A 71,255-nucleotide genomic window follows, 5' to 3' on the forward strand; every position below is an offset into this window, starting at 1 on the left:
TGAATATCTAAAATAGGAAATGAAATCACAAAACATAAATTTGAATAAGTTGTCAAATACCTCAAATATCCCCCAAATCCAGAAAGATGGCTTATATATTATTTCTACTAAATAACTGCCTATCAGGTCTCTATAAAGATTTTCATTTTCCTAGAATTTTCTTTTTGGCTTCATATGTTCTGATCATCTCTCTAGATAACGACCATTTTATTTTTTCCTACAAAGAATTAAAAAGGTAAGCTAGATTTTCCTCTAATAGAGTTGATAAAAATGTATGTTTTATTATTCTGAGTTGGAGTGTCTAAATCACACACCTTCAGATACAGATGTACTTATTTTTTTTGTAGTACAAGATTGTATTTTTCAAACACAAAATCTGAAAAATCATATTTCACTTAATTCCCATCAATAAAGAAGAAAACTATGGTGCATTTATAACTTTAAAAAGAGAGACACAAAAGAATAAACAGAGATCAATAGAGATGTGTTTGGGATATGGACTCTCATTAGATCATTAGATCTATTAGGTAATTAGATCATTACCCTGCTGGATGTGATGGCCATGCCTGTAATTCCAGCAACCTGGGAGGCTGAGTAGGAGGATTGCAAGTTCAAGGCCAACCTGGTCAACTTAGTGAGGCCCTATTTCAAAATAAAGAACAGAACAGGCTGGATGAAGCTCAGTGGTAGAGCTCGCCTGTGTTCCATCCTCAGCACCACAAAAAGAAAAAGGAAGACAAAACCTAAAGGCCTTGCTATGGCTTGCGTGCAAGGTTGCAGGAACAGGAAGAGTGATGGGTAACTCCCGGTATTCTCACAGAAGGGATGATGGTGCAAACCATGGAGGCGAGGAGGTGTGGGGGAGAAATGGGCAGAAAAGGCACGTCGAGAGGACGGTTAGAGAGAAAGAGAACGACTCTCAGGGATGTCCACACTTGCTGTGGCTGACTCAGTCATCACCAATCTCAACAAAATGAAACTTCTGCAGTCAAGCCCTAGGAAATCTTAACCGCTCGAACCCATGATTATGACATGTACCATTTCCTCTTTCCCCTTTCAAAATATTTGCAGTACAGTCTGTTCATTGGCCAGTCTCCAAAATGACACCAACATCATCGCTAGGTCAGAGGTCAGGGATTCCGCTGGCCATGTTCCATGCTCCCAGGAGGAGGCAGCCATGGGAAGTGTTCCTCTGCCACTGAAGATGGTGACCTCTTTGGAGAGCAAGGGGACAGGGCGATCAGACACCTGACCAACCAGCGATCCTAGGAAGTGGAAATCTATACAGAGACTGCAAAAGTTGAGCTCAAACCATTGGAGATGGAACTGCGATACCCACAAGACCTTTCAGAATCTATCCTTAACCATTTTACCCACATGGAGAGAGAGGAGATGTGCGACACCAACGAATCGATGCTCAGGTCCTGTTTGCCCTGTGGGATTCAGCACTTGGAAGGTCTTCCAGCTGTGTGGCTTCTTCAAGGCCAAGGAGTTGATTGAGCATGCAGCCAATCTCCCCCTCCCCCACCTCAGCCAGTCCTTGGCTGGGATGTGCCTGGCCCAAGGCATCCTACCATCAGCCCCATTGAAGGCACATTGGGGCTTTTCTTCTAGAACAAATTGGTGTGGGATGACATGGGGCCCCTCTGACACCCAGCAAGTCAACGAGAGATTCCTCTTTAGCTTGGTAGCATCTGGACTGGTTTTACGATAGACTATTACTAGAGTCACCTATGGCAAAAAATGGCAGTTACCTAGATGAAGCCAAAGCCAGCCCTGGGCTTCCTCCTGGGACCTATTTGAACCGCGTTGGCTTTCCTTTTTCCACTTGCTCTGGAGCTTGGGTTTTTACTCTAGTTCTTTTACCAAGATTTGTATGGTGATGCTGAAATCGTTTCATACTGATGATTCTTTTTGGGTTTCCCTAAACTTTCTCTCGGACCTTAGCTGAAATGTTTACATAGAGTCTGGTGACATCCTCTTGCAAATTTATGTCTCTTAAAAGGCTCATGGATGTGACATCTTATAAAAGTAAGCTTGGAACTGTAGACTTCTTAAAGAAAATCTGGGAAGTCAGATTCCTGAGTCTAACACTGATGAGAGCTCTGATCTGAAGATCTAAAGACCATGAGTTATGGGAGAGGAAAAGAAGAGAGTGGGGTTCTAAGGCCCATCCCAAAGCCCAACATCTGGAAGGGAGATACAGGAGGAAGAAGAGGTGGAGGAGGGGGAAGAGGAGAAAAAGGAAGAGGAGGAGGAAGAGGAGGAGGTGCAGGAAGAAGAGCAGGAGGAAGAAATCTTATCCTTTGATAGTCCTTGGTTTCCAAGGCCAACCAATCCATCTTGGCTAGAATTCTTTGGCCCCAGACCATGTGTACACCTAGAGTAGATTTTACATATATGGAAACCAAATATGAAAGCACTGTGAGTTTTTCTCAAGAAAGCCATAAAAAGCAAAATTACAAACAAATGGTTGAGGACAAGGTGAAAACTCCAACTCTTTTATTCTGACAGAAAAAAAGGCAGCCCCCTAGTTTGATTTTACTTTGTTTTTGTGGTGCTGGAGAAGAGAACCCAGGGCTTTGACCATGCTAAGCACATACTCTACCACTGAGCTATACCCCCAGCCCCAAGTACTTGCTAAGAACTCCTCAGCCTATTTTCTTTCCTCCTGTTTTTTTTTTTTGTTGTTGTTTTTTGTTTTTTATGAGACAGGTCTTACTACATTGCCCAGGCTGGTCTCCAACTCCGAGACTCAACTGATCCTCCTGCTTCAGCCTCCCCAGTAGCTGGGACTTCAGGAGAGCACTGTGGTGACTAGATTGGTAGCCCTTAGTCTAAGGACTGGTGAAGGACAAAATGGATTCAGAATCTCCCCCCACCACTCCATCTTCACGCTGGCTGCCCAGCCAGGCATTCCCATTCTAGATGACTAATGACTCCCACATTTCTCAACCAGTAACACCTGCTATGGATGATGCTTGGAGGATGGACACATCATCAAATGCCTGGTACAGTGCCTGGCAGGTAGATGGAGGTCAACAGGTGTGTGAGCTTCCTCTCTCCCAGTGCAAGATAAACACGGTTCTGCAGGGTTGAGAGTATTAGTGAGAAGAGAAGATTATGTTTATTATTGGTCTTTGATTATTCTCCTGATACTCCCAAATCCCTGCCATGGCTAATGATTATCTGAATAGTTCCATCCTCTTCCTGAAGATTATCTTCCCAAGATCCAAGCCTTCATCTCTTCTTGTCTTCAGTGAATTATCTTCCAGCTGCCTTTCTACCAGCAGAATCCATATCTACCATTCCTTACCCCCAGTGCTTTGCTATTAATGGTTTCTGTTTCCCACCTCATTATTTTTCTCTTTTGGAGAGACAATATTTCAAATGACACCCATTTATCTCTGGACATAAGGGCAAAATTAAGGAAGTGGCTGAGCCCCAATACATACCTGAGAGCTTCAAGAAAAGGAGTTGGGTCTTTGAGGAGGCTGCCTTTTAGGAAGGCAGCATATTTAATGTTGTATTAGTTAGCTTTCTGTTGCTATCACAAATACCTGAGATAATCAACTTGTAAAGGAAAAGGTTTGTTTTGTCTCACAGTTTTGGAGGTTCCAGGAATATGAGACAGGGCCATAACTTATGTTAAAACCTTTGATCAATTGACCCCCATTGCTTTGGGGCTAATGGCAAGGCAATGCAACATGAGGGAGGGAGTAGTGGAACAAAGCTCTTCACCTTATTGACAGGAAGCAAGAGAGGAGTGGCCTGGGGTCCACACTCCCCTTCCAGGGCACACCCCCAGTGACCTAAAGACCTCCCACTAGGCCTCACCTCTTGAAGACTCCACCACGTCCCAATAGGCTATCCTGGAGGTCAAACCTTTAACACATAGGATTTAGGTGGACATTCAAGATCCAAATGAAAGCAAGGAATCAGAGGAGTACTTTAAGTTAAAAACCTGGCCTCTTGTGGTTAATAAAGACTTCGTTCGTCCACCAGTTCCCTGAGCCCTGTCTTTTGAGCGATGAGCATGTTGTGCTTTGAGATGAGACCAACCACTTAAATAGATGCTGGCGGACTACGGAGGGCCGGCACCTGGCACCACATTGAAGAGGCTTTCACGGCACCAGCAACACTTTTGTTCTTAAGTGAGTTTCCTTCCCTCGTGCCAAGATTATGAACATTGCTACCAGTTTCATAAAGAATCAAGGAGTTTCTCCAAAACCGAAGAACAGCGACTCTCCCTCCAGGATGGCAGGCACTTCTCTCACACTCTAAGTGAAGGGTGTACAGACACATCCTGGAGATGAAAGAGGAAGCCAATTAGTCCCCACCTCCTCCAAGTCTCTGGTTGACAAAAACCCTGAAGGCAGAAGCAGGATTGTCACAGCAGTTCAAGCTAAGCAATTCTCTAGCTTCTCCACGTGTGTCCTGGGCCAGCAGCGTCAACGTTGCCTGGGAGCTTGTTAGCAATGTAGATTCTTGGTGGATGTGGAGTCACTGTGGGGCGGTTGTGGCAGCCTGGGATGGGTAGAGTGGTGGTTGCCTGGGCGGGTGTGGGAAGAGCTGTCTGGAGCCCAAGTGTTGCTGTCCAGCGCTGGAGTCCCAGTGAGTATCACAGGTCCTGACACATTCCTAGTTAAATTATACATTCTGTGCAGAAGGAGGACAGAGCTTTCTTGAATGTAAAGGAGTTGGGTGGCAATTAATGTAACAGACACCAAAGTAGTCTCCAGAGATTTATTTTTATACATCAATTACAGACATTAGTGTAACTCCTAGCTCCCCCCCTCCATCTACAGGGGCTGAAAAATGATCAGGGTTCTTCAAGAATACACAGCAAAGAGCCTGCTGCTGAGAAATTCTCACAACCTGCCCAAATAACAGCGAATTCCCTCCAACACAAGATCTAAATCTCACCTGAGCCTAACAGAGCTTCAATTCATAGAAGTGGAGAGAGGAAATCCCCATAACAAAAACCAGGCTCCAAGCATGAATAATCAGAGGGGAACCTTGGGTCCCCCCTTTTGATATCTACATATATATCAGAAAGAGAGAAAATTTCTAGATTAAAAAAAATCTATAAAATAAGGACATGTTTATAAAAGAGGAAGGGGACTCCACCTCAATTGATGCACAAGTTCAAGACCTCTGAAAACATGAGAAAACAGGCAAACAGGCCTCCTCCCCCGCAAAATAACCTCAGAGCCCTCCAACAAAGGATCTCACAGGTACAGAAGTGAATCAAATTCCAGAGAAGGATCATAAAAAAACTGATTATTAAAGTGTTCATTGAACTTAAATAAGCTCTAAGGAATGAATTAAGAGAACAAATGCAGGAGATAAAATACCATTTCAATAAAGAAATAGCAACATTGAAAAGAAACCAATCAGAACTCTTGGGAAAGAAAGATACAAGGAATAAAATTAAAAATTCACTTGAAAGCACCACCAAAAGATTAGATTGTGTAGAAAATAGAACGTTAGCCCTTGAAGACAGAACTTCAGGCCTTGAAGAGAATATACAGATTACAATGAAGGGAAAATAATAGAACATAGCCAGAATAGACAGGAACTCTAGGACATCAAGAAACCAGGCCTAAGAAGCAATGGGATAGAAAAGAACATGGAGATACAAGCTAAAGGCATTAAGAATATTTTCAAGGGGCTGGGGCTATGGCTCAGTGGTAGCACACTTGCCTGGCATGTGTGAGGCACTGGGTTCGATTCTCAGCACCACATATAAATAAAATAAAGATCTATCAACAATTAAAAATTTTTTTAAAAAATCTTAAAAAAAGAGAATGAGATAGATAGAAATGAAAAATTTCCCCATATTAGAAATGAGATGGACATCCACATACAGGAGGTATATACAGGATCCCAAACAGACCCATCAAATCAAATGAGAAATTCTCCAAGATAGATCATAATCAAAGTGCCTAACAGAAAATAAGGAAAGAATATTAAAAGTTGCAAGAGAATAACATCAGGTCACATTTAGAGGCAAACCAAAAAGGGCTCATTTCTTTTTTTTTTCTTTAAGCTTCTTTTCTTCTTCTTCTTTTTTTAAATTGATTTTTAAAAAAATAAATGACAGTGGAATGCATTACAATTCTCTTTACACATATATAGCACAATTTTTCATATCTCTGATTGTATATAAAGTATGTTGACACCAATTTGTGTATTCATACATGTACTTTGCATGATGATGTCTATCAAATTCTACCATCCTTGCTAATCCCCTGCTCCCTCCCTTTCCCTCCCACCCTCTGCCCTATCTAGAGTTTGTCTATTCTCCCATGCTCCCCCTCCCTACCCCACTATGAATCAGCCTCCTTATATCAGAGAAAACATTCGGCATTTGTTTTTTTAGGATTGGCTAACATCACTTAGCATTATCTTCTCCAACTGCATCCATTTACCTTCAAATGCCATGATTTTATTCTTTTTTTATTGCTGAGTAAAATTCCATTGTGTATATATGCCATAAATTGGTAGAGTACTTGCCTTGCATGCACAAGTTCCTGAGTTCAATCCCAAGCACTACCACCACAAAAAAAAGGCTCATTTCTGATTTCTTAACTCCAATCCTAAATCAAAAAGGACCTGGAATTAGATATTCTAAGCTCTAAAAGAAAACAACTGCCAGCCAAGTTTACTATACCCACCAAAGCTCAGTTTCAGATTCTTGTAGAAAACAAAAAAAAAATTTTTCACGAAAAAAAAAAATAGACTACAAGAATGCATGATCACCAAGCCAGTACTACAGAGAATACTCAAAGATAACCTGCCCATAAAGGAAATAAAAAACAAATTCTAAAGCTCCTAAACAGAGGAAGATAAATAGAAGAGTAATCTACCAATTGAGATTCAAGATAATAAATACATATAAAAAAGTCAGGAAACCACAAACACACATACATACTAACACTGAATGTCAATAGTCTCAACTGACCAATCAAAAAAATGTAAGTTAGCAGAATGGGTCAAAAAACAAGGTCCAACTATATGCTATTTATAAGAAATTCAACTTATAGGCAAAGACACACAGGCTAAAGGTAAAAGGATGGAGAAAAATATTCTACACAGGATTTAGCTTTTCTCATATCTGACAAGGCAGATTTCAAGCAAAAACTAATCAAAGGAGGCAAAGAAGTCTATTACATCCTGATAAAGGGAACACCTCCCCCCCCGAAAAGATATAATGATAGTATACATTTATGCCCCAAATGTCAGTGCAATCAATTACATAAAAAATGCCCCATGACATTGAATCTCAGGTTGCAACACAATATTGTGTGATTTCAACACTTCCTTGTCACCAATGAATGGTTAATCAAAACAAAATCAATAAAGATATTTCCAACCAAAGTAATACTATAAATCAAATGAACCTAATAGGCAACTACAGAATATTTCACCCTCAGACAGCTGAATTTACCTTGTTCTCAGCAGCTCATGGAACTTTTCCAAAATAGACCATATTCTAGGCTACAAAGCAAATCTTAGGAAATACCAAAAAAATTACTATAATTTCATGCCTCCTGTCAGATCATAATGAAATGAAACCAGAAGTTAACAGCAAGAGGAATAATATAAAATACATAAACACATGGAGATTGAACCATACTTACTTAAATGGAAAATGGTTCAAAGAAGAAATGAGGGTAGAAATCAAGAAATTCTTAGAAACAAATGATAATAGAGACACAACATATCAAAATCTCTGGGGCAGTATGAAAGCGGTTCTAAGAGGAAAATTTATAGCACTGAGAGCCTACATTTTTAAAAGTAGAGAGATAAATAAGCTTATGGTCCACTCCAAGACCTTAGAAAAAGAACAAACAAACTCCAAAATCAGTAGAAGACAAGAAATAATTAAGATCAGAGTAAAGATTGGGGAAATTGAGAATGAAAAAAAAAATCACACAGGATCAATGCAACTAAAAGTTGATTCTACAAAAAAGAAGGAGATAGAAGACCCAAATCAATGACATTACAGATGAAAAATGAGACATCGCCACAGACCCTTCTGAAATCCAAAGGGTCATCAGAACCCATTTCAAAAATTCATATTCCAGGGCTGGGGTTGTGGCTCAGAGGTAGTGTGCTTGCCTAGCATGTGTGCGGCACTGGGTTCGGTTCTCAGCACCACATTTAAATAAATTAATAAAATAAAGGTCCATCAATAACTAAAAAATATATTTTTAAAAAAGTTTATATTCCAATAAACTGGAAAATCTAGGAATCATTGACAAATTTCCAGACACATATGACTGTTTAAATTGAACTAGAAAGACACAGAAAACCTAAATAGACCAATATCATGTAATGAAACAGCAATTAAAAGCCTTCCAAAAAAGAAAAGCCCAGGACAAGATGCATTCTATCCGAACTTTATAGAGTAACTAAAAATGGTCTTTCTCAAATTACTTTATGAAATTGAAAGAGAAGGAACACTCCCAAATACTTTTTGTGAATCTAGTATAACCCTGATGCCAAAACTAGACAAAGATGTGTCAAGGAAAGAAAACCACAGACCAACATCCTGAATGAACACAAATGCAAAAATCCTTAATAAAATATCAGCAAACTGCATTCTAAAACACAAGAAGAAGATAACACATAAAGATCAAGGGTTTTCATTCCAGATATGATTGGTTGGTTCTACATTCAAAAATCAATAAATGTAACTCACCACTTAAGTAGAATTAAGAATAAGAATTTTATAATCATATCAATAGATGCAGAAAAGGCCTTTGATGAAATCCATCACCCATTTATGTTAAAAACACTGGAGAAGACAGGGATCTAAGGAAATTAGTTCAACATTGTAAAAGCTATTTATGACAAACCAAAGCCAACATCATACCGAATGTAGAAAAACTAAAAGCATTTCTTCTAAAATTCTGAATAAGAGAAGGATGTATACTCTCACCAATTTTATTCAGTGTAGTCCTTGAAACGTTAGCCAGAGTGACAAGGCAAGAAAAGGAAATCAAATGGATACAAATTAGAAAAGAAGAAGTCAGTCCATCTCTGTCCAACATGATCCCCCCCCCCAAAAAAAATGCTACCAGAAGATTGAATGCAATCCCCATCAAAGTACCAATGAAATTCCTCACAGAATTAGAAAAAAAATTCTTAAATTCATTTGGAAGAATGAAAGACCCAGAATAGCCAAAGCAACACTAAGAAAGAAAAGTGAAGCAGGAGACACCATGATATCTGATCTGAAATTATACCACAGTGTTGTAGTAACAAAAACAGCATAGTATTGGCATCAAAACAGACAGAAAGACCAGTGGAATAGAACAGAAGACACAGAGACAAACCCACGTGCTTACAGCCATCTGATACCTGGCAAAGACTCCAGAAATATATTTTGGAGAAAAGACAGCCTTTTTAACTTGTGCTGGGAAAACTGGATAGCTATATGTAGAAAAATGAGACTAGATACCTATCTCTCACCCTGCCTAAAACAAAAATCAAAATAAATCAAAGACTTAGGAATTAGACCAGAAACCTTACAAGTGCAAGAATAAAACATAGAGTAAACACTCCATCATGTTCTCAACAAGAAACAACATCAAGAATCAACAAATGGGGTGCTATCAAATTGAAAATCTTCTGCATAGCAAAGGAAATAAGTAAGAGCATGAAGAGAGAGCCTACAGAATGGGAGGAAAATCTTTGCCAGCTACTCCTCCAATATGGGGGATTAATATCCAGAATGTTTAATGAACTTAAAACACTGAACACTGAAAAAACAAATAACCCAATAAATAAATAGACAAAAAAAGCCAAACAGAAATTTCTCCAAAGTGGAAACACAATTGGCCAACAAATATATGAAAAAAAAAACGTTCAAAAGCTCTAGCAATCAGAGAAATGCAAATCAAAACTACACTAAGATTTCATCTCGCTCCAGTCAGAATGGCAATGATCAAGAATATAACAATAACAAATGCTGGTGAGGACGTGGGGGCAGAGGTACACTTGGTGGGACTGGAGGCTAGTACAACCACTCCGGGAAGCAGTATGGAGGGAGATTCCTCAAAAAACTGAGGATAGAACCACCATATGACCCAGCTATCCCACTCCTGGGTGTTTTCCCTAAGATCTAAATTTGAATACTACAGTGGTACCACCAACTCAATGTTTATAGCAGCACAATTCATAATACTTGAGCTATGGAATCAACCCAGATGCCCCTCAATAGATGAATGGATTAAGACATTGTTATATACCTACTCAGTGGAGTTCTACTCATTTTTCATAAGAAAAATAAGATTTTTGACCTTTGCTGATAAGTGAAATGGAACAGGAGAACACTACGCTAAGTGAAATAAGTCGCACTCAGAAACTCAAAGGTCAGATGTCTTCTCTCCTATGTGGAAGCAAGAGTGAAATAAAGGAAACGGGGAGGGAAGGATGGAATATCACAAAGATACAGGGAAGAGCTGTAGGGTAGAAGGAGAGCAAGAGGCAATGGGAAAGGGGAGGCAATGCAGAAAGAAGTCTTTTTTGTTTGTTTGTTTTGGTAGTGGCACTGGGGATTCAACCTGGGGCCTTGGTGTCACGTTGTGCTTCAGCATGCTTTCCCACGATGCTTAATAACACCGAGTACCCTGCCACGTGGGTACTGGCCATGGGCGTTCATCCCCTTCTCGAGAAGGCGCTCCTTAAGTCTTTGCTCATTTTTTTCCATTCCATTTTATAGCCTTCTTGCCACGTAGAAGCTCTCCGAATGTTCTGAATATGATCCAGTGGTTGGAAATACGTATTGCAACTCCCTTCTTTCTGTGGGAGGACTTTTTCTGAACAGTCCTTTGGTGAGCCAAGATCTTCCACCTTCCTCTGGTTCAGTTCATTGTTTCTCCAAGTCCAGGCTCAGTGCTGTGAATGTCCTCTAGGAAACCTTTGCCTACCTCAAGGTGGCCAACGTGCTGTCTGTGTTTTCCTCATCTGTCACATTTTGATCCATACTCCATCTGAAATCCATTTTTGTGTGTGTGTGTTTATTGTAGTGTTGAAAAGTTCATGCTTCTGTATAGCCCCGCAGACCCATTTTGTCAAATATCATATATGTGTGGGTCAGTTGTGGGTCAGTTTCTGGACTCTCTATTTTGGTACTTTGGTCCTTTGGTCTATCCTTGCACTGAAACCACATTTTTAATAACAGTTGCTATTTAATAATTTTAATATCTGATAGAATGAGCCTTCTTGGTTCTTTCTTAGTCTTCCCCTGTAAATTTTTTTTTCTGGCTACCAGGGATTGAACTCAGGAGCACTGAATCACTGAGCCACATTCCAGCCTTATTTTGTATTTTATTTAGAGACAGGGTCTCACTGAGTTGCTTAGCGCCTCCTTTTTTGCTGAGGCTGGCTTTGAACTTGTGATCCTCTTGCCTCAGCCTTCCAAGCCGCTGGAATAACAGGTGTGAGCCACTTCACCTGGTTTTCCCTGTAAATGTTTAAAAGTCAGCTTGTCAATTTCTGTTAAAAAAAAAAAGAAAAGATAAGTTTTGATGGGAAATGAATAAAATCAAAACATCAGCTTAGGGAGAATTATCATTTTTCACCATTGGGTTTTCCTACTCACAAAAATGTTATTCTTCCATATATTTGGTGGTTCTGAAAGTTCTCTCAATAGTGTTTTATAGTCAGTATAGAGATCTCATGTAATTTTCAAGATTTATTCCTAGGTATTTGAGTTTTCTACATGTGCTGTGATTTGGTTAAGTGTCCCCCTAAGGACCATGTGTTAAAAGTCTTAGTCACCAGGCTGTGGCACTGTTGGGAGCTGGTAGAATTGTTGAGATGGCACCTAGTGGGAGGAAATGAGGTCATTGGTGGTGTGTCCTTGAATTGGATATTGGCACCCCAGGCCCTTCCTGACTCTTTCACTTCCTGGCCACCATGAGGTGAGCAGCTTTGTCCCCCAACATACTCCCCACCATGATCTACTGTCCTGTCGTAGGCCCAAAGGGAAAGGGACCAACTGACCATGGACTGAAACCTCTGAATCTATGAGACAAAAGAAACCTTTCCCACTTTTAAGTTAATGATTTTGTCACAGTTATGGAGAGCTGGGGATTGAGAGTTTTGCATATGTTAAGCACGTGCTCTGCCAATGAGCTACCCCCCCTCAGCCCTTGTTATGCTTATTTCTTGAAGTACTAACAATTATTCTGAGGTCTGCAGCACACACATACAAACAATAATGAAGAATCTTTGGTCTATCTATCTATCTGTCTATCTATCTATCTATCTATCTATCTATCTATTTATTTTTAAGGCAAAGGTCTCATTAAGCTGCGTAGGCTGGCTTCCTACTTGTGATCCTCCTGCCTCAGCCTCCCAAGTTGCTGGGCTTTCAGATGTGTGCTACCGTGCCTGGCCAGAATCCATGCTTAAAATGAGCGACCAGTCCCTGGCTGGTTTGGGAAGGATGGAAGTGTTTGGGAAGGATGGAAGGTTTTATAGTATTCCTGTTTATCTGAAGGGTTGTTCCAGGCTCTCTATCCCGAAACTATTGGAACATCAGCAAGGATCAGTAAACTATTCTGAGGATTTAGCCAGGATGACTCCAGATTCCCAGAAGCCTCCTCGGCTGTTGCCTACTCAGCTTATCTGCCCGTCCTCGAGGCAGGTGGGGCTCTGAGAGGATGCTCAGTTCCCCTTTTCCCAGGTGCCTCGTCAGGAAGGGTCTAGCAGCTCTACCAGAGAGACCCTTCCCAGAAAGCTGCTGGGGAGTTAGCATCCTAAATGCTTGTGGGTGAATGGATGCTGGCTAGTTCTGATGCCGCAAACAGAGACACATTTCCCCCAATCCTGCTCCATACTGGAGTCGGGTAGAAGAGGCACCAATGTGTGAACCAGTGGGCCCTCTGCACCCCGGGGTGAGCGTCCTTCCACATGGCCCCTGCACTGCCATGCCTGGGAGAGCTCCTCAGGTTTGCCTGTTGGAGAAAGAGACCCCCAAACTGCTGGCCCCCCGACAGCTCCCATAGGCTCCCTCTGAGGCCCAGCTCTGTGCCCATGCAGACCCCAACGCAGGCCAGCCTGCAACTCCGTCCTTCAGAGCCCTTTGCCTGGGACTCAGTTCTCTGCCTGTGACTTTCATCTGGGTGTTTTCTGCCTCCATTAAAAAAAATTTTTTTTCAGGAAAGTGCTTGCAGGAAAAGAACTTTTAGCTCATTTTCTTTAACATGCGCACCTCACCCTCCTCATGCTCTGCACCCGACTCTGCAGCTCATTGAAATTTTCCTAAAGACTTAAGAGCCCTTCCAGAGGTAGAAAGGGGAAGGGACAATGACCCTTGGTGTCCATTTATGCCACCACCTTTGAAGGCAGAGACAAGACAGAGGAAGGTTACCTGATAGTTTTATGCTCTCCACCTTTTGTAACTTAGAAGGTGCGGAAACTCAGATTCCCCAGGGTTCTTCCTGCAGAGGGTTTTCAATCACTGCCTGCAAAGTATGAGATAAAAATGAAGTAAGGACGAGTCGTACATGAGCATGTGACCAGAACTTGGAAAACAGGTGGAAGAGAAGAGAGCAGGCACCTCAGACGCCAGCAGGGGGCGCCTGAAACGTGAATTCTTCCCAGGAGAGGAGAAAACCCTACTGAGTCTTCATAAGGTGCCTGAAAACTCAGGAGGTTTTAGAACTGATGTCGTTGAGCGTTCTTACAGACTTTTTAATTTTGCAATTGGAAAAGCAAATTTCCCGTGCCTGTTTCTCGAAGCCAAAGTGGTTTGAAAAGGCGGGCCACCACTGCGCCACAGATGGGCAGAACAACACTCCGACCCCAAGGTGGTCACGTCCTAATCCCACAGAGCTCGTGAAGGCTACCTCGTGTGTCAAAGGCACTTCGCAAAAATGGTTAAATTAAGGATTTGAGGATAAGATTATTTTGGATTCTTCGGGTGGGACTGATGTCATCATGAAGGTCCTTATAAAGGGGGAGAAAAGATGACAGAAGCAGGATAGGGGTGGGGGTAGGGCCACGGTGCTTTGGAGAAGGGATCATGGTCCAAGAAATTGGCCTCTAGGAGCTAGAAAAAGGGAAGACGCAGACATGAGCATCCAGAGGAACCAACGCTGTCCACACACCGCGATTTTATACTTTAACTTCCAGAATAGGAAGAGAATAAATTTGTGTCGCACCAAAGCACTGAATTTGTGGTAACTTTGTTACAGTAGCATCAGGAAACTAATAGGCCTTACCCCTTCTTCCACGTGAACTTATTGAGAAACAATGTAGGACATGAGGACCTGGAGATCAAACTATCCCAGTGCTGGACCTTGCCCAAGTGCACTCTCTGCCTGCTCCGTGCCCTGGGAAGCTGACGTCAAGGACCCATCCACAGATGCCTTTGACTTTTGCCTTTCCAAAGAGTTTTGGCAGTGGGGAGCAGCAGTGGGGGAGGTTAGGGAGGGAGAAGAGGGGTGGTGGGGTGTTGGTATTAAGCTCTATGGCCCTGGGCATGCAGCATGCCTGAGCAGAAAGAGAGAGAAGTCCTCTCTGCCCAGTACCAGAGGGCAGTGTCCCCTCCCTCCTCTCCCCAGGAGTGGGGTGGAGCCCTGCTGAGCTACCTGTGGTGTCTCTTTGCCACTTTTTATTACGCCTCACCCCAAATCATCCAACAGATGATGTTTCCTGCTGAAGCTGGGATTGCTAAATCACTTTGGATTCTGGTAAAGATGATTGTCAGAGCATGTGGCTCAGGTGTGTGGTTAGCTGATGTTAGGAGCGGGTCCCAGGTAGCTTTGCACACACACATACCTCTTTCTGTGGCCACAGAGAGCGAGACAGCCCTTCTCTGCTGGCAGACACTTCCCACAGACATCAGGACATGCTCAACTCCTCTCAGGATCACACTGGGGGTAAATTACTTCCTCTCAGGGTCACACTGGGGTAAATCACTTCCTCTCAGGGTCGCACTGGGGTAAGTCACTTCTCCTCCCCTGTAGAGCAGGGAGGGTGGGGGGAGGGAGTCTGGAGCTCTCCTCTTCTAGCTGTCCCCTCACCCAGGGAAAGTGCACACCAGCTGCTTCCTCACTCTTGCTCAAGGAGCAGGAATCCAGGCAGGAAATGGGCATCACAAACACCATTTGGTATGGATAAGGGTGGTGGTGTGGGTTGAATTGTTTTCCCCCAAAACTCATAGTTGAATAATGTTGCAATCTGAGATCCTAACCCCCAGGACCTCAGACTGACATTATGTGGAGGCAGGGTATTTTCAGAGGTGTCCAAGTTAAGATGAGGTCATTAGAATGGGCCCCCATCCTCTTACAAACAGGGGGAATTTGGACACAGAGACAGAAAAACAGAGAAAAGATAATATCAAGAGACATGGGGAGAAGATGGCCAAGAAAAAAAGAAAAAAAAAAGAAAAAAAGAAAAAAAGAGGCCTGGCCAGAGGCTTCCCTCATAGCCCCAGAGTGAACCACCTCTGGAGACACCTTGGTTTTGGACTTTCATCTTCCTGAACTATAAAGATAACAAAATTCTGCTATTTCAGCTGCCCAGCGGTGGTACTTCTAAGGCAGCCTCTTATGGTGGTATTCCTCAAATGCTTCGTGTGGATGCAGGATGTTCAGAGGCAAAATAGTTGGCTCTCGAGAGCTGTAAGCTCATCAGTCTCTCCGATGCAATGCCAGATTCATGGGACCCCACTAGACCTCCAGGAGCTGAATCCAATGCAATCACACAAGAGTCTTTATTGCAAGCTCGAGCCTGGACTCACAACCGTTCCCGATGCAGCTGTCCTGAGGAGTGAGTCCCGGTCTTTTGTTCAGTGAGATTTTATAGGTTTTGGGGGGATACTCTATGCGTCACAACATCACACAGCAAATCATTCCATACTGCGGAAAATCAAACAACAACTCTTAACATTGATTAGCACATTCCCTGGTGGGAACAAGTTGGGTAGGGGTGATTGGTTAGTTCAAGAGGGGAATTCCTTTGAACTGATTAGTTTAGGCCACGAGGGGAGTACTGCTGAACTACATGGTTTCCCAACATGTTATCAACCACCATAAACTACTAGGGGGGGGGTCACCTGGCATCCCAGGTATTTTCCCTGTCTCATGCTGATTGGTGGTTGCTAGGGGGTTGCTATGGGTCCTCACCTAGCCTAACTGAGTCAGGAACACCTGGTGCTGCAGGTCTCTCCTGTTATTTGCAGACAAACAACTCAGCAGGGTGGGTATGTGCCTAGGAGTGCTCTGTGGGTCTTTCCAAGGACAAGGGTCACGCCCCCTTCCTTGGACAGGCCTTGAGGTAGAAGCTGCTATTATTTATTTATTTTTTAAAATGGAGTCAGTCTCTCACCTAGTCGGAATGGACTGGGTGGTGACTGTAGGCAGGTGGGCCGTGGCTAGCGGAGGTGGGTCACTGGGGACAGGCCTGGAAGGGTGCATCTTCCCCATGGCCACTTCTCCTTTCTCTCTCTGCTTCCTGGCCACCACAAGTGGAGCCGCTTCCTTCTGCCATGCCCTTCCACCAGGCTGTCTGCCTCACCTTGGGCCCAGAGCAACGGAGTTGGCTCATGGAGACTGAATCTCTAAAACCATGAGCCAAAGTAAACTTTCCTCCCTCTAGGTTGTTCTTGTCTGGTGCTTTGGTCACGACAACGAAAAGCTGAGAAAATCAGAGCCCTGGCAAAAATGACTACAGACAGCTTTCATAATGACTTTACGACCGTGATAAATAACTTTGCAAACAGAATACACGAAAGAGAAAAACGGCTAGGAAATCAAGGAGACGTATTGAAAACCGAGGCATCCCGAGTACCACTGCAAGGATCTATAGATACCGGGAGTACTTGACCTCCGGGCACAGACTCCTAGACAGTCCATGGCCAGGCTTACGGGGCTCAGAATGTCCCAGTCAAACTGGTGACTATTCCAAGTGCCGATGGCTGGTGCTCAGCGCCCTGCCTCCCTCCTAGCTTCCTTCCTGTGTGCAGGGACACAAGAACGGCATGTCCCAGACTCTCTCATCAGTGTCAAAACACAAACAATAACAGAGATTCTGAGAAGAACAGTGATATATATTTAGGAAAAACATTGCAATAGGAATATGTGCACCATAGAAAACTATTTGAAGAAGTTGAATCACGGAGTTGTTTTGAAAGGAAGAGGATTATGTAAGACACTCTTTGAATCACCTTAACCACAATGATTAGTGTCAAAGGTGATGCCAGTCTGAGGCTAAGTTGCTGGGCAGATGGCTTTGCAGAAGCATTTTTTTTTTAAAATGCAAGTTTGCGGTGGCCTTTGCGCAATGGTGTGGTTTTGGCAAAGTCTTTCACGATAGCAATAGTTATTTTTAGGCAATCATGCCTTCATCATCTCTGGGCTTTATTTATTTATTTGGTGAATGTTGACACAGTGACTCCATTTTGATTCTGCGAACTGTAAGACCAGCAACGTGCCAGGTTCGATTTTGCCATGGACGAGACTTTCTGCAGGATTTGGAAAGCAGGCTAGAAGCAGAAGTCATCCCTCACCAGTGGCGGCTGAGGACAGGCACGTGAATGCCCGCAGACACAAGGTGTGTCATTGTGCTGCAGCTTCCAGGTGTCTGGAGAAGCACCTGCTACGACGTGGCACAGCTCGTCGTCGTTGTCATTTAGTGACACCTGCAGTTCCTGACTGATGGAAAGCCTGTCACTTCCCTGGTCTTCTCTCCCTAAATCCTATCAACCGGGTTGCAAGTTTCCAGTTCCCTATACCAAATCTCCCTGTGCTTGGGAGAAGGAAGGCAGTGTGACAGAAAAGTACTAGGCATTCACCAAACTCCATTTCTTTTCCCTCCTGGGCACATAGAAGCTTGCATTTCCCACACTCCCTTGCACTTTGGTGAAGCTCTCATCAGAGCTCCGTGTGGCCCATGGGATGTGTATCTAGGCTGGCAGGGAGACCCCTTTCCACACCCTGCTGTGTCATCTCAGTCTTCCTCAGTTTCCAGCCGGAGGACAGAGCATGCAGTGAAGGTGGAGACCCCCGAGGTCCTGGGCGTGGCGAAGCACTAGATAGAAGGGACACGCATCCCAGAATCACCACGTGGGCTGGTCGATCACCAAACTCCTAACGGCCTCTGTGTAAACCTGACACGAAAGTAAACACCATGAGAGAAGAGACGTGGGATTGGTGGTGATTCGTAAAGATAAGCACGAATTTCCTGGATAATTTAAAAAAGAAATGTTTTCAAAATCGACATGTCGGAATAGCTGATCGATTATTCTTTTCTGTCATTACAAAACACTTCTCAGGCCCCACACAGACCTGTGACCCAGATGCCTGTTGCGCCAGGAGTGAGTTCCGGCTTAGATTGGCTCCTGCCCGGTCCAGCTTCCCGTTGGGGCTGGATGGTGGACGGGTGAGCAGGGCATGTTTCCAGAATTTTCTTTGTTAACTGGAATTTTGAAATTGCATAAAATAAGGGACCTGTGGAGAGCCATCCCCAGATAGGAGGTCCCCCCTAATCTCCACTTAGGAATTCTCTAAGGTTAGGAAAGCTGTTCCACTTCACTGAGGCTCAGATTCCTTAGCCATGAAATTACCCTAAGAAAAGGAGCTTCCTAATGGGTTGATGAGGGGGAGGTACTGAACAAGTGTTGTGGCTCTTCCTGTTACCTGGCCTGAGGTCTTTCTCGGGAGTGTGAGAATAGACTCTAGCCCTTCCCTGATAGGTGTGGACATACAGCATCATTTCATAACCTTGGTGCACAGCCTAATGGCTGTCTCACCTGTGGCCAGGTGCGTCTTGTAGGAAGCTTGTTGATACTGGCAGATGCCCCTGTGGTCCTTTTCTGGCCTCCGTCCAGGCTATTCTTACCATGATGGCCACTTTCGAGGAGAGCCCGGGTCAGGGGGAGAGCTAGGCTCAGGTGTGACAGCCAGGTGAGACATAAAGGAGGTGACTCCACAAAACACAAAGCAATAGAAGTGGAGTATTACCGGTCCCAGGGAACAGAGAGCAGCATGCCTGGCAGGGCCAATAGGAAGAGGGAGCCACCAGCCAGCTGGTGGGACTTGGGGGGGGACCTGGGTCCTGGAGCCTAGGGTGTTACTCATGCACTTTCCATGGAGAGTTCTGATTGGTGGGTTCACAGTGAGCAGGCTGAATTCTGTGGCGTCACCCTGTGACCGAGAGGAGGCTGCCACAATATATCGACAAAGGCCCTGGGCCATGGAGGTTGGAAGAGTGAGGTTGTCCCCAGCTGTCCCCCAGGGAGGTGGACCTCAGGAGGGAGTTTATATAAGGCAGGTGTAGGGACAGACTACAGTGAGGAGCTGGAAGGAGGCAGAGAACCGGAAACTGTGTCCAGAGTGACACTGCTTTTGGCATCAGCAAATCAACCCTTTATTCCAAACGGAGGTTGAGGCGACCCCAGAGCTACAGAATGCACTCTCACACCTGCATACACTCAAGGGACTCAGCACAGCCTGGGCAGAGAGCAGGGGCCTTCGCTTCATCTTGGAGATGAGACAGAGGGCGAGGACATCGCCACCATCACCGTCTAGTTGGCGGGCAGAGGCTGCCAAGGCTCCAGGTGCCTGACTTCTGGTCCGGGTTCTTGGTGGGTCCTTGTTCCTCCTCTCAGACAGTGGTCAGGAGGGACAGCCCAAGCGTCTGAATCAGCAGCTTTCCTGGGAGAAAATCCCGTACTGGGTGCTCAGAGGAGAAAAGCAAAAAAGACAAAGGAAGAGCAAGGCCGAGTTAGACTAAAGTTAGACTTGGGGTGGCAGAAGACCTTGAGCAGGGTCACTTGGGCAGTAATACCCCGTGAGGCTGGCTGCTGTGACCAACAGCCACATCTCTGTAGCTTAATACACCATGTTGGCAGGGTCTCCCCTGGAGGGTCCTCTTGAAGTATGACAGAAGAAGCTGGACTCCTGAGGAATTTTCAGGAGGCAGGTCTATTGGCGGCAGCAGGCAGATCCAGAGTGTGGCTTGTGCCTGAAACGTTCTCTGGACAGAGATTTGGGGAAATTTTTGAACTTCATACCCAGTGGGGTGGGGGCTGGGAAGTTCACATGACGAGGGCTTTTCCTTCCATCCTGTAGACCAGACACAGGTCTCACAAGTTTTTAACCAAGAAAACAGAGGTAATATCTTTTCGCACAAGCAGCTTGCAGACTCTAATTTTATCACGTTTTTGTGCAAACCTGGCATTTAGAAGAGAGAGGATGCTTCACACCACAGCGCCTCCTGCAGACAACCTGCGGATCTGCCGAGAGGAGAAGCTTAATTATGGCAAGGGTCTTTGGGGTGAGGGTGCCAAGTCTGCTTCACTCTCCCTGACAGCCCCCTCCAAACCCGGCAGGGGGATGAGCCGTCATGAGGCTCAGTCCTCGGAAGCCCTTCCCTCCCAGAGATAGAGGCAGCAAGGACTGCCTGGGCCACTGCAGTTTTACACACACCTCACTGGCCAGAACGCACCCGGTGATCCCACCCGGATGCAGCCAGGGCCAGCCCCTGGCCTTCCTGTGTGCCCACAGGGGAACAGGGCATTGGGAATATGCAGACAGGTCTTGGTGGTGCCCGTTGCCACCTGTGGAGACACACTCGTGTCTTTGGTGCACCCACCAACCCCCTGGGGAGGGACTGCTCCTATCCATTCTATGGATTTGGAAACAGGCTTAGAGAGTGTCCGTAGCTTGCTCACAGTCAGATGGCCAGCATTTGGCAGAGTCAGGATTTGAACCCGAGTGTTCCTGGCTGAGGGTTTCTTAGCCTTGGCTGCCCTGACATGTTGGACCAGACGCCTCTTGGTTGTGGGGCTGTCCTGCGCCCTATAGGCTGTTTAGCAACGTCCCCAGCGTCTCTCCACCAGATGCCAGCACCACTAGCCACCTCTCACCCAAATGCTTTCAGACGGTGCCAGGTTACTCCTGGGAGGGAAAGTGTCCCCATGAGGAGCCACGGCTCTACCACCATGGGGTGGGGGCATGGCAGATGCCATGGTGGCTAAGGCTGACATGGTACCTGGCTAGAGAAGACCATGAGTGGTGACATTTACCACTGACCCGGCCTGGAGAGTCAGGTAAGCTCATCTTTTTCCTGTTTTACGATGAAGGGGACAAAGCCTGTCTACTCCTCCCCTTTTTCAACAGCACCGGCTCAGCTTCTGTGAGGAACCAAACCCAGATCCAGCCTCTTGAAAAAAAAAAAAAAAAAAAAGAACCAGTTCAAAAAACTCAAAATCCAGTCTTCTCAGAGGTTACATTTTAGAGACATTAACAGACACATGAAGCATGGGGTATCTCAGATCATAACAAATGCCCATAGAGAAGAAAGAAGTGGGGGTGGGGGTGGCGATGGCCTCATTGAAAAGGTGACATTTGAGCAGCGACCTGGAGGGTGGGAGGCATGGAGCCTGGCTGCTATCTGGGGGAAATGTTTCCTTAGCACAGCAAGTGCAAATGCCCGGAGGCCTCTTTAGCAGGCAAAGGAGAGAGCATGTGTGGCCAGAGTGGAACGGGGGATGTGGGGGTGGGAGATGAGGTCTGGAGAAGAGGGGGGATGTCCGTGTGACTTGGAGGCATATTCAAGCCACTTCTACGAGCAGTGCCAAGCCATAAAGCTGGAACTCAGCCGCAATCTTTCCCAGCCAGATCAGGTGGTGCGAGCCACTTTCTCCTCTGTGTGGGCCCTGACCTAGAACCACATCCTCACCTGAGTCTGTGACTCACCTGGGCTGTGCCAATGTTTGCAGGAGACAGAGAGGCGGGGAGAGAAGCCGGTGGTGTATAAGTGAGGATGTCTCCCAGCCCCAAACCATGTCCTAATGGTCTAAGCTGAGCAGGGTTTCGTGTGGCCTTCTCCTCGGTGGACACAACATGGTCTTCCTGGCACTGATCCTCCTTGCAGCTGCCTGCGTGTTCTCTCTGGGGGTTGTGCTGTGGGCAGTCTGCAGCCATTTTTACACGGCAGACATCCCTGCAGGTACCGGCCACCCTGTGAAACTGAGGCTCCTCAGTTGTCTTTTCCAGCTGTTGGTGACATGGGTGAGTCTTGCTCTTCATTTGTTCCCTTTTCTAAGGGTTGAGGGAGTTGGGGAAAATCACATATCAGAAGCTTCAAAGTGAATTAACACTGGCATCGTGTGGCCTGCCGTTGAAGCTGATGGCTCATTCTCAAACCTGAATTATTCCTGTTCGCTGGTTCTCAGCCCGGGAAGCTGAGTCGGACTGGGCTAAGAGCCACACAATCCAAACAATGAGTTGCTTTCTCAGGGTGTGAGTCCGTTCTTCCTTACTCTAATGAAATACCTGAGATAATCAAGCTATATTAAAAAAAAAAGTTTATTTGGTCTCACAGTTTTGGGAATTCAGGTCATGGTTGGTTGGCCTCACTGCCTTGGGCCTGTGACCCGGCAGCACATCCTGGCAGGGGGCCCATGGTGCAAAGCAACTGCTCACCTCATGGCCAAGAAGCCAGAGGGAAGAGGACGGGGCTGGGGTCTCACCATCCCCTTCAGAGGCTCACCCCACTGGCCCATAGACCTCTCCCAGGCCCCAGCCCCAAGGGTCCCACCACCTCCCAACAATGCACGCAGGGGCTCCTCATCTCCAGTATAAGTGATTTGTTAAACACATTCAAATAGACCCCCGTGAGAATCATGCAGAAGTTGCTGGTGGAAATTTGCAGTTCTTTGCCAGAGAGTTGACAGAATTGAATATAGAAATCTGTTGTTCAATTTCTTACACGATAAGAAGTCACTGTGAATGGCTCTTCTCATAAGAAACCCGAGATGGAATCTTCTTACCTCCCGGGCCTGCTTTTTTGAGATGCCACACCTGGGTGCCTTGGTGTCCCCAGCCTTGACTCTCAGTCTGTCATCCAGCTTCCCAATTATGCTGACTGAATTTCCTCATCCTCAAAACGGGGTGAAATAGCAGCCCCACCCCATGGCATGGGTCCCATGAGGCGAGCCATCTGCTGGCCTTATTGCAACACCAGACATAAAGTGAGCCCTCCATAAATGTGAGCCATTGTCACTATTTATTGTACAAAGACATGCTGTACAACTGTTGTGTGTCCTGGCTCCAGACTTGGGTTCAATGATGGATGAAAGATGGATTCCTAGGCAGGGTCTCTGTGAACCCAGGGAGCTTGGAGTCTCACAGTAGTCGGGGCAACCAAACAAGGAGACACAGCACAAAAAAACAGCATCCCCAGAACCCGGTGCTAGGAGGAAGTCACACAGGGACTTACCCACTGGGGCTCCCTGAGCCCCCAGGGGGACAGAATGCAAAGAGATAGGGTCCAAATCACCTCCTAATTGCTGCAGTCTGGCTGGGCACAATTCAGGAGCCACTTGTCAAAAGAAACGAACTTTATTTTTAGAACCACACAAGCCAAACAAAACAGCTCCTCAGGAAAAAACCCTCAGAGCCCAACTGCCTCCACTGGCTTCCCACAAGCCTCTCACCCCCACCCCAGCCTCCCCACCTCCCACAATCCTCCTGCTCTTGAGGCCGATTGGCTGGGTTACGTGGGCGGAGCCAAAGAAGTCCTCCAATGAGCAGCTCTGTGGTCTGAAAGGGCAGGGAAATAGCCCAATGAGCATCACCGCAGAGGAGCCAATCAGCTAGATGTTGCTGGGGCCGCTGTGAGCCAATCATCAGCCGGCAGCTGGAAGTTTGCTGGGGCCCCTTTGGCTGTGGCTCTCAACACCTAATCTTGAATTGCAATGTAGCCTCCCAATAAGAAGGAAGGCCACAAACCCCAGCTGGTGAGCAGGGCTGGAACTTTGTCACCCAAAGGAGTTTGTCCTGCAGTCTCTGTGTTCCTTGACACCAGGGCAGTGTCTGACAGCTTGCTGGCCTTGCTACTCAGTGTGTCCATAAGGAAACATGTATTAGTGACCTGCCTGCCTCGATAATTCCATGTATTTTATATATTCAAACATGGTCCACAGGCCTCACCAAGGACCACATGGTTGTGGCACTGAATAGGGCTAGGGGCTATGGGGAAGGAGTCCCCAGGGGGAGCCGGTTTATGTGTTCATGCTTTATTTTGTGCATTTCTAGACACATCCCAAAGGAGGTGGGATAGTAAAGACGCTCCGTGGACCCGTCCCAGCATTGACATCCTTGTCAATCTTATTTCATCTTTTCACGTTTCTCCCTTCATTCCTGATTTCTTAAGAAAATCTAGGACATCATATTAATTTATTCAAAAATATCCCAGTAGATGTGATCAAAAGATAAGAATTCCTTCTTCCCCCTTTTAACTGAACATCATCACAACAGTTAGAAATGGCTGCATGGGAGGCCTGGGAAGTTCTTCCTGAAGGAGACGGCATGTCCAGCTGAGGCAGAGCAGGAGTGATGAGGGAAGGCGGCGTTCCAGGCAGAGAACTAGTGAGGGGGTCCAGAAGCCTTTTCTGTTGGGAGATAGGTGGAGGGATGGGGCCTGGAGAAGTGATCTGGCAGGAAGATCCTGGAGTGGTTTGATTAGCGCCTCCCTGTTTGCTGGGAGCCGCTTCATTAACAGTTCTTTAGGATGGGATCTGGGCCTTGGGGACATTAACATTTCCCCAGGTGTTGTTCTGGTTTCCTGGACTCCATTCTCCACAATCTTTCTCGATGTTAGACCTGATTTACCTAACTACATGAACTACCTACCTTTAAATCTGGCTTCATTCCCCCCCTCTAATTTTAAGAACGCCTTACTGCTGTAAAGAAAGGGGACGGACGACCGATCTGACTTCTTCATTCTGGCTTCTTCAAGCTGGAAGGGGACGGTGTGAAGTGCACAGTTTTGGAGTTCCCTTTTTAGAAATCAGGTCTATGGAGTGGTCCATGGTAGAAGTCCGATTGAGAAGTAACAGGCTGGAGGGCCTTTTGAGTGATGGTGGTCTATAAGAGAAGCAAGAAGTTGTTAGTACTGGGACTAGATTAATGCCACAATAAATGCCACAGCCTAGGAATATGCCAACGAGTGTGATGCCAATGCCAGAGACTAACAATGTTTTCCACCAGCAGGAAGTGCCAGAGAACCAGGAGCTTGTTGGCAGTCATGTTCAGGATTTCCTTCTAAGTTTTCTGGGAGGAAGGTGGCTGGGTTTAAATTAGAGCAAATCTTTATTTGAGTAACAGGTTCATCTAAAAGTAAGGTCTGATATTTTAGAAGGCGATTGTCTGAGAGCCATAGTTCTCCTTTTGTATTTAAAATCCCTGAGCAATCATGGGAGGTATAGAAAGGTCTCTTCCCAGGTGATTTTAATTGCCTCGGGGAATAGTAAGGCTGCTGCTGCTACTACTCTCAAACAGTGAGGCCATCCTCAAGACACTAGATCAAGCTCCTTGCTGAGATAAGCTACTGGCTGTTGAGTAGGTCCCTTCTTTTGTGTGACCACTCCCAGGGCTATTCCTCTTCTCTCGGTGGCAAGTTGGTTGAATTTTTGTTCAGTGGGTAAGCTGAGGGCAGGGGCTTGGAGTAGGGCTTTTAATGCCTTAAAGGCATTAATCTGTTCTGGTTCCCATATCAGGAAAGTTGTTCCTTGGCGTAGTGTCTCTCTGAGGAGGCTGTAAAAGAGGCTTAACTAATTCCCCATATCCAGGGATCCAAGGCCTACAGTATCCAGTTATCCCTAGGAAGCCTCTAAGTTGCCTTATAGTTTGTAGTAGATGATATTGTCCTATAGGGGTTATTCTTTCTGGTTCTAGTTTGCAGGGTCCTGGAGACAGCCGTAATCCTAAATATTGAACTTGTTTTTGGCACAATTGCACTTTTTTCTTTGAGACTTTATAACCCTTATCAGCTATGAAGGTTAAAAGTCCTTTAGTGGCTTCCTGACATTTCTTTTGAGTGGAGGCACACAAAAGTGTGTTGTCTACATATCGCAGGACAGTCAGAGATGTTTTATCTCTGAATTCTGTCAAGTCCTTAGCTAGGGCTTGGCCGAACAGATGAGGGCTATCTCTGAATCCTTGGGGCAATACTATCCAGGTTAATTGAGATCTGCTATCTGGTTCCTCAAAGACAAACAGATATTGTGACTGGGAGTCTAAGGGTATATCAGAAAAAGGCATCCTTTAAATCTAACACAGTAAACCCAGCAGCAGCTACTGGAATCTCAGATAACAGAGTATATGGATTAGGAACCATAGGGTGGAGAGGAACAACTGCTTCATTCATTATTCTCAGGTCCTGAACTAGTCGCCATTCCCCATTGGGTTTTTGTATTCCTAAAATGGGTGTGTTACATGTGTTGCAGGGCACTAAAAGTTTCTGTCTTTTGAGGTTCTGAATGATCTTCAATAAGCCCCCCTTTTTTTTTTTGCCTCTGGGCATAGGAGATATTGTCTCTGAGGTGGAAAGACAGAAGGATATTTTAAGACTATTTTGATTGGAACTGCACTTTTTGCCAGTCCAATTTTTGCCTTCAGTAGCCCACACTTCAGGGTTTATGTCACATTCTAATAAAGGCAAACATAATGGTCCTCGCAGTCCCCAATTCACTGTAATGGATGTCTGAAGTTTTGAAAGTAAGTCTCTTCCCAATAAAGGGGTAGGACATTACGGGACAATCAGAAATGCATGAGAAAACATCACCCCGTCCCACTCACAACTCAGTGGGGAAGTAAACTCTCTGGTGATCGGCCGTCCAGACACTCCTTGCACTGTTGTAACATTAGAGGAAAGAGGTCTGGGGTAAGAGGTGAGCACAGAATAACTGGCACCAGTGTCTAAGGGGAAGTTGGCCTCTTGGCTCCCTAGGGAGAAGCATACCCGGGGCTCACGTGTGGTGACAGGAGTTACAGGAGCCAGAGTTGAGCCTGGTCCCGTCAGGCCTGTGTGGAGGAGTCTGGCTTCAAGGACCCACGCCCCTGAGGACAGTCACTCTTCCAGTGATTGCCTTGACATTTAGGGCAGGGCTTTTGGGGTGGTCTCTTGGCTATTGGGCAATCCCGTTTGAAATGTCCTTCCTCTCCGCCATGGAAACAAGTCCCCTTTGTGGATTGAGGAGCACTTCGTCTTCCTCCTTTTTCACCCTGGGAGCTTGCTCCTCTAAGAGCCCATACCAGCGCTTCAGTCCTTTTTCTGTCTCTGAGCTCTTTTTCCTTCCTTTCCTCTTGATCTATTATAAAAAACGGAAGTAGCAAGTCGGAGGATGTTATCTAAAGATTGATCAGGGCCATAAGCCAATTTTTGTAACTTCCCCTGAATGTCTGATTGAGTAATACATTTGTCCTTTAAAAGTAGGTGGCCCTCTGTGGATTCAGGATCCGCGGTGGTGTGTTTTCTCATTGCCTCCCTGAGTTTCTCTGTGAAAATAGCAGGGCTTTCCTGGGGGCCCTGAATAATTTCTGAAACCTTAGAATAGTTAAAGGGCTTTTGCTTTTTGTCTAATTTTCCAAGCATCCTGTTCATCATTTGGGTACCAGTCAGGATCCTTTCTGGGAACTGCCGTGCTCCAGATGGATAATTGGGTTTGCTCCCAGTCTGTGCTGCTGGGGCCTGAGCAAGGTGTAGGTCATCCCCAAACTGTTCAGTGCTCTTAGGGCTGCTTCCTCCTCATTGGAGAAGTCTGGTTGAGTAACAGCACAATATCTTTCCAGGTGAGGTCAAATACCTGGCCTAAGTTTTGAAATTGCTTAATGTATTTATCTGAATCTTCTGAAAATTTCCCTCAGTCTGTTTATATCTGTCTTAGGTCTTGAAGGGAGAAGGGGGTATGTACTTTGATTGGTCCAAATTCTCCTCCTGGCATCTCCTGGAGGGGTAATATATTTGATCTGACTATTGGGGCAGATGCAGAGAGGCCAGGACATGGGGGACAGGAGGGCCGCTGCTGCACATCAACCGGGGATGGAGACTTTGTGCGTCCTCCTGATTCTTTCTCCACTGTAGGTGATTCTTTAAGATTTTCTCTCTTCATGGCAGATATCATAGCTAAGTCTACTTTACATTGCTGGGATAATTTGGGATTTTCCCTTAGGGCAAAGAAAACCTAGACGTATGGCATCTCACAGCATTTCCCTTCCCTTTTGTAAAATTTATCAAGCTGTAAAATTGTATTAAAATTGATACTTCCCTCTGGTGGCCAGGATTCTCCACCAGGGAGTTTGTATTGAGGCCAGGCCTGGCGGCAGAAGAAAATGAGGCACTTTTTCTTGAGCGTCTGTGGGTCAAACTTATCCCAGTTTTTCCATATGCAGGTAAGTGGTGTACCTACATATGGGAGAGAGAAGCTCCCATCTGAGTGAGAAGAGAAAAAACAGGACTCAGGAGCCTGCGCCGGAGAAAAGTGTTCTCATTAGGGACGTCTCCCTAAGCTTGAGCTTCCTTACAGACCAGAAAACCCGTCTGTCACCTTGCTTTGCCAAGGGTGTTTCTGGTCCCCTTTGGCAAAGTGCTAGGGTCCCAGTTTGCCCTGTGCCACAGACCCCGGGAGGATTCAGACTTAAGGGCCTTACTGCTTTCCTCCCTGCCACTAAAAACCCACAGCAAAAGAGAATCGCCCGCTCTTGTTTGCCTTTTTGCCCTGTGGACTAAAGGAATCTCCTGAGGGGGAGGGCTACCTACCGGTTGTAAGGCGTAGAGCACTTTCTATCAGAGGGACTCTTGGGAGGGTTGATTTTAAAATGCCTCCCTCTGGCAGCTCAAAGAGAACACAGCACATTTTTAGGCATTGAAATGGGAAATTTTAAAACAGCTAGTGAAAGTTACCTATGTGCACGAGGGGAACCTGGGCACCATTCTACTAATTATCCCGTGTCTTTCTCAGTCCTACAATCTGAATTGCTAGTGCTTCTGACCGGCAAAGTAAGAGGAGCATCCAGCAGGGAATGGATGCAGGGTTGGGAGTGTTGTGTAAGCCCACGTGGAGGCAAATGTAATTGGGGATTTCCCTCAGTGCCATTCCTCTACCGATCACCCTAGATACCCCTTAGGGCTGTCAGGAGGGGGTTCAAGAGAAAGGAACTTTACGTATATATACGTCTGAGTGTAGCCCAGACTGGAATTCCGCAGTTGTTCCCAAACTCTTTCCTCTACCTCCATGCATCTAAGGATTAGGGACATTGTTTACTCACGCCAATTGCTTTCCTGGCCCAGACAGAAAAGTAGGAAGTGGCTTTGGCAGAGCCCAGCATGCCTGCTCCGTATTGAATCGGTGATTGTGAGCTGCCTAGGCTGAGAAACCTCTCACCCGAGTCTTGAAGAGTGGCGGCTGCACTAATTGTGTCCACATCATCCTCTAGAAAGAAATACAGAAAGATGCACCTCAGACAGATGTGGGGCGCATGGAGAGGAGCTTACCTCAGTGTAGATCTCGGTGGGACCTTCAGTCTGTTACTGCTGTTTATCGGTGACAGTCCTTGCTTCCCCGAATGCTGAAGTATAACACCAGAGAAGCATGCCGAGGCAAGGGTACAGTGGAAAGTGGAAGGATTTATTAAAGGACAGCAGAAAAGGCTTCCCCCCAGAGGAAGAAGGGGACCTGAAAGGTAGAATCCGTGGAAGGGGGAGGTCTTCCCTTTTTTCTAGCTAAGGTCTTCTTTTAGTCCTCCCACACTCCTGTCCTTTATTTCCCTCTGTCCTGAAGTGATAGAATGCAGGTGGGAAGGCCAAAAAGGTGGGAGATAGGTGGACTGATGGGCCAGGGAAGAGTGAGCTGGGCAGGAAGGGCCTGGGGTGGTTTGATTAGCACCTCCCTGTTTGCTGGGGAGCTACTTCATTAACAGTTCCTTAGGATGGGTTCTGAGCCCTTGGGGACATTAACATTTCAATTTCCCCAGGTGCTATTCTGGTTTCCTGAACTCCATTCTTGATAATGGTCTCCATTTTTCTTTATCTTACTCGATACCTAGCTACACAAACTACCCATCTTTAAATCTGGCTTCCAAGGGCAAGGTGTCTGGGGACAGTGGGTTGAGAGAGGCTGGCTGGCGTGGGGCCATAGGGGACTGGGTGGGCATACATTTTACTGCAGATGTGATGGGGATATTGAAGGGGCCCAGCAGGGCCCAGACTCCTCTTTCCGGAGCCTTTTCTCACCACCTGCAGAGAGCAGGTGTGGCAGCCAGACTGCAGGGGGCATGCGAGATGGCCCATGCAGAACACCTTTTCTACCCACCTTTTCCTCTTCTCTCCAACAGGGTGCAGTTTTTGAGAAATTGAGGATCTGTTCTTTACCCCAATTTGTCAGTTTTGTGCACGATCTGCAGCCACTGAAGAAGGATCCGGAGGTCACGGTCAAAGACCTCCGCTTTGGAACAATCCCTGTGAAACTGTACCAGCCCAAGGCGCCCTCCTGCACCCCAAGGCCTGGTGTTGTCTTCTATCATGGCGGTGGAGTTGTCCTGGGGAGCTTGAGTAAGAGATCTTCCCCAGAGCTCCCAAAGGATTGGCAACCTGCTAAGGGAGCGCCAAAGGAGGGTCATCTTCTGAGATTACAGTCCACTGTTGTGACCCGGGACACTAGGACAGTTTAGGAACATTAGACCATTTAGGAAGTAAAGGAGTGGAATGCATTGACCTCTTCTGGAAATAAGTGTGCACACATGCACAGGCACACATGCATTCAAGATTTAACCACATGTTGAAAATATTTTAAAAATCGTGTGTATCTATGTGCGTATGCATATATATATATATATATATATATATATATATACACACACATATATATACACACAGCCAATGTATGTGCACATCATCTTCCTTAGGTATCCATGGGGGTTGTCTCTAAGAATCTTCATTGATCCCAAGATCTACAGATACTCATGTAAACTACTCATATCCTACTTTAAATGATCTCTATGTTACTTTTAAAACCTAATACAATGTCAGTGCTAGGTGAATAGATGTCATACTATTATTTAGGAAATAACAAGAAAAAAGCTTGTATATGTTCAGTATGGGTACATTTAAAAAAATAAATGTTTTAAGTATATTTATTTATATATATGTATATTTATATTTATATATTGGTCTATCTATAGGTGGTACTAGGCATTGAATCCGGGGATGTTTTATCCCTACCACTGAGTTCCATCTTCAGCCCTTTGTATTTTGTTTTGAGACAGGGTCTAACTAAGTTGCCCCAGGCTGGCCTCAAATTTGTAACCCTCCTGCCTCAGCCTGCTGAGTTGCTGGGATGACAAGTGTGCACTACTGTGCCTGGCTTGGACACATTTTTTTACTTAGTCTTTTCGATCCAGTGTTGGTTGGCTCTGTGGAGGCATAAGATCCTATATGGAAGGCCCACTGTATATACTTATCAAAGCGAAAGCATTTTTTGAGATGAAATTCATACCACAGAAAATGAACCATTCTGGAGTAGCTGTCTGTGTTATGTAGCTCGCGCTATACAACTGCCACCTGCATTTAGTTGGAAGGAAGAATATTTTGAATGAAAACAAGTAAAACACATCATTTTGTTTCCCATGAGGTATTGTCTGACACAAATTCTGGTATGGAAACAGGAAGATCAAAGATTTAAGGAAAACTAATAAGAGGAAAGTGGAGACAGTTTTATTATCTTAATTCCTGCCCTGTAAATCAGACAAAGGATGCCTTTATTTGATTTCAGCTGGGCTTCATAATCTGTGGGATGCTAGACCTCTCACGGTGGCCTTTGAGAATAAGGGGTTCAGTCAATGGGGGCTTAGGTTTGGTTTGTATTATGAATGATAACAACAGTATTTATTAATAAGAACATTTAGGTCATGGGTACTGTGGAAACCCTGCATGTGCAATATCTCACTGAAGTCCTTGGACTCTTTTGGAAGCTAGATAGTATCATTGTTCCCATTTTACAGATGGGGAAATCAAGCCTCAGAGAACTCAAGCAACTCTCTGGGTAGTATTTTAGCTCAAGCTAAAAAGGAAAAAGGAGTCCAAATTGGGTTTTGAACTCTGGTTTGGGGGAATCCCTAGATCACACCCTAAACTTCTGTGCCCTATGACCAAAACAGCTTCTCAGACGTTTTTTTTCAGGAATGGTTGGAGGGACCAGGTCTGGCCATTCTGGAGATAGTCGTCCAGAGGAGGAGGAGGAGCAGTGAGGAAGTGGGGAGGAAGGCTACTCCAGAACTGGAAGCAAATTTGCAAAACATAGCGCCTACCCCGGCAAAGCTCGTCTTCCCAGTGAATGTGACAAACCTTTTGTCTTCCAGAGACCCACCATTGGGTGTGCCTGCGTTTGTCCAAGGACAGTGGCTCGGTGGTTGTGGCAGTTGGGTGAGTGAAGGGGAGGATGGGGGGTGGTGAGGGCAGGTGGAATGGGGGGAGAGTGGGGAAGTCCAGGGGTGGGGCTGGGGCGGTGGGGAGCCAACGAGGAGGAGAGGGGAAGAGAGAGCGCCAGACGGAGGGGCGGAGGTCAGGACCGCCTTCCCATGCCTGCAGCCCTCCTCGCTGTGGAGATGGGGTCCAGCTGCAGCCCACCTTCTGGAAGCTGGTGGGAAGTGGCCTTTTCGGGGCAGATCAGGGGTGGGGCTTCCCCAGGGGGCACACTTTGGTGGAGGAGCTCTTCTTTGAGAGAAGAACCTGGAACATTCCAAACAGGTAAGACCTCCCCTGCGAAACACCAGCCGCGGTGCCTGCGTCGTCTCCCAGACGACCCCAACACTGCCACATCCATTCCCAAGTGCTCCCTGGGAAAGGACCCCCAAGGAAGGGAGGGGAAATTAACAAATGAGCAAACAATCAAAACCCACTCCCCTCCTAGCTCACACAACCTGGAGTCTCTAAGGGAGTGGCACACACCTGGCAGCGGGGACATGGGCCAGCCCCTCCCTGGGCCTCCCGTCCTGCCGTCCAGTCATCTCCCCAGGCTTTTCCTGTGGCTTTCACTCAAATGCACACGTGGTGAAGAAATATGACTGCCAAGGTGTCTCATGGGACACATGTCCTAGCTCTCTTGTGGCAAAGGTAGTTGAGGAGAATAAAAAATGAGAGAGAGGGACAGACAGAGACACCAGGACAAACGCCTCACCCTATAGCCCTCAGCTCCAAGTGATAGCTCGGCTGAGGGCTCTCTATGCCTTACTGTTCTGGCTGTGCCAAACCAAGACATAATCAGGAGAATATTCCAGCAACTCTCCACCCGAACATCAGCTTCTGTCCCAGCCCCAATTCCAGGCAGCCTGGAATGAGGATATGGGAGTGGAAATGGCTGGCAGAGTGTTTCTTGCGTAAAAAAAAAAAAAAAAAAAAAAAAAAATTGTGACCAGCATTTAAAAAATGGTGACATTTCTGACAAGAATCCAGATTTCCAGAATCTCTTGAACAACGGGGAAGTCCAAGAGTGCCAGGTGGATGGCCCTGTGTGACAGGCTCGGTCTAAAGTGGACATAGCGGATTTGAACTCCTCCTGTGATCTGCTGGCCTTTGGTGGGATTGAAGTCTACCTGGTCTCCCCCCAAACCTGTGGGAGGGGAAGGAGGAACTACAATGAAAACCCAAGTGAGCCAGGAGACGCCTGAATTATAAGACAGGAGGCAGCGGCAGCTGTGGGCCAGGGGAGCAGTACCAGGCAGGAGTGGAAGTATGGGCTAGTGCTGGGCTACCCAGAGGTTGTCCAGTGGGTGGGTGGCAGGGCTCGTGTGGAGGCGCTGGTCCCTGGAGGGCCGTGAGCCCTTGGGAATGGCAGCTGCTGGCTCCTGAGCTTGTGAGCTTGGTACCAAGTGCTTTCTGTCTACCATATTGTTTAAGCCTCACACTTACCTCCAGCTGCCAAGCTTTCAGAAAGGGACATTAACAGGACAAATTTGGGCTAAAAGATGCTATAGACACAGCTACTTTGGGCTTTCCTGGGATGATGAGCATAAACTGTGTTGCTTGATTTCTTTTCAGGTACCGCAAGTCACCCAAGTATAAGTTTCCGGTGATGGTCAGAGACTGCATTGTGGCCACCGTCCACTTCCTGCAGTCCCTGGATGCCTATGGGGTAGACCCCGCTCGGGTTGTGGTCTGCGGTGACAGTGTGGGAGGGGGCGTGGCCACCATCATTTGTCAAACCTTTGCCAGCTGTAGGAGTCTCCCCCGTATCCGCGCTCAAATTATGATCTACGCGGCTCTCCAAGGCCTGGATTTCCAGTCTCCTTCCTATCAGCAGAACAAGAATGTCCCTCTGCTCCCCTGGACATTTGCCTTCTACTGTTTGTGCTGTTACCTGGATATCAACCCTTCCTGGCAAAGCACCATGAAGAAAGGTGCCCATTTGCCTCCAGAAGTCTGGGAGAAGTATAAAAAGTGGTTGGACTCAGAAAACATCCCAGAGAGGTTTAAGAAGAGAGGCTACCACCCCGTGGCCCCTGCGCCCTTGGACGAAGCTGCTTTCTTGGAGACAAACGTCCTTCTGCATCCGGCGTGCTCACCCCTGATCGCAGGAGATGATGTGGTGTCTCAGCTCCCAGAGGCTTGCATCGTGAGCTGCGAGTATGATCTTCTCCGGGACCACTCGCTCCTGTACAAGAAGAGGCTGGAAGACCTGGGGGTGCGGGTGACGTGGCACCACATGGAGGATGGTTTTCATGGCGTGCTCAACACCCTTGACCTTGGCTGTTTGCACTTCCCATGCTCTGCAAGAATTCTCAACGTGATAACCCACTTCATCAAGGGACTGTGACCTGCTTCCTTCCTGCTGGAGTGTCCCCCCCCAGGGCTCTGTGGCTACCTTAGGTGATATTGGGTAGGGATAAGTGATTGTCTCCTTCCTGCTCTGGATCAAATAGTGCAAGGCAGAGGTAGGTTTGGGGCTCTGTGTTCACGTTCACTACTGGGAAAGTTGGAGATGACCATCTTTAGTGGCCATTTGCAAGAGTGAATCTGCAAACCAAGGATTCTCATGTCCTCCTTAGCTAGAGTTCAGACTGTCTAGGCCAATCTGGACTATGTGACAGTGGGGCCTGGTTGGCCATACCCAGGGAAGGCCCAAGGGCACCATCTGAAGTCTCACTGGGCTTTTCCAGTGGAGCTCTGAGTTCTGGGGGCACAAGGTTCCTTTTCTTGCTATTGCCCAGATTCCGGGCTCAGAGCAGCCTTTACGTTCTTGACTGCGGCTCTCTCTCTAAGTCTGAGTTGCTTTAGAATCAGTTGCTCTAGGCCCCTCTTTGAATGTACGGCTGAGGTGCACAGCTGACTCTGCTCAGGAGAGAGGGTACCCACCGACCTCTAAGCCCAGAGTCAAGGATGGAAGACCCCAGGACTTCCCTAGAAAGATCTGCCAGTTAGCTCAGGGCTAGTGCAATATGATAAAGGACAGTGGCTTTGCATCTCAAATTGCTTTCTTGGATCAACAGACAATTGAGGACAATTGTCTAGGTTAAAGTTGAAATATTAGCAAAATCTGTCTAACTATTCTCCGCTCCCGCTTCCTGTCAGTGTCTGCCTCAGAAACACTTCACCCCCATGAAGAACCTCCCTGCCCTTCTAAGCCTAATCCACATTTCCCTTCATTTTTTCCCAGAGGGACCACTTGCTCCCTTGTCTTATCCCTGAGCTAGCACAGGCTAGTAGAGGTCAAGCTGCGCTGCAATGACAAATGGCCCCACCGTCCCAGTGGTTGACGACAGCAAAGGTCTATTTCCTGGGACCAGGCCAATGGAGCAGGCTGTATCTGAAATATCTCCAGGCTTGTGGCAGAGGGAAATATAACATGGCAAACCACACACTGTCTCTCTCAATGTCTCAGAAGAAGCTTGTCACTTCTGTTCACCTTTCATGGCTGGAGAGTTCTGTTTGCCTTTCACTAATTGGAGCAGTCACACTGTTAAGCCTCACACTGATGGGACCGAGAAGCATAGTCTTCTTCTGAGAGGGGCGGTGACTATTTTTGGATAATTTTATAGTTCACTACACTCTCAATCATATTTCCACTTCCATTCTGTCTTTTTAAAAATTAAATTGCATCAATGGTACCCAAATAGAAAACCAGAAAACATTAACAGTAAGGCTAAAGTCACTTTGGACTACCCTCCTCTCAAATCCATTCCCTTTTATCAAGATGTATCCACTATTACCTTTTTTGTAGTTTGTTTTTTTGAGTGTGATGTTCTACTCCTTTCAAGCCTGTTTCTTTGCATTTACATACACAGATATATACCCACAGAAAACAAAGAGTATTATTTGGGGGATGACTTTGCCAAGTATTGTATTATTCTTCACATGTCTGTGGACAGCAGGCTGTGCCCTGCTCTGAGCTGCTCCATGATGTAGGGGCTTTCAGGCTGTGCCTAAGCAGTAGCCTGCCATGACTTTTTGAATTTTTTTGAATTCAAGTGCTAAAGCGGAATGACTCTATATCTTATTTACACAAGTAAACAACCACCATCTGCCTAGCCCCGTCGTGAGGCACAAACTGATAAATAAAATTATCGTGCTAATAAAAATGACCATCAATGGGTTACTGAGTTGATCAGAAGCACATGGATCCATGGGGGTATTAAACTCATTTTGGGAACCCCAGGCCCATGAGCAGACGGAACATAGCAGATCACCAAATGAAGCAGCCCCTCACCTGAGGCCCACAAAAGCAGAAGCACCCTGAGACTGGATGCGGTGGCACACTGACCCTGTCACCTGGTTACTTGTCATGGGCTTTGCCCAGGAAAATGGGCACAGTGATGAGCCTCTGGTTTCCTATGCCATCAGGCTTCAGCTGACTGCGGTTTCTCCTGCCTGTGACAACCACGAGTGGCCCACTCCAAGCTGACTCTCTGAAATTGCCACCCTTCTGGACCTTGGCCTAGAATAAGTTCCTGCGCTTTGACAGCTCTGCACTCTGAACAAAGTCCTTGGGCTATTTCCTCATCTTCTCTGGCCACCTTCTGTGACTTCTGCCATCATAGCTTCTCCCTGCCTTTGTTCTCAGCTTGGGCCCCTGAGCCCAGTGGCTACCTTAACCCTTAGCCTTTCTGTAACACGTGTGTGTGTGTGTGTGTGTGTGTGTGTGTGTGTGTGTTTTGTGTGATGTGTGACTTAAGTGCTACCGATATTAGTAGTGAAGATTGGAATAAAAGAATCTGGCTTATGACTATCAGGTGACCCACAAGTAATCCATGAACTGCCACCAGTGAAAGTGGTGTAGCCTGTGAACGTGTTGTTATTCAGTAAACTCTGACATGGTGGAGAGAAGCGAATGTGTCACGGTGTGCGCATGACAATGTTGTGCATCTTGAGTTTTTTCACTCAGTAATATACCAGAGGAATCTAGCCTATAAAGTAGGTTTATTTGTATTCTTTGTAGCTGCAGCATGGTATTAGAACAGGGATTTAGAGCCTGCTTTTCTCAAAAGCACTGAGTCTTCACTTGGCCTGGCAGGCACCCAGTGGGTCACTGAGAGCAGGAGAAGAGTGTGGCATCTGTGCCTTCGTTTTGTCTGTTTCCTTTGTTACCTTAAACTTTGGGCCCAATCGCTGCTCAACTCTGCACATAGACATGTTGATCATTTAAGGAGTATTCATCTAAAGCTCTTAGTCCCCGCCTTCAAGGATGGAAACAGCAAGATAGGAATAACTAAGGTATTTTTCAAGATCTTCAGGGACAATGAATTGCTAGATTTTTATAATATCCTGTTTCCAGACCCCTAGAATAGAGCCTAGAAGTCTCCAGTCACTGCCGGACACCTCCCAGGAACAGCAGAGCCTTGCAGGTAGATCACCCCATCACCAGACTGCCCTGCACCCCTAAGCAGATCAGTCAGTGATCTCCCAGGATCCAAATCGCCCCCTCCCAGGATTACATGGTGGATAGATAAATATCCTGTGAGGCAAATGGAGATTCCCATTCAAGTGATAAGGACTTTTCTGGAACAACCTTGCAGAACCAGAACTGGGATAAAGATCAACCAGGAAGCAGTTTGACTAAAACTGTTTAATTACGCAAACCCCTTGTTCCCTGCCCCAATTCTTCCTCTGTGTGAAGCTAAGTCTCACGTCAGAAGCCCTAAGACAGGGCTGAGATGCTGAGCTACTTGCTTCCCACGGAGGCCAGGTTGATTCTCCTTCTTTTTCTGCTTTATTTTTTTTATTTAATTTTTTTTTTAGTTGTCAATGGATCTTTATTTTATCTACATGTGGTGCTGAGGATCGAACCCAGTGCCTCACACATGCTAGGCAAGCGCTCTACCGCTGAGCTCCCACCCCAGCCACTGTTTTATATTTTTTACCTTCCACCAATACCTTTTTCATTTCTTTTCTTGGGGCAAGTGTCTGGACCTCATTTATTGGGCACCCCCAGAGTCAGGCCTTTGGTGGAGGACTCTGGTAACAGTGTTCCTCGGTGTGGTTACATGACACTTTTCAGGTATTCTCTTTATTGGTGGGCACGTTTGGTCTGTTCCCAGGTTTTCACTGTGACAAATTCATAACGGACATTTCTTTACCCCCTTCTCTTCTGCTTCAGGGATAGATTCAAAAAGGAGAGCTGTTGACTGGGTACATTTTATTTCTTAATTAATTCATTTTTAAATTTATTTATTTATCTATTTATTTACCGGGGATTGAATCCAGGACATTTCTACCACTGAGTTCCATCCCCTAGCCCCCCGCCCCCCCCCCGCCTTTTTAAAAAATTTTGAGACAGGGTCTTGCTAAGTTTCTGAGGCCAGCCTTGAAACTTGTGGTTCTCTTGCCTCAGCCTCCCAGGTTGCTGGGATTACAGGCATGTGCCACCACACCTGGCTGGGCATATTTTAAGTGTTGATGGATACCACCGAAATGCCTACTGTATTCCAGCAGATCTCTCAGTGTGTAGGGAAGAGGACTGTAGCATCCAACCCCCAAATACAAAAAGAAAAATGGTTGTTTTGACAATTGGTAGGGGGGGACAGAGAGGGTATGCCATGTCTGTATTTTAAAAGGGAAGATCCTACCCTCAAAGAAGCCATTATTGGGTTTTTGTCTGATATTTTTGCCTCTGTCTTACAAAGCAAAGGATGCCAGAGTCAGCAAACTGGCTCCCGATTCACAAGCTGTCAGGCTTGCTCTGTCCTCAGGCCAGAACACCAACATCCCAGCTGGCTGCCTTGCCAATGCTGCCCCAGGTTGAATCAGGAAAAGTAGTGCTGGCAGTTTAGTTTCAAAGAATTTCTTTTCATAGAAAAACCCTTAAGGATCCATTTCCACTAAGATGAAACACCTCTCTGCCTGTGTCCTCCCTAAAGGACATAAATTGCAAGTTGAAGAGACGCACTCTGGGCTCCTGCTTCTGCTTTTGCAAAGCCTTTCCTGAGGCAGTGATGAACACACAGTCCAGAGCCAACAGAGGCCTGGCAGTTACTTAACCTCCTAGTCCCTCTGTTTTCTTATCTAGAAGCAAGGCTCATCATGCCTAATGCCTGCAGTGATCCCTGTAAAGAACGCAGAACAGGGGTGAGTACACGTTTTTCACCATCACAGGGGTGCTGTTTATCAGAGTCATAGCAAACTTCCTGGTGGGATGAGCAAGCTGTTCTCATAGGTAAAAAATCCTCTGTTCAAAGAGAATTGAGAATTATTCCTCTTGGGGCTTTTCTGTCCCAATTTCCCAAATATATGCCTCGAACTGTAGGGAAAAGAATACATTTTATTACTAAGATAAACTTGGTTTAGGCACAAAGGGAAGAAAGAACCAAACACCTACTGACCTTCTAGATGTGACCAGCACTTTCCCAGGCACCGCAGAGGTAACAGCTCATGACGTTCTCACCATCTTATGAAGTACGTAGTATTTAGTCCCAATTTACACGTTAGGAAACCAGCATGGCTTTGGCCAGGGAACTTGGTCAAAGTTAAATGGCTAGTAAGTGGTGCAACTGGAATTTCCAGTAGGTCTGTGTTCCAAATGTACCATCCCACAACCACCCAGTTCCCTCTGCACTGGCTCGATGCTCATTCATCACTTTGTAAATTGCTGAGTCTGGCCTGAAACTTGTGATCCTCCCGCCTCAGCCGCCTGAGTTGCTGGAATCACAGGCGTGTACCACCGTGCAGGCTTGTCAGATGTTTTCTTGAAATGAAGTAAGTTTATCACTTTCAGGAAAAACAAAAAAACCAGAATACTTTCCAGTGACAAAATTTTGTTTTTTCAAAGGTAAAACTAGGACTTTGGAAAACTATTACCGACCACGGGGAACTGTGGATAACAACTTCTTAAACATATGCTTTTTCTGATGAGATTCGCATTGATACTGACAAAAATGATTTTTAAATAACATCAATGATTGAAAGATCCACACAGCTCAGGAAACTAATATTTTCCAAATGACCTCTGCAGTGTGACAAAATGATGAAAAGGTAAAAGATTTACTCAGAGCGCAAAATGAGCCAGTGGATTTTAATGCCACAATACAACTCTTTAAGAGATTTGATGTAGGATCAAAGGCACAACCTCTGTGATCTGACTTCTCCTTGTAACATTTGTGACACTAGAAGTATTGGATTTTCCCCACCACACCAAGCAAGTCTCCAGTCCTCTTCAGGTACCGACTGGGTGTCTGACAATCTGAGTTCTGACGCTAAGTCATGCAGACCTTCAGGTTAGAGACTCAGGCTCGTAAGACCGCCCCCTCATTGGATGCCAACCAAGTTGGGGGTCTCAAGTTACCCACACTTCTGCCTGCCTTTGCTATAAATCTATAAATCAGAGATTCCCATGGCCCCTCCTTATGTTCAATAATTTACTATAATGGTTCACAGAAGCCAAGGAAACTACTACCTGTTTGCTATAAAGGATGTCACAAAGGATACCAATGACAGTCTGATGAGGAGTACATGGAGTAGGGTCCAGAAGACCCACGCACAGGAGCTGTGGTCTCTGTGATCTTTGGGGTGTGCTGGATACTTTTGCCAACACAGAGGCTCTCTGAACCCCTTCATTTAGGTTTTATAAAGACTCTATTCCATAGGCATGATTGATTAAGTCATTGGCTATTGGAGGCTAACTTCAGCCACAGTCCCCCTCCCCTACATGGAGGTCAGAGAACGGAGTTCCTTTGACAAGCAGCCCCATCCTGAAGCTACCTGGGAGTCACCAAGAGTCATCTGATTAGCAGAGACTCCCTTATGGTTAAAAGGGACTTGTTAACAATTAACAAAAGGTGCTCCTTTGTCACCTAATACTCAGGATATTAAAGTAACTTATAAGCTCTGTGCCAGGAACTGGTAATGTAGCTCAAATATGTATTTCCTGTTATGTTACAACATCACAACAGAATATCCACAGTTCACATCAAGAACTATTTAAATATTCCCTTCTTAATTTTTAACTACAGATATATATGAGGCTAGATTTTTCTCCTTTAAATAAAACAACAGAGCTGGGGTGTAGCTTCAATGGTGGAGCTTTTGCCTAGCAAGCAATAGGCCTCAAGTTTGATCCTCAGCATCACAGACACACACACACACACACAGACACACACACACACACATATACATAGACATATACATAGACACACAAAGTAAAAGAGCAATATAACCAACAGAGTGAAGGCAGTCAGATGTATCAGTTTAGACATGAAACATATTTGCAAAAAAAAAACATGCCATTCTTTTCACCAAATTTTTTTTTTCAGAAAACAGAGTTACTTTTCATTAAAAAATTAACTATGTTAACATGCAACGAGTTTTGCAATTTTGGAATCAATAAACACACTTTGGATTTGTTTGAATTTCTAATACGGTGAATATTGATGGAACTAATTGGTGTCCTGAAGGTAAACTGGTTCTCTGAAAAAAACAAACAAGCAAAGGGAAACACCCTGATATGTATACAGCAGTAGCCAATTCCGTGGTGTAAATATCCCCACCATGACAATTGGTTCACATGACCTGATAGGACATGGCTCCAGCACCACTAAATTTAATCCACATTAAAAAAAAAAAAAGCGCCCCCTGAGTCAGGTGCAGTGGCACATACCTACAATCCCAGTGACTCAGGAGGCCGAGGCAGGAGGATTGTAAGTTCCAGACCAGCCTGGACAACTTTGAGAAATCCAGCCTCAAAATTAAAAAAAAAAAAAAAGACTGGGGATGGGGCTTAGTGGTAGAGCAGCCCTGGGTTCAGTTCCCAATATGGGGCTGGGGGAAGCAGTTTCTAGGAGCTCTCCAGTCTTTTTACAAGACTGAAGAGGTCCTGAGACCCAAACGTTTGACAACCTCTGCTCTAGAGAAGGGGCTACATCTGGTCACCGGGAGAAGCATATTATGCTGCCATAGCAACCGCAACTAGGTGCGAGTTGGGAGGATCAAGATGGAGTCACTTGTCAAACCCTAATAAAAAGAAGTTGACGCCCCAAGATGGGCATCATCCTTGCCCACAGAAAGATGGGCTCTCCCACACATCTGTCCAAAACAAGAATATCACAAGAGACTGCCAGACACAACCTGGAGGTAGGGCCCCTTCTGTGAGCACTTCTTTCCAGACACAGCCAGCTCTAACGCACCCTTGCAAGCACCCTCAACAATCCACAGGCCTGCAGTCCGCTTGCTTCTGGGAAGACCCTCTCAGCTGTGGCCGGGATATATCACTCCCCACGATTGACCCCCCATAACCAGCAAACTTCTGTTTCCAAACGACCTGCAGCACCTCTGTCTCCTTTTTGCCCACTGCCCCAACCTCCCTGGATGTGCCTGATTGATCACAGCATGCACATCACAGATTGAGTTTTGCATTCCATTATTATGCATGATTATAATGCACCAACAGAAAAATTGACTGAACTCCCAAGAGGAAAAAAGAATTTAGCTTTTGGTGTAGTATCAAAGATAGCCCTTTCTCTTATTATTTGAGGTCAACAGCTACCTGCAACATGATTGAAACTTAAAAGAACTAACTACATTGAAGAAAAGAGAACCTAGACTCAAATAAATACATACCATGAGATTATATTTATATGAAACCAACAAACATGCAAAACTAAATGCTAGTTTAGTTTGATTTGATTTTTTTTTGGTGCTGGGGATGGAACCCAGGGCCTCCTGTATGCTAAGCACACACTTTACCACTGAGCTACACCCCCACCCCCCAGCTTTACATTAGCATTTAGGAAGAAAGACTTTGGTGCTGGGCATACAGCAATAAACAGGGAAGCTATTGTCATAAAGCCAGGACGGTAGTTTTCTTGGGGGGCGGCATGGGTCTGAGTGGCAGGAGGCGAGTGGAACACTGTGGGGTATGGGCAATGTTTCCTTGTCCTACTCAGTGGTTTTGTGAGATTTTGCTTTTCCAGCATACGTATCTGTAGATTTATTTTTACTGAAACTGTTCATGTTTAAGTCACATTTTACAATGAAAGGTTTTACAAGTGGAATTACACAGAATACATGATCCCCTAGAACTTTCATTAAAAAGATGGGACCCTGTCTTCCTCACACCAGCCATGCCCACACTGTGGCCCCCGACAGAGGCTTGCTCTGCTCAGTGACACATCTTCCTGGTCTTCAAATTTGGCATCAAGAGGAAACCAGCAGTTTCTAGGAGTTCTCCTGCTATTTAGTCAAAGGCAGTTGGAGAACACTTTCTCCGAATCACTTACTGAAATCTAGTGTTTTCATTTATAGCAAGCAAGCCCACAGCAGCAGGGTTCTGCTTCTTCAACTTAACCAGCACGTTACAGGCATCGTCCTGCATCAGCCTTCTTAATAGCTGCAGAGAATTTAATCATATGGGTGGAGCACAGGTTATTGAACCAGCCCTCAGTCAATACACATCTAGGTGGGTCTTGACCTGTTTTGTCTAACAAACTGGCAAGAGAGTGGACTTTTTCCTGCTGAACTGAGCTCATTTAGAGATGTATTCGTGACTAGACCTAGGGGCTTGGGTGAGGTCTAGTCGCTAATACATGGAAGCTGCAGCTCCACACCAAACATACAATGTGAAACGACTGTGGAGTGAGTGAATGAAGACTGAGTGAACCATGTTGTATCGGTTACAAACACAAATATAAGATTCTTCACTGAAGCCCCTTGAGCAAAGCTGCAGACAGGTAGTGAATGGAATCCAGGGGTTTAAGCTTAATGTGGTGGCTGTGTGACTTCAGATAACTGCTTCATCTCTCTCTGCTTCAGTGTTCTCACTTGGAAAAAGGGTACAATAGTTGCACCTGCCTCAGAAACTGCTAAGAGAGAAGACATGTCAATATCTCAGCCTGGGTCTAGCTCATTGATTGACACTCATTAAGTAGCAGAATTCAACGCACCCCATTGGAGAAATGTGGCAAGGATGATGCCCATTTTGGGGTTTTAACACAGAAACCAGGTCTTTCCACTACTGTTTCTGTGGTGAGACTTGTTGGTTTGGTTTATTTTTATGGGGTCAATTTTGCACCTGCAGAATCAGCTGTTCCCTGAAGGAGAATATTTATACTTAGAGTCTGTCCCCACGGAGACAGTAAACAATAGAGAACCCAGATCCAGTCCTTCTCCCTGGAGGCTGAAAGTGAACTCTCAGAGTTGTTTTTTTTTTTTTAAATTCCACTCAGGAGGGTGACTGGGAAGATAGTGTGGAAACTGTGTGATTCCTCTGCCTCCCCCTAAACCCATCAAATCCAAGGAGGCTGGGAGAGATCCTTACCATGGTATTTTTGGGGGTGGCTCCACAGTCGTTCTCTACTCCAAGCTGGCAGATTGAGAAACAGTATTCCACCAGAGTGCTCACTGGAAACTGGCTGGAAGAGAGGGGGAAGGTAAGGAGGGAGGGAGGGCGGGAAAGGCTCTGGAGGGATGGGGAGGGAGAGGTAGGAGGAATGTTCATTGTTATTTTCAAATCAAAGGCAGCAGGTGGTTGCAACTGAAGAAACTGTCAATAGGGTCTTTGTGCTCTCCATAAGGAATTTCATTCCGACAATCAACAAGGCCCCTTTACGGCTTGAAAACACCACAGCAGAGGTGCCAACATGGTTACGTCGCTCAGTTGAGTGTTTCTAGGTGTCTGGATAGTCCCAATTTCCTCCGCACTTTTGTTGGAAGAAAGTCCACTCCTCCTGAATGTGGCCTCTTCCACGGCAGGCCTGGCCCACCCTGCAGGGACGTCCAAGGTTGGGTGCTCCTACTTTCCGGCACTTGAGCCGCAATCTTGCCCTATAGGTCTATTTCGGTTTTTTACTTTCAAAACAGAACAAATGGGCTCTTGGTTATCCTTTGTGCTTTCAAGGCCACTGGGAAATAAATTGGAACTGAATGTCTTCATTGGTGGCCACTTACTTACTTTTTTTATTTTTCTTCCAGAGAAATCTAGACATTCTCAAATCTTCTTGGGAGATGGGCAAGGAAAAGAGGATGCATTAGTCTGCTTTTCCTTACTGTGACCTGACTATGGGTCAAGAGCAACCTTAGAGTAGGAAAAGTTTGTTTGGGCTCATGGCTTCAGAGGTTTAGTGTGGTCAGTTGACTCCACTGCTCTGGGCCTGGGGTGAGGCAGAACCTCATGGTGGAAGACAACTCATTAGAAGCAAAGGCAAAATATAATCCTCAAAATCATACCCCCAGTGACCTACTTCCTCCAGCCATGCCCCACCCAGTTACCACCCAGAAGTCCATTCATATTATTGATCCATCAAATGGATTAATCCACTGATCAAGTTACAGCTCTCATAATCTAACCATTTCACCTCTGAACAGTCTTGCATTGGCTAACATTAGTGTTCAGGGGATACCTTGTATCCAAATCATAACAGAGGATAAGATAGAATTGGCAGATTTGGTGCAAGGAAGTTTGACAGTGACATCAGAGTACCAGAAAGGGCCGTTTTCATGGAGAACATTAGCAGTCACCATCCCTCTGGCCAGACACAAGGACTGTGGCCATCATATTTCAATGGCACATGGCTTTCTTGGGAAAGCAGGTGTGTATAAAAGCAAGAGCAAGAAGGACAGACTGAGCAATAAACTTAGGTATGTGTGGGGGATGCAGCACTCAGTGATAGTGTGGTCTGCTGTCACACCTAGGGGATATTAAATAGGAAGTGGAGTTGGGGTGATGTCAGGAACATGGTGGACTAGGAAAACTCAGGGCCTCGTTTCTCATGGGAACATTTTTTAAATTGGTCAAAATGTTATAGGAGCTCTTGAAAACAATCAAAGGTCTATAGCAACAAATTGATTACTGAATCAAGAAAAAGAGACATTCAAATGAAAAGAATTTCTGTGAGGTTTTTACTTGCCCCTTTCCTACCCCCTTCCCAGAATGGCATGGTGCAGTCTGTAATCTCGGGGGTCTGGGACCCAGTTTACACTTCCTGCCCTCATATCTGAAGGAGTGGAGCAGTGTTCTAACCTGCCTGGGAGATTGGCCTCTGTTTCACTGAACTTGGAGCCCAGATGGCGAAGAGTAGCCTCGTTCACAGCCCAGGCTAGGAAAAGCCAGGGAAAGTAGTAGCAGGCATAGCTAGTGAACTGCCAGGGGGCTACAAACATGGATAAGCCTGGGGCAAGAGATTGTGGGTAAGTAGAACACACAAGGCCCCAAGAAGAAGCAGGGAATGGTGAGACTCTTTGGGAAATTAAAACATCTAAAAGGAGAAACGTATTTGGGGGATCTGAAAAGTATGTACAGACCCCTGCAAGTTGTGTGCCAATAAAAGGCCTGAGGATACTTGCCGGGTTCTGTTTGTGACTAAAAGGCTCAGGGGTCACTCCAGTTAAACTGGGCTAACTGGGCTGCATGAAATAACCACAAAGAGACACAAATACCTTTGTCTTCGGGGTCGCTGTGATAGCTTCTCTGACCTTAAGGGTCCCCAGAAAGAGAGAGAGCGAGAGCATATGCTGACCTCTTTTATTGAGGGAAGCTATTCAAATGAGGCAAGGGGTCAGGTTTCAGGGGACTGAGAATCTTCATGATGTCCACTGTCAGCAGGTTGACTGACACCTGGGTATGTCGCACCCAAGGGCACAGTAAGAGGAGGGGACACACACAAGGCACTTCCTTGGAAGATTCTAACCTAAACAGGGCAAGGGGTTATATTACAAAGGAACAGGTGACCATAACTTCACCCATTAGGCTTTAGCAAGACACACCCATGCAAGAGAGACACTGACCACATTTCTGTGACTGAGCAACTCAGCATCCAGCCCAGGAGTGTGACCCAGTCACGTGTAAGGTTGGTCTCCCACAGATACTTTCTTCATGAAGGACTGACCTCAGTCTCAGAACATGACCTGCTAGTTGAAAAAGGTCTTCCCTTGCTCAGATCCAGGCTATGAAAATTGAGAGGGTTTGCAGTTTTTTCAAATGCCCAGTTTTTCAACTTTCACATTGAGTCATATTATAATCAAACAACAACAAACTGATAGACATACAAAGAAACAGGAAAACATGGCTCAGTTAAAGCAACAAAATACAGCATTAGAAATTCTGAAGAGGGCTGGGGATGTGGCTCAAGCTGTAGCGCGCTCGCCTAGCATGCATGTGGCCCGGGTTCGATCCTCAGCACCACATACAAAGATGTTGTGTCCGGTGAAAACTAAAATAAGAAATATTAAAAAATTCTCTCTCTCTCTCTCTCTCTCTGTAAAAAAAAAAAAGAAAAGAAAAAAAAGAAATTCTGAAGAAACACAAGCATCAAAGTACTAGGCAAAGGCTTTAAAATGACTCTAGCTTAAAGAGCTAAAGGAAAGTATATTCAAAGAATGAAAGTAAGCTGGGTGTGGTGGCACATGCTTGTAATCCCAGGGACTCAAGAGGCTGAGGCAGAAGGATTGCAAGTTCAAGGCCAGCCTCAGCAACTTAGTGAGACCCTACCTGAAAATTAAAAAATAGAAAGGGCTAGAGATGAGGCTCAGTAGTTAAGCACTCCTGGTTCAATCCCCAGTACAGAAAACAAAATAAAACAAAACAAAACAAAAAATAAACTACAGATAGTTAGGTGTGATAGCACATACCTATATGCAAAAAGATGTAATCTCAGCTACCTGGGAGTCTGAGGCAGAAGAATCAAAAGTTTGAGGCCAGTGTCTCAAAATAAAAGATTAAAGGGCTGAAGACGTGTTCAGTGGTCACGTGTTCAGTGGTAGAGCATCCCTGTTTTTAATCACCAGTACTAAAACAAAATAAAAGTAAATTAAGAAAACAGTATTTGAGCGAAATGAGAATATTGAAAAAGAGATTGAGATTATAAAAGAAAAGAAATAAATTTTAGATCTGAAAAACATAAAAAAATTAATTGAAAAAAAATCAATAGATTTTTTTCAACAGCAGGCTAAAAAAGACAGAAAAAAGAAGCAGAAAACTTGAAGACAGTGACTGGATCCCAGGACATTGATTTGTGGGGCCCTATCAATTCCTATATGCCTCATAGGAATTCCAAAAGGAGAAGAAAAACAAAAGTATAAAGAGATTATTGAAAAATTAAAGACTGAAAACTGCAAATTTGAGTAAATACATGTCTCTACAAATCCAAGAACCTCAGTGAATTCCAAATAGGATAGATTTAAAGAGTTCTACATTGACCCACATTATAATCAAGCCACTGGAAACTAAAGACAGAGAGAATCTTGAACATCAAAAGAAAAGTAACTTGTCAAAAATAAAAGATGATCAGTGGTTTATTCAGGAGACGCTTTGAAGACTGGAAAGCAGTGGGATGACAGAAAAAAAGAAAGAAAAACCAACAACTGAGAATTCTATATCCCACAAAACTGTCCTTCAAAAATGAGGCAGAAATTAAGATATCTCCAGATAAATGAAAGCTGAGGGAGTTCATCTTCCATAGACCTGCCTTACAAGGAATGCTAGGGAATATTTCAAGTGGAAATGGAAGAATGTTAGAAATTTGAGCCACAGAAAAATATAAAGATTCTCTAGTAAGGGTAAATACCTGAACGAACATAAAAACCAGTGTCATTATAATTTTGATTTGTAATTCTACCTTTTACCTTCTGTAGAATTTAGAAGACAAACGTAAAAGTTTATAAAACTTATGTAAATGGATATAGGGCAATATAGAAAGATGCAATTTGTGACATCAGTAGCATAAAGGGAGGCAGAGCTACGAAGAAGTAGACTTTTGTAGAGCCATGTATTTACTCAAATTTGCAGTTTTCAGTCTTTATTTCTTCAAATAATCTCTTTACACTTTTGTTTTTCTTCTCCTTCTAGAATTCCCTTAAGCATCTATTTATGCAATTTCAGCTTATATCAGTTTAAACTAGATTGTCATAATTTTAGGATGCCATGTGTAATCTCCATGGTAGCCACAAGGAAAATATCTGTGGAGTGTACAAAAAAGGAAGTAAAAAGGGAATAAAAACATGTCACTTAAAAAAAAAAATCAGGGCTCGGGTTGTGGCTCAGTAGCAGAGTGCTTGCCTCACACATGTGAGGCACTGGGTTTGATCCTCAGCATCACATAAAAATAAGTAAATATAATAAAGATATCTTTTTTTAAAAAAATCAACTAACACAAAAAAGGTACTAAACACTGAGGGTGTAGCTCAGTTGCTGAGTGCCTGCCTAATGTGTGCAAGGATCTGGGTTCAATCCCCAGCAATGCAAATAAATAAATAAATAAATAAACAAACAAACAAGGAGGAGGAAATAAAGGATAAAAATCTATAAGACACACAGAAAAACAGCAAAATGGCAAAAGTGAATCCACTCCTATCAGTTCACTTTAAATGTAAATGAATTAAAACTCAGTAATCAAGAGGCACAGGATAAAGGAAAGGATTTTAAAAACAGGATCCAACTCTATGCTGTCCACAAGAGACTGACTTTAAGTGTAAGGATACCGTGGGTTGAAAGGGAAAGGATGTTAATATAGTCGGTGCAACAGTAGCCAAAGGGAACAGGTGGCTGTAATGGTGTTAGGCAAACAGACTCTAAGTTAAAACTGCTATGAGACAAAAAAGGATATGAAATATTAACAGGAGGGCCCACTCACCCAGTAAGTGTAATAATTATAAATACATATGCACCAAATATCAGAACTCCAGATGATATGAAGCAAAAAGGACAGAATTGAAGGGAAAAGAGATGGCTTTAAATTAATAGCAAGATGGACCAGTACCCCACTTTTTTTAATAGCAGGGATTACACCCAGGGGTGCTTAACCACTGAGCAACATCCAAAGCACTTTTTAAATTTTTTTTTTTTTGAGACAAGGTCTTACTAAGTTGCTTAGAGCCAGCTAAGTTGCTGAGTCTGGCCTTGAACTTGTCATCCTCCTGCCTTAGCCTCCTGAGTTGCTGAGATTACAGGTATGTGCCACCATGTCCAGGCCCCTTTATTTTTTAAAAATATTTTGTTTTAATTGTAGTTGGACACTATACCTTCTTTTAATTTTATGTGGTGCTGAGGATAGAACCCAGTGCCTTGCACATGCTAGGTGAGCACTTTACCGCTGATATGCAATCCCAGACCTGAGACCTCATTTTCAATGTTGGATGAAACAACCAAGTAGAAAGCCAATATGGAAACAGGGGACATGAATAACACTATAGACCATTTGGAATGTATGTGTGTGTGTGTGTGTGTGTGTGTGTGTGTGTAAAATAAATATATGTAAATGTAAATGTATATATATTTATATAATAAATATATGTAAAATAAAATATATATGTAAAATAAATATATATGAATATATATAAATATATATGTAAATATATATAAACAAATCACAGGAAAAGTAGAAAGAAAATCTTGAGACAAATGATAGTGAAAATACAGCATACCAAAATTTATGGGATACAGTGTAAACAGTGTTGAGGGAAATTTTTAGCTGCAAATACATTTTAAAAAGAAGTATCTCAGAGCAAAGAAGGAAATAATTAACATTAGGGAAGAGATAAATAGAATAGAGAATAAGAAAAGAAAATTTACGGTGAAAGCAAGAGCTGGTTCTTTGAAAAAAAATCAACAAAATTGACAAACTGTTAGCTATATTGACTAAGAAAAAAAGGGGAGAAAAGACTCAATAACTCAAATTGGAAATTAAATCAGGGGATCATTATCAGTTTTCCTAAATAAAAAGATTATAAGAGAGTACCATGAACACCTGTGTGCAAAAAAATTGGGTAGTGAAATGGACAGATCTAAAAATATACAATCTACCAAGACTGAATTGTGAAGAAACAGAAAATATAAACAGATCTATAATCAGTGGAAAGATTAAATTAATAATCACATTTTTTCTATGTGAACACACCATAGTGAATCCCACCATCATGTACATTCATAAGAATGGGGTCCTAACTAGAATAAGACATACTCTATGCTGGTACAATTATAGCAAATTAAATTCTATCATAAATAAGTAAATTGAACCAATTTTTAAAAAATGAAAGAAAAACTGAGAACTAGATGACCTCACGGGTGAATTTTATCAAACATTTAAATAAAGAATTAATACCAATGCTTCTCCAACATTTGCAAGAAACTGAAGAGGAGAAAACACTTCCTATATCATTTATGAGGCCAGAATTACCCTGATGCTAAGCCAAAGACATCATAAGGAAAGAAAGTACAGGCAGTCCTTCTTAAGAATATTAATGCAAAAATCCTCAAGAAGACACTAACAATCTGAAATCGATCAAATAGTGAAAGGATTGTTCATTATTCATGACCAAGTGGGGAATTTTTTGGAATTTCTGCAATTCAAGGAGGGCTCAACACATGAAAATCAACCATTATAATGAAGAAAAAAACACATGATCGTCTCAGTTGGTGCAGAAAAAGCATTTGGCACATTTCAAGTCACTTTCACTCAACCAACTAGGGCCAGAAGAAAAGTACTCAACATAAAAAGACTTTATGTGAAAAGCAAGCTAGCCTGATACCAGTGGGGAAATACTGCAAACTTTTTCTGCAAGATCAGGAATAAGACAGATTTCTAATCAACACAGTCCTGAAAGTTCTAACAAGAGCCATTAGGAAATGTAAAGAAAAACATTTGAATTGGAAAAGAAGCAGTAGTGTTATCCGTTTTTGCAGATGATGTGATTTTTTAAAAAATATTTATTTATTTTTTAGTTATTGGCAGACACAACATCTTTGTTTGTATGTGGGGCTGGAGGATCGAACCCGGGCCGCATGCATGCCAGGTGAGCGCGCTACCGCTTGAGCCACATCCCCAGCCCCAGATGATGTGATTTTTATATGTAGAAATCCTAAAGATCCCCTTGTCCTCTCTCCCTCTCTCTCATGTGAAATCAACACACAGTGAAATCAACTAATTGAGAAAAGTTGCAAGATACAAAATCAACACACAAAAGTCAAGTTGTGTTTCTATATACGAACAACGAGAAATCGGAAAAGGAAATCAAGAAAACAATTCCATATAATGGAACACTGAAAAGAACAGAATACTTAAGATGCCAGTATTGGGCTGGGGATGTGACTCAGTGGCAGAGCACTTGTCTGGCATGTGTGAGGCCCTGGGCTTGATCCCCAGCACTGAAAAAAAAATTGCCAATACTATACAAAGAATCTAGATAGATTCATTGCATTCCCTATGAAAATCACAGTAGATGCAGAAATAGGGAAAAAAAATCCATCCTAAAACTCATGGAATCTCAAGTAGCCCAAACAATTTTGAAAAAGAGGAACAAAACTCAAGAACTCACATTTCCTGGTTTCTATGAATCTACAGTGATCAAGACAATGATTTACTGGCAAAAAGATGGGTACACAGATCAATGGAACACAAGACAGAGCCTGGAAATAAACCATTTTATTTATGGTCAAATGAGGTTGCCAACTGTGTTCACTGGAGAAAGGATTCTTCACCATGGGAACCTGGGAAAACTGGATGTCCACAGGCAGCACAGTGGAGTGGGGCCCTTACCTAACACCAGATAAGAATTAATTCAAAGTGGAGCAAAGACCCAGAGGAGACCTCAAACTGTAAAACTCCTGGAAGAAAATATAGGGGGAAAGTTTCATGAGATAGGATTTGGCAGTGGTTGAGTATAACACCAAAAGCACAGGCAACAGAACCAAAAACAGTTAAGTTGGACGTCATCAAAATTAAAAAAAAAAAAGTCAATATCAGAGGACACTAAAAGCAGAGACAAATGGCAGCCTGCAGGATGGAGAACACATCTGCCAATTACACATCCAAGATACAGGGAGGGCTACCTACAACTCAACAACACAAATCCAAACAACCCAAGTTAAACATTGGCCTTGGACTTTGAATAGTCATTGCTTCAAAGAAGATAGACAAATGGCTATGAAATAAGCACTCGAAAACTGTTGAACCACCAGTATCATTAGAATAACACAAAACCACAATGAAATTACCACTCCATACTCACTGACAAATAATGGGGCTGGGAGTGGCTCAGTGGTAGAGCAAGGGCGAGGCCCTGGGTCCCACCCCCAGCAGCATGGGTGCATGTGCATACACACACACACACACACACACACACACACACACACACGATGGAAGAAAAAAAGAAAGGACAAGAACAAGTGTTGTGAGAGGACATGGATACATGGGAACTCTAGTGCATTGTTGGTGGGAATGTGAAAGGGTGTAGCCAAAATTAAGCACAGGATTTCCATATGATCCGGGAATTCTCTGGATCTGTAGAAGATGGTGAGCAGGGACTCCATGTTCATAGCAATGTTATTCATAGCAGCCAAAAGTGGGCACAGTCCAGGTACCCATTAGTGGGTGCACAGAAAAACAAAATATGGCATATATATACAAGAAAATGTTATTCAGCCTTTAAGAGGAAGAAGACTCTGAAATATGCAACAAGATGAATGGATCTTGAAGACAGCATGCCTATCATCCCAGCGACTCCAGAGGGTAAGACAGGAGGATCACAGGTTAGAGTCCAGCCTTAGCAACTTGGTGAGCACCTAAGCAACTTAGTGAGACCCTGTCTCAAAATAAAAAAAAACAAAAAGCGCCAGGGATGGGGCTCAGTGGTTGAGCACTCCTGGGTTCAATCATGGTACCAACCAACCAACCAGCCAACCAGTCTAATAGCATCTAAGTGAATAAATTGGACACAGAGGATAATATTGTAAGATTCTGCTTCCTTGAGGTGCCCATAATGGGCAATTTCATAGAGACAGGAAGTAGAATGGCTGGGGAAGGAGGATGGGGAGGGGGTATTTGACAGGGGCAGAGGCTCAGTTTGGGATGGAAAGTTCTGGAGTTGGAGGGCAGTGATGGTTACACAGCAACGGGAACACACATAATGCCATTGGAATGCCATTAGAAGGCCCAAAGTTGTAAATGTTTAATATCTGGCCACAATAAATTTTAAGAAAACTAATTAGAAAACATGATACAACAAAAAGAGTGAGGAACAAAGAAGAGAAAAGGAGAAAGAGAGGAGGAGAGAGGAGCCACAGGAGAGGAGGAGGAGAGAGGAGAGGAGGTGGGAAAGGACAGAGTGAGGCTGAGAGGGGCCGGGGACCAGCAGCTGCTCTCCAGGGGTGTGGAGGGTGTGCTCATTCCCGAGCATGTCTTTCCTTGTCACGTGGAATGTCCTGACTTTGAACTTTGTCTTCCTCAGCCCATCTTCTGATGGCCCAGGATGTGAGGGAACTCAGCAGAAGGTTGAGAAGCCACATCTCAGATATTTTTCTTGAATATTTTGTCTTTTCTAGTTCATCAAAGCCACTGAGAAGACACCCCAGAGCCTTCATAGAAAGGAGTACGTCCCCTTCCCCGGCCACAAGCCTGATCGGATCTCCAGGTGGTATAGGGAGAGGAAGAATGAGGTAAGAGGGAACGCACCCCACATTTAGGAGTGCCCCCTCCAAAGCTTTCATTGTGCTTTCATTGTGCTCTGGGAGCAGGAAGCAACCTCAGAACACATGCCAACACAGGGGGCATCTGAGACGCCTCAGGGCACAGAGATCCTGGCTTCTCCAGGAACAGCAGGGAGCTTCCCCCATCAACCACTGTGGGAGTCCCTGCCAGGCACACCCCGTTCCCCCCCCAGCTCTATCATGCTCAGAATCCCAAGTGGCTGCTTTGGCCCCCCTCTCCGCTTGGAGGTCATCTTAGTCTCCCACTCCCCGAACCTTGACCTGCTTAAACCTGGATGGGGAGGCCTGGAGCACGGTGGTGGAAGTCTGTCACAATCAGCGCCTTTTAGAGCTCACAGGCACCAAGAGATGGTTCCGCTCAGTACACAGAGGTGGTGGGATCTACCAAAGCGGTGGTGGGAGGCTCCTGTTGGTTAGGGGACAAGCAGGTGGCTGCTCTGTAAATTGGGCAAAGCAACCACGTGTCTTCTGCACCTGGGGACCCATGTCAGGATAAATAGTGTCAGGTTTTCAGCTCTCCGCAGGCGTCCCTGGGCCACACTGACACCCCCAGGCCCTGTGGGCACCCCTGAATCACACGGCATCTCTAGCTGAGGATGCTGGCATCTCCAAGCTGTGTTGACACTCTGCGGCCGCTGGCTGAAACCATTAGTGTACACGGAAGACAGGAGTGCCCCTTAACCTCAGCGGATCACTCTCAGAACTCACCATCTGGGGCTCCCAGTCCCCTCTGCCCACGTGTGGGGTCGATTTTCTCTCAACACAGAGCACCGGGAAGCCTTTCCTAAAGACCTTTGGACCCACACAAACCTAGACTCAAGAGCTTAAAGAAGTCTGGTTAAAATTAAAAAGCCCCCTGAACCCAACACGCATTAATAGAAAAAAAAAATCGTCCACTCATTTCTAAGTGTATGATCGCCTGTCTGTGTGCCAGGGCCCCGGGTGTCCACGCACCGCCCCAAGCAGCTCCTTCATTTCCAAGCTTCATTTACATCCCTCCTCCTAGGACAGCGTCTTTCTCCTCTGCCACGCCCACCTTACTTTTCTCCCTTTTTAGGCAAATTCTATGGTCTCCAAAATGACCATAGACTGTGGGGTCATTGCCCAGGGAGGGCCCTCTCCCTGACCCCACCCACCCCCCAGCAGGTGTACTAATCACATTTTAAACTGCCTGTATTTGATGCTGGTTTGACATCTCAGGGGCCTTTTGAATCCTGGAGGGAGGCCCTGGGTTAGCTAATTCCTAACCCTAACAAGCCACTTGCTTATGAGTTCACCTCTCGTACACCTCTCCTGTGGACACCAACCACCCCACGCCCACAGCTCCACCTCCCCTACTTATCTAATTCTTGCACACCAGGTCAATATTTCCTCTGCTCTAATTCGACCCAGGGCTGGAAAACTAGAGACCACCCCTGTGTCCCAGAGCTCTCTGAACTTAAACTATCCAATCCCAAACTTGCTTGAAGGTGCCTACCCTGCCTAGCTGCCTCCCTCCCACAGGAACCCCAGAGGCCACTGGGGTCCCCCACACCTACCTGCTGCCTTGCCCGGTGCTGCCCCCCAGTGGCCCTGCATGGTTATGGCATGTCCCCTCCACATGAGAACTGGATTCTTCATTCAGAGGTGGTTGTTCCCATGTCTGCCTCCTTATCACACCTGATTAAAACAAGCCACAGTGAAGCCAGCAGGCCACGCCAGAACCAATCGAAGTGTCCAGAACCCCCACCGTGGCCTCTCCTTACTCTGCTCTGGGGCCTCCTCTGCACTCACTCTGTTGCGGGGACACCCCAGCTCACTGTCCTGGCACTGGAAATACTCCCGGCACCGGATGGTGTAGACCTTGGGAACCTTGCTTAGTGTCTGTGCCCACTGTCATTTGTCCCCTCTGGTATTGTGATCTGGCTTATTTACGGAGCCACCGCTTGAACTCTTGGGTGTAGCCAATCGTGGGCGACTCAAACCTCCCTGTCTGCTCCAAACAAGAGGACAGACATGGAAATCCACATTATCACCCCCCGTAAATCATCCCAGTTCCCCAGGGTTCCCTTCCGGACCGAGGGGACTCTTTCAAGAAATCCACTGACTCAGTCAAACCTTCCATCTCCATTCGAATTTGGTCTTTTTCTCCCCGTAAATAACTCTCCAACAGACTCGGAGCCCCTGCTTCCTAGCCGAGGGAGCCGTAAATCCTTCGGAGTGAAGGCGATTTACGGACCCCCTCGGGTTCTTCCCACGGTATAACTGATTGGGATGTGAGTCGCGGCCGCCAGGCTGGCACCCAGCATCTGCCGCTGGCCTTGGAAATAGGCACTGGGGTGGGTGAACTTGAGACTGATCAAAGGGTGTAATCTCGGATCACGAGGGAGCACAGTGAGCGTCTGAGTCTTCCCGCTCACCCAGGGTCCTGACTTTAATCTGCCACCCTCGCTCATTCCAGGGATGAATGGGCTTGGCATAGGCTGCCTGTGGCTAGCTGGGACATGTGTTGGAAGGAAGGCCGCATCAGAGGGGGACCAACACTTGTATTTCCCATTTTGGGGGCCTCTGCGACTTACTGTCAACCGGAGTGAGGGGGCTCCTCTCCATCAAGGCCACCGCTTCATGAAGGGCTGCTCCTACCTCCGTCCGTGGTCAGGCGGACACCTTGCTCTGATGGCTAATGTGTCTGCTCTGTCTGTCCTTCCAGGGGATCCCGTACAAACACCTGATCACCCACCACCAGGAGCCCTCCCACCGCTACCTGATCAGCTCTTATGACGACCATTACAACAGGCATAATTACAATCCGGTCTTGCCCGCTCTCCGCACCTGGAGTAGACAGAAGTTGCTGTGGCTTCCAGAGAAGATCGACTTCCCCCTCCTTGGTACTTTCAAAATTCAGAATCCCCCGCCCCCGCCCCGTGTTGGCCTGGAAAGGGTCACAGATGCACAGGGCTTGTGTAGGAGGATTACCTGAGGCCTCTGGCTCAAAGCAAGCAGCAGGGGGAGTCCTATCATCCGCTCAGGGCCTCCACCTGCTCGCTGTTCTTGAACCTGGGGACATGCTCCTAATGACACTCACCCTGGCAGCCCAGGTGGCATTTACCTGGAGCCAGGTGGCAGGGAGCCTTCCCACGGTCATTCTCTCAGCAAGCAGGGACTATTTCCCCACTGGCATTATCTTGTAGTGGCACCTGGGGACACAGTGGTGACCAGCACAGAGGATTTCTGCCCCTGGGGAGGTGACATTCCAGTGGGTAGAAAGATAATACATCTTTAATGACCCAAACAGCTGGTGATCAGGTAAATAAGATAATTTCAGAGAGGGTAAAAGAAAATGGGCCACGGGTAGGAAGCCCTACCCTCTGGTTGCCCTGCCAGCTTCTGCCGCTGGTACAACAGCCTGGGTAAGCCTCCAGTGTCTCCATGGTCAGTCTGTACAAGACTGCTCCAAACCGTGTCACCCAGACTCGCTTTCTCTTGCAGCTCCGCCCACAAACTACGGACTCTATGAGCGGCTGAAGCAGCAGTGGATGCTCCCCAAGACTGGCTGGAGGGAGAGCGTCTACACTTCCTCCTACCCCAGACCGCCCTTGAGCGCTATGTCCAGGCGGGAGCATGCCATCCCCGTGCCTCCCCCTCGCCTGAAGCCACACTTCTGAGAACTGCCGCCCCACCAGCAGCTCACATGAGCCACCTGGAGAGGCCGGGCAGCCCTGGACGGGCCAGCGTGGAGTGCTGGAGCTCGCCTACGGAGCAGCTCCTAGAATCAGGCATGTCCCCCAACCCACGGTTCTGCCTTCTCCATCCCACAATTAAAGCTCTTTGATGTGGTTGCAGGGCTGGGTTCATGCAGGAAACAGGCTTCCGCTGTCAGAGAATCCAGGGCGGCCCTTGAGCTCTACCCCTCGTTTCACAAGGACAGGGGCAACCTGAGGCCCAGAGAGGGATGGATTCCCCGAGGCTCTCACAGCTTGCTCCCACCCTCGGGGAGCGTGTGGTCCAGTGGGAGAAGCAGAACCGACGATGAGCCCACCACGAAGACCCCGGGAGCAGCTGGTGTGGCCAGGAGGAAGGCAACCCACCCTGAGAGCTGGCAGTGAGGCTGCAGTCCAGCTCGTCCTTCCACCGCTGCCCAGGCTGTGGAGGGCCTCGCTGGCTCCCAGCAAGGGAAGACACGTCCCATGCCCCCGTGCCTCTGTGCTCTCCAGGCTTTTTAGGGATTTGGGGAAGGGGGAGCCTTCTGGTAGGAGGTCAGGGCATTAGGGGATCTACTGACAGAAGAACTCAGGCGCTGCCCTCCCCCAGGCCAGGAGTCCACCCAACGTGGATCATCGGCTGCGTGTGTGAAAGGCCTAGGGTCTCTCTAAGGGCTCCTCTCTGGACCCTCACTCCACGCCCTTGAGTCTCTGTCTCACTGTGCCCCATAAGCCTCCACTCCACTGGACCTCCATGTCCAGGCCCAGCCAGTCTGGTTCCGGAAGATCCTTGTTCTTCCCAGGGCTCAGGGTCTCGCCCTCCAGACTCAGAGCAATGTGCCCCCTGTGGATTCCTCCTGTGAGAGTCAGAGAGGGAGGCAGCTGTCCGCCTTCCCGTCCTTAGCACCCCCCACCCCCCACCCCAGCGTGTCCGTGTGACTCAGGTCCTGTGTCCTTGTAAGTCAGGTCCCGGACCCTCAGGGAGCCTCTCGTCCAGTGGGAGAAGCAGACCTGATGAGGAGCTCAGCCGATGTGTTCTGCCTTCAAAACAAAACAACAAATAGATCATGGAGAGAACTGTTCTACTGTGAATGTCTTTCCTACCTTCTTGGCACCTTGGCACCTGCTACTGCGTTCTAGCAAATGACCAAAAGAAGAAGAAACATAAGCAGGAAAAAAAAAAAAGCCAAGATTGGCATTGATTGCAGGTTGAGCACACACTGGAGCCAGGGTCTGGGCCCACAGGGGCTGATCCTTCATCGGGTCCCATTATCTAAGGTAGAACCAAGGTTACTGGGTCACCTCTGTCTCCAGATGCGGAAATGGGCTCATAAAGATTGAGTGGCCTGAGGTTGCACAGCTACTGAGGCCCAGGGCCGGGATTTGGGTCCAGGAGCTGTGGTCACTGGTGTGCGTGCTTCACCCTTGTACCTCGTGCCTCACGGCAGACGAAGCCCTCGTCCCCCTGTGTGCTTGGCTCGTGGGCATGAGCGTGTCTCAGCGATGATTTTGCTCTATAGACAATAATATGACTCAGAGCTGGGAAGCCTGGGTTTGTGTCATCCGCTCGTAGGCCACCTGCTGTCCTCAGGCTCTGAGGTTAGTTCAGCACCTACTCCACTTCCTTCCTTATTCCTTTGAGTGTCCTCATCTGTTTAGGACACTGTTGTCCCCTGGGACTGGAAGAAAGAGGTGGGTACACACTAGGTGTTCAATAAATGTCTGTTGACTGACTGAATGGCAGGAGGAAGTGGGGTGTGAAAGAAGGTTGTGCCAGAAGAGCTCCAGGAAACAGCTGAGCAGAGAGTGGCCCTGGCCTTCCTCACCTGGCCAACCCCATCCAATGGCTCCACCCACAGCTGTGGTGCTGATTAGGCTGGGCCTGATTTCATGGAGCCTCAGCCCAGCAGGAGGAGAGAAACAGTCAATATGTGCTCCCTTCGGCAGCACATATACTAAAATTGGAACGATACAGAGGAACAGTCAATAAATATAGGACAGAGGCGTTGGGGACAGGCATAGGGGACTAGAGACCTTGAGGCCATGAAGGAGGGAATGAGGAAGATCAGGTGGGATGGTTCTTCAGAGCAAAGAGCCACAGTGGAGGCGGGGAGGCCTGGTCCAGCCAGGAGGGGCTGGGGGCGCCTACCTGGGAATAGACTTCTGGCCAAGGTGGGAAAGCTGAAGGGACAGGCAGAAGGCCAGAGGATGGCTCAGGTCCCTGGAATAGCACATGTGGGGCTCTGAGTCACTTGGCAGATGCTAGAAGCCCAGTAAGAGTGTGTATTAGTTTGCTATGGCTGCTGTGACAAAATGCCACAGTCCGGGCACCTTAAAGCAGCACCGGTCTGTTCTTGTATGGTCCTGAGGGCCAAAAGTCTGCAATGGGTCTGTGGACTGCCTGCCTTCTGGAGGGTCTTGGCTGACTCTTCCTTTGCCTTCCCAGCCCCTAGGGGACACCTACCTCCCATGGCTCATGGCTGATCCACCTCTGAGGTCAGCAGGGGCGTCTCTCCTCTCCCTCTGCCTCCCCTCAAAAAGACCCCCCTGGGCCCACTGGACAGTCCAGGAAAATCCTCACATACACCCACAATCCCTCAGTGATTCACACCTGCCGAATCCCTTTTGAACATAAGCTCATATTCACAGGTTCTAGGGATGAGGATGTGGACATCATAGAAGGGACAAGGTGGGGGTTCTCTGCACTTGACATTGTTGGTCTTTTAGGCTCCATTACACTCTGTCCATTCTGGGCAGCTGGGATGGTCATGGGCAGTGGGAAGGCCATGAGTGGAGCCCAAGGACTGTGTCTTTCTGTACGTGGTCAGCTCTCCTTGGTCTTACACTCAACCCACATGCTACAAGGGACCGTGAACTCCAAGGCACCAGAAGTACTTGAGCTGGAGTAGCAAATGTCCAAAAGTCGACATGCCACCGATCAACAAATCTGGGTGCAAAACTAGTAGCAGCAGCAGCTCCATTTGAGTGAGGGGAGGGTTTTCCATCTCCCCCAGGAGGCGGCTTTTCCTACGCCCCACCTCACTCAGCCTCCGTCAGCACCAGACTCCCCCGGGGGGCCTGTTAACCCAGGGTCACTGGTCCACCGGAGTGGATCAGCAGGTCTGAGGTGGGCAGAGAAATGGTTTCTCTAACAAGTTCCCAGAGGAGGTGGTGCTGCTGCTGGACCTCGCTGAGGACGGGGACAGTATAATGTAACAGCCAAGAGTGTTGACAGACATGCGAATTTCAGTCCCACTCCTCCTAGGCTGTGTGGCCTTGAAGGAGTCACTGCCCATCTCTGAATCTGTCTCTTCCTCTTATCAAATGGGTACAATGGTAATGTGGTAATGTCGAATTCAGATAAAAATAATGATCCCAAACTTTATGCATAATATATCCTCCGTGCGAGGTGACTGCTATTGTTTGACATTCAAAGACAACAGAGTGGGCATGAGAGCAGTCAAGGGCTTGGGAGGCTGAGGCACGAGGATTGCAATTTCAAGGCCAGCGTTAATAACTTAGCAAGGTCCCAAGCAATTTAGGGAGACCCTGTCCAAAATAAAAAATAAAAAGGACTGGGGATGTGGCTCAGTGGTTAAGCACCCCTGAGTTCATTCCCCAGTACCAAGAAAAAGAGGGTGGGGAGGAGAAGGGGGGGGGCAGAACGAGAATGAGGAGGAGGAGAAGAAGAGAAAGAAAAACAAAACAGCTAAGGGCAAGTGGACAACCCAGACCTGAGGCAGAGTCCACTCACGAGCTGACCATTCCCTCTAGGGGCACAATGACACCTGGCTCTAGACTAGAACCCAGCAGTAGAAAATTGCTTGGGGGAGAGGGGACACCCTGAGACAAGCCTGCCCCCCAGTGGCTCATTTGACACTGATTTACAGGTGGCTCTGACTTCGGATTTGGTTTCTGTGACTGGCGCTGACTCTGGAAAGCAGACATGAAAGTTAATTCAAAACCAGACCTCGCCAACCCCCGAAAGTGATTTTGTTTGTTTTTGTTGTTGGACAGCATGTAGTTGCCGGTGGTGCGCTTGGTCAGTGTCCTGATGCTTGGAGAGCTTGAACTTGAAGGCAAACCATTGTTAGCCTTGACTCTTGTGGGGCTCACTTTGAGGTCTGTCTCAGCCAGATATGAAGGTGCTGGCACACTTCACCATGCCTCTGGACCTTGGTTTCTCCATCTGAGAAATGAGGCACCTTGGCGGGCCCTGGGGAGAAGAAACTAGAAAACTGGACCCTGGCTGTGTGTGAATGTAGCTTTCCTGTTGGGTGTTGTTTCTTCCTGGACTAGAGCTCCCGAGACCCCTGGTGCAGGCAGAGCCTGGCTGCCTGTGGCCCCTGGGAACCCAGGGCCTCAACTCCCCAACTCCCCCAAGGCCAGTCTTACCACCCTTGCCGCTGCAGGTTTCTTCCCTGCCCAGGAGAAGCTTTACTCCTCTGTGTGGTGCAGAAGGGCAACCTCGGGTCAAGTTGCCCAGGGCCACCTCCAGGGTCTGCCAAGCTGCCCAAGGTCACTCAAGTGCAAGCCAGTCTTTCCCACCTCAGTGGCAACAAGTCCTCTGGTGGTGTCCCAGCTTCTTGTTGATTCCCTCTGCGGCGCATGGTCCTCTCAACAGCCTTCTGGAAATGGAAACAGAGCGCAGGCCATGTTCCAAGCCTGCCCAAGCCTATCACTATCAATTGTCTAGCAAGCCCTGCCAGGGGCCACCTCTCCAGCCCACCTCCCTGCTCTCCCCTAGTTCAAGGTGATGAGTTCCTTTCCATCCAGCTAAAACCAGTCTTGTCAGAGGACCTTAGTAGCCAGAGAGTCCACTCTCCATAATCCACTGAGGGTGGGAGCTATGGGCTCTTGGGGAAGTTGGGGGAAGTAGACATGGGTCCAAGGCATGTCATAGTTTGGATATGAGGTGTCCCCCAAAAGCTCCTGTATTCATGCAAGATGTGAAATGGTCAGATCATGAGAGCTGTAATCTAATCAGTGGATTAATCCATCCAATGGATTAATTAGCCCTTTTCCCCCTACTCAAGTATTTTCCAAGTATATTCTGATAAATTAGCATTTCCTCAATCCTGGATAACCATTGACAAAATGCAGTTTCAGAAGCCCTCTCTGGCTGCTAAGGTCCTCTGACGATGACTGGTTTTAGCTGGGTTTCCATAACCCAGGGAGGTGCCATCCCAACCGGGACACAATTCACTTCCTCCTCAGGGGTCTTCCTTTTTCAAGGGCTTTTCCAAATTGAAAGAGTCCTGTCCTTTCTGTCCTACAGTCTTTCAGCCTGACATTTTGGTCAGGTCTCTCGGAATCATCTTGTGAGCAAGCCACTAGAGTGGGAAGGGGTGTGGGCAGATGTTCGGAATTTTCTGCTGGAGGTTCCCACAGAAGGGAGGTGGGAGACAACTCATCCCCTTGATCTGGGGGAGAGAGAGCAGGGAGGGGGGGCTGTAGAGGTGCCCCCTGGCGGGGCTTGCTGAGAAACCACTGGCAGGCCTGGGTAGTGTTGGAACCCGCCCTGAGACCTCTTTCCATTTCCAGAGGCTGTGGAGAGGACCGTGTTCACTATAAGAAATGAGCAAGAACACCATCACAGGGCTCTGCCACTGAGGTGGAAAAGGCTGGCTTGCACTTGAATGACCCTGGGCAGCTCGACACACCCAGGAGGTAGCCCTAGGCAATGTTACCCGAGGCTGGTGTGTAATGCCAGATTCCTGGGACCCCAGTAGACCTCCAGGAGCTGAATCCGATGCAACCACACAAGAGTCTTTATTGCAAGCTGGAGCCTGGACTCACAACCATTCCCAGTGCAGCAGTCCCAGGGAGTGAGTCCCGGCCCTTAGTTCAATGAGGATTTATAGGTTTTGGGGGGATACTCTCTGTGTCACAACATCACACAGCATTCCATACCACAGGAAAGTCAAACAAAAACTCTTAACATTGATTAGCATATTCTCTGGCAGGAACAAGTTGGGTAGGGGTGATTGGTTAGTACAAGAGGGGGATTCCTTTGAACTGATTGGCTTAGGCCACGAGGGGTGGATGTGCTAAATTACATGGTTTCCCAACATGTTATCAACCACCATACACTACTGGGGGCTCATCTGGCATCCCAGGTATTTTCCCTGTCTCATGCTGATTGGTGGTTGCTAAGGGGTTGCTATGGGTCCCCACCTAGCCTAACTGAGTGGGGGACACCTGGTGCCTCAGATCTCTCCTGTTATTTGCAGACCAACAGCTCAGCAGGGTGGGTATGTGCCTAGGAGTGCTCTGTGGGTCTTTCCAAGGACAAGGGTCACACCCCCTCCCTCTGGACAGGCTTTGAGGTAGAAGCTGTTTTCAGAAATGGAGTCACAGCAGTTTCTCAGGTGTTTTGCACCACACAGAGGAGTAAAGCTTCTCCTGGGAGGAGAAAATTGCTGCAGCGGCAGGGCTCTCAAGACTGGCCTTGGGGCGTGTTGGGGCTATGGATTATACTTTCCACTTATGGGTTTCACCTCTGAGGAGCTGGAGCCCTCCATGTTTCCACCCAGCAACCATGGTTATTTTTAGAGGGGTACCAGGGATTGAACTCAGGGGCTCCCAACCACAGAGCCACATCCCCACCCTATTTTGTATTTTATTTACAGACAGGGTCTCACTGCGTTGTTTAGCACCCCACCATTGCTGAGGCTGGCTTTGAACTCAGGGTCCTCCTGCCTCAGCTTCCTGAGGGGTTTCATGCATACAGCACTTTTGTGCCTGGCTTACATAACAATGTTATTTAGACTTTCAAATCACCAATAGGATAATTAAAGGCAAAACGGTGAGTGTTAAGCAGAGCCACAGTAAGAAGATGACGAATGCACAAAAACAGAAGAAGGAAATCAAGGAAACCAGAGCACAGATTGCAGGGGCAAGGCCCATATCCAGAGCACTTGTGTGTGCACAGAATTAGGCTGTGTTCAGCTCAAAAGAGTCTTTAAAACTATCAAATATTTCTAAAGCTCAGAGTAACCACCAAGAAAAAATATGAGAGCATGTTCCCAAATGACAAAGAAGGAAATCAAAGCTGATCCCAGAAGAAAACACCAACCCACAGAGACAGACGGGAGAGTGAGAGAGGAAAAGAGAGAAAGAGACCTAAAGAGCAATCAGAAAGACAAACCAAGTAAGACCAGTCAGAAATAATCCTGCACCTCTCAACATAAACGTTCAATGTAAATGGATTAAACTCCCCAGTTACAAGATGTAAAGTGACTGAATAGATTTTCTTTTTCAATGGACTCAGTCACCTGCTGTCTACAAGAAAGTCACTTCACCTCAGGACACACACAGAGTGACAGTGAAGGGATGGAAAAGATATTCCACACGAAGGAACCAGCCTAGAGCAGGAATGGATAGACTCCTGTCAGGTAAAATAGACTAGAGATTAAAACACAATAAAAAGAGACAAGGGGATCACACGATGATCAAGGGTCAATTCAGCAACATGAGACAGCAATTGTACACATACATGTGCCCGACACCCGAGCACCCACATGTGCAAAACAGATATGACTGGAATGTAAAAGCAGAAGTTGACCAAAACACAGTAATAACAGTGGGGCTTCAACACCCTTTTTCAGCACTGGACAGATCATCTCCGCACACAGTAGACATTTACAGACCATCCCACCCAACACTACAGAGCAAACAGCCTGCACACGACACATTCTCCATTTATTCTCAAAATAAATCAATGAATTTCAGAGGAATGGAATCATTCCTAGTCTCTCCCCTGATCATTACAGAATACCATGAGAGGTCCATAGCAGGAGGAACCCCCGGGCAGTTACAAAGCATGGGGATTCTTCAGCGTGCTCCCCAACAACCAATGGGTCATTGAGGAAATCAAATGAAAGTGTAAAATGCCTGCAGACCAATGAACAGGGCCACACAAGATATTCAAACCTGTGGACACAGCAAAAGTAATTCTAAGTGGGAAGTTTCCAGCAAGAAATACCTTAATTAGGAAAAAATCTCAAATAAATGGCCCAGTACTGCATGTCAAGGAACTGAAAAAAATAAGCATGGACTATGCCCGCAATTAGTAAAATTGGGAGAAGATATGAGTTAATAAAACTTTACAAGTAGCTGGATTCCAGACACGTGCCACTCGAACCAGCTTTTCGTACTTGTTTGTTATTGTCTTGGGGACCAGGCATTGCACCCAAGGGTGCTTCACCACTGAGCCACACCCTCAGGGGGGATTTTGAGACAGGGTCTTGTAACCTTGCTTACAGCCTCACTAAATTTATGAGGCTGGCTTTGAACTCACCATCCTCCTGCCTCAGCCTCCTGGGCTGCTGGGACTACAGCTGAGGACCACCAAGCCGGCTTTTGCCGTTGTTTTTGGAAAAGAATCTTTGAGGACATCAATTTGACCCACCTGTCCAGACCAATTAAAGAATGCATTCTATTGTTTTCATGTGGGTTCTGGTTCTTCCTTTTCAAATATTGCTAACAGATGGACACCTCTATTCCAATTAAACCTTCCCAATGTGGTCACTTCATTTTTGGATTGATTTATTTCTTTACTTATTTCTGTGATGTCTTCGATGGAACCCAGGCTCTTCCACATGCTAGCAAGTGCTCCACCACTGACTGATTACCCCAGATCCCTGAGTTAGCTTTGATGAAGTTCACTCATTTCTCTAGAAAAGCATGGGTTCTGGGTTCCTAGACTGTACAGGTGAAATTGGTCAGTGTTCGAGAAGGGGTTCTACACTGTTTTGATGCAGGTGCACAAAGGACTCTGCATCTTTCAGTAGCCACTCCAAGTGTTATAGTTAAAGCATCCCCTGGGGTTTCACAGATTGACTTCTAGACCACTCACATGTAATTGAATCAAGCCTTTATTGAAGCACTCAGGTGGCGACTGACCACAACACCCCTGATCAGCCCCAAACAATTGCAAGGGCGCTCCTTATAAGCCTGAAAACCACAAAAGGGGTGTTTGGGGGTCCAGCCAATGCAAGCAAGCCAAGTTACAGAAGCAGAAGAATGCAGTCAGGGGGAGGGACGCTCAGCCAATCACAATTAGCCCAGTCACCCCAGTTACAGAAACAGAGCCCCGTTCCTCTAGTTACAGAAACAATGCCCCATTAGGTAGTTCCGTGTTCTTAAAGGTTTCTATAGCCAAAGGAAAAGAACATCTTGCCCTTGTCATGACCCCTCTACCTGGCATGGTTGTTTTACAAGATGGAGTCACAAAACAATATGGAGTCACTTTGGCTGCACTATCACCCAAGGAGTGGAACCAAGTCCCATCTGCCTGACCCAGCCACCCTTACACACCCGGTCCTGTTTGTCATGACATCCTACATTTGTGTGCTGTCTCACAGAACAAATGAACCTAGAGTCAAAAATGAGCAGCTCAAAGAGAGGCGAGTGCTTTATCCCCAGGGCTCTGAGAAGACTAAGAGCCCTCACAGCCCTTCCAGTGTTCAAGGGGTCTGGAGGCACCAGGATATCTTCAAGTCCCTTTTTACTCATGATAACTCTTAAAAGGACAAATGATGACAGATCTCATTTTACAGATCTTTGGCTTTATTTGAACCTAGAGTCCAGCAGCAGGGCAGAACAAATGCTGCTCAGAACCTTCCGCCCACCACGTGTGCAAGTTAGACTTAGAGCCACAGAAAAGGAACTTCCATGAAGAGGGGGTGAGGCACAAAGATCACTCTGTGGGTGACAGATAGGCTGACTGTGCATGGCCCAGACTCTGCTACCTGTTCCAAGAGCGAGCTGCAGTCTGCTTACACATCCAAGTGGGTTTCAATTCACTGTGTGTGGAGAATTACTCAAGCCATAATTAAAACACGTCCACAGGCAGCTTTAGAACACCTCAAATGAAGACTGGATGGATCTCGTTTCATCCTTGGTTGGGAAGCTAAGGCTAAGGTCACTGCACAACCCCATCAGCCCAGTCCTCAGCTGAGGGAAGTGTTAGGGGAAGATCTGTCAGTTATGTGCAACCCCCGCCCCACCAGATCTTGTAATTTATTCGGTATCATTTTGAAATATTTGCAAGTGTTATCCACCCAAATGATTCTACTATTTTGCTGAAAGGTAATTTGGATACCTTCAATGGGCACCACTAGTTTAACTGAGGACAGACTACCTAGGTGGATGACAGGCAAGAGACCCAGAGGCTCAGGCTCAGGCTTCTAAACAGCTCTCAAAAGGACTGACGCAGCATCCCAGGAGAGCCATTCCTTTCTAAGAACACACACACAACGACCTCCCAGGAGATTCTGCCTCCTAAAATCACCACAATGAGGTTTATCTTTCCTATACATGAAGCTTTCTAATACATGAAACTGCACCAAACCATAGCATAGGGATACAGCTTGATGTGACCAGAGCCATCTCAGTCATAACCACCATTTTACCCACCAGTTGATCCTGACACACATCCCAAGCCCTAGAGGCCAACAAAGTTGTTAACAATCACACAAATATGTTGTCCCAGTCTCTGATTCCCAGACCTTTACTTTTCTTTCACCATTTCTTTTGTACTGGGGATGTAACCCAAGGATGTTTTACTCACTATTACTTTATATTTTTTATTTTAAGACAGGATCTCTCTAAGTTGCTGAAGATCTTTCCTGCCACCGCGTCCGGCTAATGGGAACCGAGTCCGGCGAGGGATGTCGAGGTTAAAAAAAAAAAAAAAAACACAGGACACCAAGGTTCTTCATCCAGGAGGAGGCATGTGCGTGCTTTATTGCCAAATTTGTTCCCCTTAAATATCTTTTGTAACAGCTGGGGAAATGACTCAAAAGCGAGGAGGGAAGAGTGGTAACTGCGTCCTTGGGTTACTCCACCGTCCCCTATCAGAAAGCTCGAACAGGTCAAGCTGTTCTGAGAGACACATATGCTCGAGGCAGATAAACAGGAAACTGCAAGCCTGCATCATGGCCTTGTGAGCTGGCCATTTGCGTCATGGCCTTGTGAGTTGGCCACATTGACATGCAGAACAAAGAACTGGGGGTTAAGTCCCCAGGGGCCAGGGCAGGACTGCTACCAGCAAGTCCCTCTTTTTTGTTTTTTGCATGTCAATGGGAATCAAGTAGCCCCTGTCTTAGGTCGTCCACTGCCCTCACAGTGCTTACCCGTCTCTGGGGAGGCCCCATTCCCCTGGCTTAGGTTGTAGTGCAAGCGTGGAAGTTGCCCGTCACTGGGTACTACAAGATCAGCTCTTGTCCTACGTAAACGGCCACTTTTCAGTTAGGATGTCATGGCCAGCAGGACACAACTGCGGATCCCAGTCATCATCTTTGCCAGTGGGATAGCTATGACCAGGGAGCTTTCTGAACGTAAGGGTCTGGGATGACGGCACCAAGTCAGCAGGATAATTAGGGACCTGGGCAAAAGCAGGCACATAGGAAGGCTCGGGTATTGGCTCCTGTCCAGTTACATCTCATCTCCGGATGGGTTGTAAGTACACCTTGTGGGCGGAGTCATCCATCTTCAGGCGTTGGTAGTGAACCTGTATTGGCTTGGAGGTTAAAATGTTAATCTGGTCCTTAATGAACTGAGTTATCCTATTTGCAACACAAGGTCTCAAAGTTGCAATCAAAAGAAGACCCAGTAAGGGCCCCAGGAGGAGAAGAAGGTAGGGCAGGAACCCATTCATCCCAGTCCAAAGAGGGTTCTCGAATAATTCTTTTCTCCTTTTCTCTAGGTCTTCTTGAAGCTCCTTGATTTTAGTGCGAACTATGCCCGATTTATTGGCATAGAAGCAGCACCTTTCTCCTAAGGCTAAACAGATCCCTCCCTGATTGGCAGTCAGTAAGTCTAGGCCTTGCCTATTTTGGAGGACCACTTTTGCCAAAGAGTCAATCTGGTCTTGTAGGTCCCTAATAGTGCCAGGCAGGGTCTGCACATCATCTATAAGCTGCTGAGATAGATGGCGATAAGAATGTATCGCTGTACCCAGTCCAGCTGTGCCTGTGCCCACAGCAGCCGTGATCCCCAGTGTGGCGAGTAGCGGTAGAGCCTGTATGGCTCGCCTGTGTCTTCTCACTAGAGTGTCTAGGCTGGGGATGGGCAGGGGCTCATCCCCAGGGACAATGGTTATGTCAGGGAGGAGCAGGGTGAGAACACAGACACCTGTCCAATTTGTAGGGAGTCGAGGGAAGGCAGAGTTCCCACCACACATAAAAACAGTGCCATTAGGGGGACAGAGGGCTGGAGTGGGTGAGGAATAATTTTTTACTGTTGAGCAATTTCTAAAGGAAGTAACTCCAACATCAACATCATAGATGTTGTTTTGCATCACACCCAGGAGACATTATGTAAAAGATCCCATAGGTTGGACCTTGAAAGGCAGCCTGGGCTGGCAGGTCTCATCATCAGATATGGTGGCATTGATAGGAACCACCACGGGCATGACCACCCCTGTTATCATGCAGAGCCAGCAGTCACTAGCAAGTGTGGGATCAGAGTTGTTAAGTAAGAAAAGGGTGGTTTTTAAGATATCCCATGTATTGGCATCCAGATCTGGGAGCTGAGACTCAGGCAGCACCAAGGGGTGGTATATGAGGTCAGGGACCTGTGGTTTCAAGAGCTTGATAACTTGAAGATGTTTAACAGAATCAGTAGGTCCCCCTTCCCCCGTCAGAGATCCCTGTAGGGGCTGCAGTGGGCCAACAGGAGGACTTGCCGACTTGACCCTGGCACCCAGCCAACCGGAGTTTAGATTCAACTCCCCCTTGGCCAAAAAGAAACGGAGTGAAGTAAAAAGTGACTCCTCCCACCTCCTCCCCCGACCGGGTCTTGGTCAATCTGGCCTCAAAATACTGTCGTCCCTTGTGTACACAAATCGAGGCCGTCTCATA

The 71,255-nt window shown here is 46.3% G+C and overlaps 2 protein-coding genes and 1 long non-coding RNA gene across 3 annotated transcripts; 2 read left to right on the top strand and 1 right to left on the bottom strand.

The window, feature by feature from the left end:
• Positions 1-19,371: 19,371 nt before the first annotated feature.
• On the bottom strand, positions 19,372-22,883 carry LOC144367694 (uncharacterized). The gene is made up of 2 exons (XR_013427218.1): positions 21,729-22,883; positions 19,372-21,192 (listed from the first exon to the last, which is right to left on the bottom strand). It is a non-coding gene; the product is annotated as an uncharacterized LOC144367694 (long non-coding RNA).
• Positions 21,876-34,624, top strand: Aadacl3 (arylacetamide deacetylase like 3). Its single transcript, XM_005317479.4, has 4 exons — positions 21,876-22,043; positions 30,150-30,366; positions 32,172-32,235; positions 33,850-34,624. Exons 1-4 carry the CDS (start codon positions 21,876-21,878, stop codon positions 34,622-34,624), a joined length of 1,224 nt encoding a protein of 407 aa, XP_005317536.2.
• Positions 34,625-44,380: 9,756 nt separating this feature from the next.
• Cfap107 (cilia and flagella associated protein 107) lies at positions 44,381-58,523 on the top strand. Its single transcript, XM_005318026.3, has 4 exons — positions 44,381-44,660; positions 54,542-54,655; positions 57,396-57,573; positions 58,175-58,523. Exons 1-4 carry the CDS (start codon positions 44,550-44,552, stop codon positions 58,348-58,350), a joined length of 579 nt encoding a protein of 192 aa, XP_005318083.2. The 5' UTR covers positions 44,381-44,549; the 3' UTR covers positions 58,351-58,523.
• Positions 58,524-71,255: the final 12,732 nt, after the last annotated feature.

This window comes from Ictidomys tridecemlineatus, chromosome 11, assembly GCF_052094955.1.
Source record: "Ictidomys tridecemlineatus isolate mIctTri1 chromosome 11, mIctTri1.hap1, whole genome shotgun sequence".
NCBI lineage: Eukaryota > Metazoa > Chordata > Mammalia > Rodentia > Sciuridae > Ictidomys > Ictidomys tridecemlineatus.

Excerpts from the sequence above, each read along its gene's own strand:
- Aadacl3 (XM_005317479.4), top strand. The coding sequence starts at position 21,876 with ATGGTCTTCCTGGCACTGATCCTCCTTGCAGCTGCCTGCGTGTTCTCT. Across the intron at positions 22,044-30,149 it reads TCCAGCTGTTGGTGACATGG|GGTGCAGTTTTTGAGAAATT; the intron begins GTGAGTCTTGCT and ends TCTCTCCAACAG. Across the intron at positions 32,236-33,849 it reads TCGGTGGTTGTGGCAGTTGG|GTACCGCAAGTCACCCAAGT; the intron begins GTGAGTGAAGGG and ends ATTTCTTTTCAG.
- Cfap107 (XM_005318026.3), top strand. The coding sequence starts at position 44,550 with ATGGTATTTTTGGGGGTGGCTCCACAGTCGTTCTCTACTCCAAGCTGG. Across the intron at positions 44,661-54,541 it reads GGCTGGAAGAGAGGGGGAAG|TTCATCAAAGCCACTGAGAA; the intron begins GTAAGGAGGGAG and ends TGTCTTTTCTAG. Across the intron at positions 54,656-57,395 it reads ATAGGGAGAGGAAGAATGAG|GGGATCCCGTACAAACACCT; the intron begins GTAAGAGGGAAC and ends CTGTCCTTCCAG.